We start from the raw sequence: 71,241 nt of genomic DNA, 5'->3' as shown, positions 1-71,241 counted from the left end.
TGAATTACATAAAGGGTTTCTCATATACTTTTTCACACTGGAATCAAAGCAAAAGCAGGACCACTGTATCCCTTTCATTTCTGCTAGAATTACAGCAAAATAATAAACCTTTTGTGTCTAAATTTTTTTAAAATGTAAATTAAGTTCGAAATTCTGCAAAATACCTCATTAATTAAAACCTTATAATTCTGTACCCCTCTTCTTGCAGGCGAGCTAAGAGAAAAATGAGTGTATTTTACATGCATTTGCTATCACTAACGGATGCTGCTCCTAACTGTGTAGATACTTAGATGTTATGATGGTGTAGAGATTGTGAGGAATTAGCATATGTTGGATTAAAATCCAATGACGAAGCAGTTGGAATATGGTGAAAAAGATAATTTTTATGTAAAACTCTGATGATACATACACATAAACAGAGTGCTATATATACTCCTTACCTGGTTGCATGTATTTCAAGGGGTTAATATTAAGTTTCGTTCTTTATATTATTTCTCAATGACTTGCATTAAGCAATTCTGACTTCTTTGTGTGGTTTTATCTATTTTGAAACCGCTATATTGTAGTTAGATAAAAAAAAATGAGAGTACTAAGCATTTTGTGGTTGAACCAATTGTAGGTAGTGCTGGTGACGTGTTAGAAGATGATCCAGTGGGAAGGTTGAAAGTTTTTGTTTATGAACTTCCAAGCAAATATAATAAGAAAATTCTACAAAAGGACCCTAGATGCCTCACTCATATGTTTGCTGCTGAGATCTTTATGCACCGGTTTCTATTATCTAGCCCTGTCCGAACCCTTAATCCGGAAGAAGCTGATTGGTTTTACACTCCTGTATACACCACTTGTGACTTGACACCAAATGGCCTCCCTTTACCTTTCAAGTCACCACGAATGATGCGAAGTGCCATACAGCTTATTTCTTCAAACTGGCCTTACTGGAACAGAACAGAAGGGGCAGATCATTTCTTTGTAACCCCTCATGACTTTGGGGCATGCTTCCATTATCAAGTAAGAAATTTAGTGTACCATTTCAATTTTGTTATTTACATAACTAATAGTTCAATTGAGCATTCAAAAAAATTATGCTATGTTTGGTGAGAAGCACCTTGAATTCCTCTATTAAAGCTGTACATGGATATTGTAACAAGCATTTTTACCTTGTTATTTTGTTCCAGGAGGAGAAAGCAATAGAAAGAGGAATTCTTCCATTGCTGCAGCGTGCTACCTTGGTTCAAACATTTGGACAGAGGAATCATGTTTGCCTGAAAGAGGGCTCAATCACCATTCCTCCATATGCCCCACCACAGAAAATGCACGCACACCTAATTCCTGAAAAGACTCCTAGGTCTGTTTTTGTTTACTTCCGAGGACTATTTTATGATGTTGGAAATGACCCTGAAGGTGGCTACTATGCAAGGTAGGTCCGATATTTTTTTACACCTCACAAACTTAAAGGAGTGGATTTGGAAATGTGACATGTGAAGCTTTTCAGTTTTCATTTACTTTGTATCATGTCTACATAAGACTGCTAACTGCATCCTTTGGCTTAACATTTATTTAGTATTCAGTTATTGAAACTAGTCAAGCATAATTAGATCAACTACATTCATGACCCAATTGGTTATTTCTAATATTCTGACTGAAAACCAAGTAATTTAAGCATGCATGAAGTTGGTTCCATGTCTTCATGCTTTCATACCAAAAGCAACAAAATGATGGTGAAGGCTCAAACTGACTTCATTTTGGAATGTTACAGAGGTGCAAGAGCAGCAGTGTGGGAGAATTTTAAGGACAATCCACTTTTTGACATTTCCACAGAGCATCCAACAACATACTACGAGGACATGCAGCGAGCCGTGTTCTGCTTGTGTCCGCTTGGGTGGGCCCCTTGGAGTCCAAGACTGGTTGAAGCTGTGATATTTGGCTGCATCCCAGTGATCATTGCAGATGATATTGTTCTTCCATTTGCTGATGCAATCCCATGGGAGGAGATAGGTGTATTTGTTGATGAAAAAGATGTACCTCAACTAGACTCTATACTCACATCTATTCCACCAGAAGTTATCTTAAGGAAACAGAGATTGCTTGCCAACCCTTCCATGAAGCAAGCTATGCTGTTCCCTCAACCGGTGCAACCCGGAGATGCTTTCCATCAAGTTTTGAATGGCCTTGCTCGGAAACTGCCGCACGACCGAAGTGTATTCTTGAAACCACGGGAGAAGGTCTTGAATTGGACTGCTGGCCCTGTGGGGGACCTTAAACCTTGGTAGCAGTTATAACAGCTATCTGGGGCAATCAGGATTCTTTACATATTTTGGTCTATACTTCCAAGTGTGCATAGGTGGGGTTGGAAATTGAGATGCTGGTTTTTGTTGCCCTTGTAAATCTTGATTGTTTTTCTCAGACCATTCATTAGATCATTTAATATCCATTTTTCAGCTTTTTGCTCAAATGGTATACATACAAAAACTATGGAAATCAGTGACCTAGCACACAGACAGACAATAGGAGTCGTTGGCTTGTTAACTGAATGCTATAGTGAGTAGTGACCTAGCACACAAACTATGGAAATCAAGATGACATCAATACATTATAGGTTTCTTGTTTTGGTATGCATGTTGTGATGATGGTAGTTAAACTTTAGAATACGGAATTATTCTTAGTGGATTAATAATTGATTATATCTATCATGTGTTTTGTATTTTGGAGAACTTCTTCGAATTGTTTTTGTTCTCCAAATCACTCTTTCATTTCTTTATAAAGATATTGATACTCTTGAAAGCAAAGTTACTGGTTTGATGATGATATTATTGTTGCTCATTTGGTGGTTAGCTAGGGTGGTCCCCTTGATATGGCTGGCAATGGAGTATCAACTTTCAACACGGTGGGTTGTTTTTGGCGTTTTGTGTTGCTTTTCTTTGATGTAATGTCTTTGAATTTTATATTTGCTTCATTTTAAATTTAATTTGTGGTATCTGATTTGACCCGTTTATGTCCTACCCTCTTCCCAATTTCATGTATGTAAGAAGAATGTTTACAAATATAAAATAAATTATTTTACTATTAACAATAAAACTAATTATCTGTTTAATTTTCATATACAACATTTTCAATTTTTTTGTTGAAAATAATTTCCCTGACTCTTTAAGGAGTGACATTGATTTGGTTCATAAGGCTAGATGCCTATTACATAGATTGTCGCAACATACTCGTAATTAAAGATGACAACGAGTTGGACCACTACTTACCCGTCTAAAACAATCTATTTCGCTAAAATATAAACTTAGATAAAAGAAGTTAATTTTAAAGTATAGTTTAAATAAAATTGCATAATAAAAAATTAGTGTAAATAAATTTGGTATTTCAAACAAAATAAACTTAAATAAGTTACACCTCAAAGTATAAATTAAGAAAATTAATCTTTTTAAAACAACTTCAATTTTGTAGGTTTAAATAAAAAAATATAATTTACAAAATCAAATTCTAAATATTTCTTTTTGTTAATATTTGTCTCATCAATAACTTTATTTTGATGTGTAGCAAGTTTCATACTCAATTTGCTATAAGTAGACTACACTTTACTTCAATAGCCTTCAACTCAGAAAGGTTACTTTGAATACTAGAAACTTTGACCATGAAGTAACATTGCATCATATGGTTACAACTCTCAATTTGGACGAGTTAAGAAGAGTTGTCAAGTTTATGTAATTGCAAGAGCTAAAAGATTTTTAAATAAGGTGAGAGATAACAATCCCAAAGAAAAACGGGTATGAGAATAGCTATAACAAAAAATCTCAAACATAAGATACCTCTCTAAATGAAAATTGAGCAAAAATATTCGAAAGGGGCCTTATATAGCAAACACATTTCCATGTTGAGAAAAGTGTCCATTCCACTAAATATTGTAGATATCATTGCAACTACATGCATCCTATCAAAAAATATATAGCCATGCATGACAAGATGGAAGGGTTACAAGTAGGAGAAGACAACTAAGGAATATTACACGACCACTTTGAAGATGATCCCCATGGTTGCAACCTCTAAGCACCAATAATTATGTATGTGTATCTACTCTAGTAGTTGAGCGTTGCAAGAATCTCAATATTGATGCCAAACATGGAAAATATGTCCTTAGTACTAATTATAATGTTAAGAAGGTTGTGAACTTAATTTCAAAGACATCACATTATTGTTCACACAAATTAACCCATCTCTAAGGTATTTAGAAAACTTGATCTCGTTGGTTGAATGATTGAATGGTCCATCAAATTTATAGACAGTAGTGTAAACATGTACTAATCAATTTTATACACCTAACACACATTTATGAATTATGAGTATAAATGTGTGTTAAATAAATTCTTTAAAAATTAATCATAGAAAAACTTTAAACAATTTCTTTTTTAGCCTATTAATGTTAGTATAAGTTTTTGAGTCAAGGATGGAAGGGACTTAATAACAAAGGTCCAAAAAGTAGAGGTTAAAATGTGGACTTAACATATGTGACAAATTTAGTCTAATCTTATGCGTTGAATCTCTTATTAGAATAGATGGAATAAATCATCTTAATCACCTTTCAATTATGTAAAAGAAAATAGTAGTAACATTTCAATTATCTTTATTTGAATGTATGTATACATGACCATGACAATTTAAAGGAACAACAAATGAAATTAATGAAAAATTGGAAATAAAACCAGTTCAGCCTTTAACTAAGTATATGGAGTAAATGATGATATTCTTTAAACCGTATACAAGTTTCTTGATCTATAATGATTTTTTTAAGAAGTAACCAGAATCTCTATTCTTCAAAAGCTATCAAAGAATATTGGGAACATTAACATAATTTAAAAAAATATTGATTTGATATATGTTAAGATCTTATAAAGAGTGAACATATGACTATATTAAAGTACATAAAAACAAGTAAAATTTATTTTATAAGACAATATGAAAATTTATCCTAATAAAAATAATAAAACACTCACTATATAAATATTTAATTTTTTATTCAAAGTTCCTAATTCTCAACTTAAAGACTGTGTTTGAGATTATTCATTTACGAGAAATACCATATTATAGACTTTCTAAATTTATCCTGTTTTATTCTAGGAGTGAAGCAAAACTAAAAATTACAACGTATTCTGAAGTTTGGGACCATAACATAGTTGCAGTAATACATGGTGGCAATTGCATGAGAGTGGGAAAGAGCTTGTGTGGGGATTATGAATGCCACGCTTTCCACGTAGGCTTCAGACACAAGCCGATTACACAACATTCACATTAGAATCACCCGTCGTTTCACAACCTTTTTCTTATCAACTTGTCTCTCTTTATAGTCTCTCTTCCTTGATTCACTCTCTGTCAACTCAGATACATCAGAACAGCAAAGGAAAATAAATGGCCATGCATCTGCAGCCATCCACAGTAACCCTTAACACTGCAAGGTCCCCTCCTTCATTAGCCCCAACTCCCAATGCTGGCTTGCGACAGCAGTTCAACCCTTTAGTTTTGAAGTCATCTTTCTTCTCTGGTCCCCTTAACCTATTACTTCATCCAAAACAACAGCCTCTTACTTCTGGAGCTCCCAGGATTTCCATGCGTGTGACTTCCAAGCAAGCTTATATCTGTCGTGATTGCGGGTTTCTTTTTTATCTTTTCCCTCACCCTTTATCCTTCTCAAAGCTTATATTCATGTATATATATATATATATAGCACAATTTTATGCCTCTGTTGATAATGATGCAGGTATATTTACAATGAGAGGACACCCTTTGAGAAATTGCCCGATAAATTCTTCTGTTCTGGTAGTTAATCACTTTTTACTTGACTTCCTACGTTGCTAAGCAAAGAAACTAAAGGAAAATCAATGCAAAACATAATTTGCTTTCCATGTGATACAAAAGAAACAAGAGGGCCACTGAACTAAGTAGGTATACTGTATTTTCATTGCCTCAAAATGGTCTTTTGCAGTTTGTGGTGCTCCAAAAAGAAGGTTTAGGCCCTACGCTCCAGCTGTTGCAAGAAACGCAAATGATACAGATGTAAGAAAGGCAAGGAAATCCGACATCCAGAAAGAAGACGCAGCTGGGTAAGACATTTCTGGTCTTTTGCATAGTGTAGTATCTTCACTCCCTCACATCATTTTTGTGTCCTGACATTATCTATGTAAATATATTTTAAACAGGAAGGTACTTCCAATTGTAGCTGCTGTGGGAATTGCAGTGCTTGCGGGATTATACTTCTATCTGAACAACAAATTTTAGGCTGGATGTTCCATTCCATTATCCTTTACTTCAAAATATATAGGCATCTAATTTATTCCTATTCGTTTGTTTATTTAGTTCAGTTTTGCAGGTTTCTATCTTATTCCTTCCGTTAAATTACCAATATATTTTACTTGCATCACCAACAGTTTGTTTTCAATGAATCAGATTATAATCTCTAAACAGAATCTGATCCAAACATGATCTTAACAAGCCAGCTCTTTATTTGACTATTGCTTTTAACACTGACAAAAATATGAGTGGAAATATTGACAAGATAGTGCATACTAACAAGAAAGGCATTATATTGACATACAGCTACAATAGCAGAATTACACAAATGTAGTATATGGAACCCTTTCATTCTTGCAAAACAAATGAACCCTCTATTCTTCTCTCCATGGACGGCGGAGGGGGGAAGTTCAAGGGAGAAAACATATCATTAAAACTGGAGGTTGGTGCAGGCTTAAACTCATAAGGGCCTTCTTTTTGTCCCCAGACCTGCAAACAAATAGGAAATAGTTAATGTTTCTGATTTTCTTTGTTGTTGTCATATACTATATATCTATATTTGCAACTATAAAGATAAAGCAATCCATCAAAGTAGATAACAAGATATGAAAAATACTAACTTGATTTCCATCGTCATCATAACCCCTATCCCAGGTGTGTATCTCATTGTTCTTCATAATTGCAAGTTCTGAAGTACAATAGCTTGCTCCATTCTGCTAAAAAGAACGCAGGTGTTTCAAACCCAACTTTTATATAGTAATGGTAAAAAAGGATGGAGATGGCGATATTAAGAATAGTGTGAACTGAAATTACCCATGAATTAGGAAATCCACCAGGTGGGGTTGAACCTTCATATAAGCAACGTTTTCCCCGTGGACAACGCTTAAGATGTACTGTTGTCAAATGTTCTGCAATATCCTGCAAGCCACAGTACAAGTAATACAATTGTTCAAGTAAAAAAGATATCAAGATATTCAAATACACAAACTTGTCATGAATCCCCATTTAGAACATGCTTAAGTAATTGCCTAAGAAATTGTCAATCAAATAGACTTTTTGCTCCAAATTTCAGAAAAGATAATTCATTATTGTAAAGTCTTTCAAAAATCTAAATGTCAACTGAAAAATCTAAGAAAATCCACAGCAACACACACAGAAAGAGCAAGAAAAGATGCAGAAGTCAAAATCAATCCATGGATATATACATCTGGTGATTTATCTACTAGCATTTCATGAAAGAAAAGTCCTTTATACCAGATTCTGTCCAGATAATATACTCAAAAAGCCAGCCAAACAAACTTCTACATCCTACTTTCCTAAGTCATAGAATTATCATCATCACCTTATAAACAAAATTTGGAGAAAATAAAAGCTGCATTTCCTCAAACAACTAGAACATTTATTCAATCATTTGGTCAATTGTCATTTAAGAATGGTAGCTGATACTGTGATGCATTTGACACGCCACACTGCCTTTATCAACCTCATGGTGACCAATCAGATTCTTGGCATCCATGACATTTCGTGAAATGGTCCTTTTACTAATGGCTCCTTAATTATTAATATATTATGTTTATGTGGTATTAATTTGGGATATTTTATACCCAACTCTTGATTTCAGCTGTGGTTTTCTAATTGTTTGCCAAATTACATGTCTAAGCAGTTTCAGGATATCCACTAATCTAACTACAATAATTATATTCTAAAAAATTCCATGGTTTTTTTAGCCTCCTCCTTTCCTTCTTTTCCATCCTGAATATATATCTTTAATTTTCACCTATCTCTTTCTTCCTTTTATTTACTTTACACTCTACCTACGCAGGATTTAATTTTAAATCCTAAGATCTTTCTCTTTTCATTTTCAAACCATTTTCTTCTCTGTTCCACTTCTCTCCCTCTCTAACAAAAAAGAAATCATAAATGTCTAGTGAAGAAGCTTCTAAGCTAAGAATTCTCTTCTCTGTTCCACTTCTCTCTCTCTCTCTAACAAAAAAGAAATCATAAATGTTTAGTGAAGAAGCTTCTAAGCTAAGAGTATGAACAATGAGGATGACTAAATGCTTACCCCAATAACTTCATCTGGCTGTGGACGCTGATCCCTTGGCCGATCACAGAAATTTTTGTACTCCTCCATGTCTCTAATGGCGTATGCACTTAACTGCCATTGAACAGAAATTAGTATGCATATTGTGATTAAACAAAACCAGGCAGCACTTTTTGTAAGTTGCAACAAGAAAAAGAGTATGCTATTCCTCTGAAAAGAAATAAGCTAAAATGAAATCATAATTCTACAAATCAGAGCAAAAGCACAAGAGCAAGTCTAAATAATAATCGAATATTGTCAATATTTGAATCAATCATCCACGATAGCCCAAATAGCAACCCAGCATTAATTATATGTCCTGCATTATTGTGCATATATAAAACCAGAAAAGCTTCGTAAGAAGTTTTATATAGTCCAGACCACATTACGTAAGGAAGGTTTAGTATAACATTTTATAATGTCATTCTGTATAAAGGTTATGATACATTTCCTTTAAAGAAGATCTCAATATTGTTTTACAAAGCTATAGATGTAAGAAAGACAAAACATCAATATATGGAAAACATGGTGCTTAAGGCAATTGTGGTATGGCTAACTAAGCTACTCTTCATTAAGAAAACTAATCACTACCACCAGCACATGCCTCATACAACAAAGTATTAGAAGAATAGAAAAGGCATCTGCATCATTGAAGTGAACAAATACATACCTCAACGTCACATTTCAACTCTTTCGGACAAGGTTTCACCATAAAAAACCTCTGCAAAAAAAATGAATGATAGAAACGAAGAATAATTTAAAAAGAGCAACAAGCTAAAGGGATTAACATGCAGACTTTTTCCATCAAAAACGTATCAAGCATCTTCCTCCCGCTAAATATCACAAGCACGAAGAAACAGAAACAGAAAACATAAATAGAATTTCTCACACACAGGATATGAAATTCTACCTGCCGAAAGGGTTTTTGTGGACTCCTCCAAAAAGCCTAGCAGCAGAAAAAAGAGCATCATTGAGCTCATAATATTTAATGCAAAGATAAAACGACTGAAAACAAAAACTCACAGAGAAGTAACTTGCAAACTCGCATAGCAATGCTCACTCACCTGTTCAAAATACAACACCTTAGAACCATCCACTAGCTCTGCGGCGGGGCATGTAAGCATTCTGCAAAAAACAAGTCTTAGCGTTGTCCCATTTCAAAAGCCTCTCTCGTCCAAAAAAAAGGATAAAAACGATGATAACAAAAAAATACCTAATATTGAAATAGTTATCAGGGTCTCTGGAAGCTTGGTCCTTTGAATACTACAGCAGCAACAATAACAATAATTGAGAAATGGAAGTGAAAAGAAACATTAGGGGGTGAGAATAGGGAAAAAAGGAGAACCTTTTGGCCGGTGAGGGCCTTGGAGACGAAATGGGTATGGTCCCAGCGCGTGGTGGACTTGCGAAGTCGCTTGACGAGAAGTGCGCCACCAATGAGTAACAGAGTCTTAACCGCCAACCCTCGGGCACGGTTCCATCCATTCGAATCCGACCCCGAACCCATCTATTCTTTTCTTTTATGCTAACAATAATGAATACTCAATGATGCAATCTAAAGGAATTGGTGTTAGTCGCGGCGCTTGAAATCTCAGTGGAAGCGCCACAACCATAACCAGAATCGTGAAAGCTTGAATCCAGAGAGAGAGAGAGAGAGAGAGAGTTAAATTACTTACCTCTGCCTGCGTTATTGGACTATACCCTGTGAATCGTTCATCATCCAGAGGTAGAAGCAGACACAGAGGAGGCAGCAGAGGTTCCAATTTCGCGTTCAGTTTCTTTATACCCAAAATCAAAATCCCAAATCACTAAAACTGCTTATGTTCTGCAATTCTTGTGTTGTGCTATGCTCTGCATTGTCACAATTATTAGTTAAAATACAATATAAAATCAATACTCCTATCTCTATAATAATAATAATAATATTATTATTATTATTACTATTTAAAAAAAAATATGTTCTTATATCATTTGTTCTCAAATTGAAAATTTATTTTCATTTTTCTAGTTTAAAAAAATGTGATTTTAATCCGATTTTAAAAAAGGTGATGAAAAAACTATAATGCAACACCAACATTATGTAGGAAAATAATGAGCGTACATTTCCGTGTGACATAGGCAACTTGATATCGTGATGAAAATGTACACAAATGGTGCAGTTTGGATTTCTTACTTCATTTTTTTAATGTTGTTCCTTTTTATTTCCTTACTATTGTCCTTGCTTTCTAGCTTCTTATATAGTGGTCGTTTATTTGTCTTTATGTCCCATAAATAGTTTTGGGTCGTTCTTTTTTGTGATGGTCTCCGTTGTTTCCCTGGTACGCATTCTCTTCGTTGAGCATTTTTTTTTATCAGTATAGCATTCTTCTTTTATTAGGGTTTTGAATCAATATGCGAATTGAGAAAAATTTGTCTTGAATTATTTTTTTTAACATAGTTTTGTCCACTATTCTGTACACAGTGTTGCGCAACACTTTGAATTGATAAGCAAAATAGAAATAAAGTTAAGTGTATATGTAAAATTAATGTCCATTAACAAAAGTGATTATAGTCAAGCATTCCAACAGCTATAAAAGTAAATGGCATTATTGAAGAGATAAGATTAAGAATCATTGTTTTTAATGAATAACAAGAAAGCAGAAACATAATAGAAAACTAACTTCTTGTCCAATGGGTTTGGTCTGAGGCCTCCAATTTACAACAGAGAGAACAAAAGCTACAATAACAACAAAGTAATCTAATCTATATCTTGTTAATACTTACGGAGGAATTTTTGTCAATAGGACAATCACTTTCCTCAAATATTTTCTATAAATGATTATCACCACATCCAATAGTCAATGCCAACAAACCTACAAAATAATCAAATTATATGTTTAATTATATTGTTATTCGGATGCAACATTAAACATTACCAATGGCATGTGATGTCAAAGTTATCTCCTTTGTAGATGCCTTTTTGAACACCTTTTTAGTTAAAGCAAGATCCAAATATGTTAGAGGAAATGACCTCAAGGTTAGAAACATCATATTTATAGAGATAAATAAACCAATGGACAAGATATAACATCTTTATACTTAACATAATTAACATAATTGATATTATCAAGTAGTAACCATCCTATTGAAATATATATATATGGGAAACATAAAACTATTTTTTCAGACTGATATAGTTTTGCACACAAATCATCCAGTTGACAAAGTATATTAGAAATAAATATAAGATTTAGGAACACAACATAAAACACAAAGGCATAACACTGAAATTAATTGGCAACTTGGTTGTGAATTTGATAAGACAAAAACATTGAAATTTCTTAGACATGTAAGTCTAAAGAAGGATATTTAGGCATTAAGGGATACTTCATGGCAGAGGCCTTAGCTCGGAACCAACTATTAGGACAATGACCAGAAGAATTCAAGAAGATTGAGACTCTGTTACAGATGGCAGAGACACTCTCTTATACATGTTTGAAGATGTCATAACCTAGTGTAATTTTTAGAGTAAGATTTATTTATTTTTCTTAAAAGTAGAATAGGATTTTTGACTTGTATTTTGGCCTTGAGTATGTTAGAGTTAGGGTTGGGTTTCTAAAACCTACATAGGGTATAATCAGGCTTAATTACAACCCACATTAAACCCTAGGTTGGTCGTTAAACCTAATTAGGCACACGAATGACACCTTGTCACACTTGTCATGTGACTTGCTCTAGGTGCCAACTTTGAAAGCTTTTTTGTTTGAATTTTCCCACCAATTTCTTGTGGCTCTTGGTCGACCCTCTCTCCTATATATTGAGGTGTTTGGCTCATGAAAAGGGAGATCAAATATATGAGTGTTATGCTGTCAAATTACAAGCATATAACTCTCTTTTGTCTAGCCTCTCTAGGATAGACACCTTTTAGTCTCTTCTCACTTTCTCCAAGTGATTTGGCCTCACCAATCACTCTCCCCACACCTCACGGCAGCTCCAAGGAAACCATGGCTCAAATGGAGATCTCTTTGATTCATCTCCTTCTTTTGCTTTCGGCAACTCCAACCTATGTTTAAGGAAATTCCAACTGGATGAAGAGGATGCTATCAATATTATTCTTCTTTTATTTTTTGGTCATCAAAACATAAAAAAGCTTTTGTTCAGTGTAAATGGAGGAATCTCAAACACCCAAGTACTTTGGCACTTTTTCAATCAATTTCATTTTTGGCAAGTAAACAAAGGTGGGAATATTGGAATTCCAACAAACTACTCATTCATACTTCACTAAATACTTTTAATAACAATTCTTTATATTCTATGAACTACATTAAAAACTATTAATGGAAAGTGAGTTGCGTGGGATATGAATAGCCAATTGAAAGTGACAATAGCCACACTTATTAACAATTATTAAAGTGACAATTGAAAGTGACAAATATTTAAGTTGTCTTCATCCTTTATATGTAATCTATGAGAAAGGAAACGTAAGTCTTACTCAACCTTATAAAATCAACTTGTAAGGTGATATTTGTAATTATTTATATAACATTTTTCTTATCAATTCAAAAGATTGGGGGCTTCAATTATGTACAAAATAGTGTCACATTTTTCATAACAAGTAAAACAAAACAAATATACAATTCACTCGTTGAAAATACCATCCCATAACATACATCTTCCAATAATTAATTAAGTACTTGGTATAGTCAAACACTTGAGTATTTTTGTTTTTCAAACAAATGTTTAAGATTAGGTTTCTTCATGACGCTACTATCAATTAATTGGAAAGTTGTGTTATGCATATGATAGAAATAACATTAAAGCAAACTTCTAAATTGTACCTTTATAGCAAGTTCCCCAAAGCACTGCTCCACATTTTGGGAGAAGTGTTAATAACGACTCATGTGTTATTGCTTCTCTTAAATTGTAGGTTTGCATTCTAGTAAATGTTTGTACAAATATTGTTAAGTAAAAATTTTAAAGTTATGTGATTTATATTTGGATACTTCTATTCAAAAACCTAGTTAATAGTAAATCATGGTATAAAAGTTTTGATTCAAAGAAACCAACTGTGAAAATATTTATTTAAAATTGAATTAACTGGTGTCTCAATATAATTGTATAGCAAAAAAACTACTTAAATGAATTATTTAAAACAAACTGTGAAAATATTTATCTAAATTTGTATTAACCGGTGTTTAAATATAATTCTATATCATATAATGTGAATCCCAACAATTTTGGTTTAGAAAAACCAATTTGTAGAATTTTGACTTCTCCTTTAGAAAAATGAGAAAAAAAGTGGAAATCAATTCATGTCCACCTAGGTTCATCCTATTTGAAAAAAAATTATAGGTAGTAAGAGAGAAATGTAACTCTCTTGACTCTTTCCTTAGTGGGTACAATCTTACTGAGAAATGGAATTGAAGTGTGGGACATTTATTAATGTTAGGATGAGAAAGTAAATAGTTAATAACGGATAGATGCAAAAACCAATTAAGATAAAAAAAAATGTTTAAACCGTGAACTACTTCAGGAAAATTGAATACTAGAGTTTTGTTATCCCAACTTTTTGTCTAAGCAGTTTTGGAACTAGTTTGTATATTGTGCATCACCTTCTTAAGGTTATAGCATACAAAAATTTGGTTGGAGATGTGTCTAAATATGCTTTAAACCTTATTGTCGAAGAGCTTGTTAGAGTTAAATTTGTGGGCTTTGATAAAAATAGTTGTGGTGGTTGTACTCTTACATTACTCGTGGTCTTCTCTGTGTGTGTGTCAATTGGCTTCATTTAGTGTGGGTAGCATACCACTTAAACTATTGCATGTAGATGGACTCAATTAAGCTTTGAAGATATTGCAACTAAACATTACTCATATGAGTTGTCAATTGAGAAAGAGTTTGAGGTCATCTCAAAGTGCTTTAAAGAGGTCGACGTTGTAGGTAAGGTTAACATCAAAACTAAATTGCAAGAGATTGCCTTTCCAGATAAGACATTTATCTACGCACCACATGATAAGGTCAAAACAAAAGGTGTTATAAAGGCTCATCCTACCAAATTCATGAGATCAACTAAATGAATCCTTTCTTATTTTGAACATGTGGATTTCATACACTCACAACATGATAGTTGTTCGAGTAAAAATTCTAGTGAAGGACACATACCACAAATTCTTCCAGCACAATCCATTCCTTTGCCTGATTAGTTCCCTGTAGGGTATCACCCATACATTCTTCATGTTGTCAATGTTGAGGCTGATGGCCATTGATGATACAATGTTGTTGCTATCGAATTGGGTATGGGAGAGGAGTCATGGGTTGTTGTTCGAATGAATTTGTTAAAAGAACTCAGTGAATGGAGGCAAGAATATGTTGAACTGTTTGGTGGTGATGAACGATATGAATCTTTGAAGAAGTCACTGCTTGTTGATCGCATGTTAATGGTACCAATCAATGACACCCTTTCATTTGCACTTTGTATTTGCTTTAGTGATTTAACTTCATTCGCACTTTGTACTTGCAGGCATGAACAAATAACTGGATGACAATTCGAGACATGTGATATATTATTGTTAATCGGTATAATGTGATTTTTGAGTCATTGTCTTTGATACAAACATCCACTATTTTTCTTTTGAGAACCCAAGCACCAAGTAATTTGACTCACCATCAAATAGTTTCAATTGGGCACGTGCATGGAAATCATTTTGTTCATGTATGTCATAACTCAAAACTTATACGAACTTATTTCAGTGACCAACTTAAATGTTATGTAACTTATATTGATAACTTTTATAGGAGAAGCCGAAAGATGGTTGTCCAATTCCACCGACAAATATATTGTGGGCAACACATTGTTATCCAACGGCCCAATTTGGTCATCATACTACACTAGTTGGATACAAGTTTTTACACAAATAATGTCCATTAGAAAATATCTGTAATGATACATGTTTGTAATTATAACATTTGTAATAGAGACTTCATTGTTGATGTTTAAGGATTTTTTTCGAATTAGAATAAGTATATGATAAATGAAGTTTAAAGGATCATTATAACTTTGTACTTGCATGGCATTTTAAAGCTTACGAATTAGATGATCTGGAAGCCATTTACATGGTTACGGATTCCATTATCCAAAGCACACATCAATGCCTACATATATCATTATCTGGAAGCCATAAGAATGCCTACAGATTTACATATCTAGAATGCATACATGTGCCTACGGATTTCCATATCCGGAAAGCATATTTGTGATTATGGATTTAATTGTTTGGATTTCACACCAATGCCTACATATTTCACATTGTGATGATTTGTGGTACTTTGAATGGACAAATTTAAATAACAAAACCAATTTAAAGAATATAAGCAAAATCACGCACCAAATATACTTAAGCATAAACCTATAGACATTAAAAAAATGAATTCATAGTTAAAGTTCAAACAAGAACGTTCATGGATGAAAATATTACAACTATTCCAATTGCCCTAATACATGCAAAATATATCATTCATTCCTACGCGAATGCCTCCTGACATACACAACTCTATCATTCGTTGCTCCTCGTGCTAACATCAAGGCTGCTTTTATTCCTTCCCACATAGGGTTGTCCTCCACCAAATCACCATCATTAAGTAATGGTTGTAATGTTTATGTAATTCTACGACAAATACCCTACAACACAAATCAACACAGATAAAAAAATTATCTACACAAATCAACACAAATAAAGAAATTATTAATGGTTCATACATACTAGAGCAGGATGTTCAGGATGTGTCTCCCAAGGATGCATTGCAATTGGTTTGTGGGCAGGTGCTTCTGAGGGTATGACTTCAACACGATCATCCTCAGCCATGTTAATGACATATGAATGTGATACCGATCGAAACCACTCCACATACTGTTCAAAGCAGGTGCCATGATAAGGTGCTAAGTACATATCCTGTATGACATAATCATTGAAATGTAACCATCGTCAGTCCACTTCATTTGTAGTGAGATCATCATCTTTAACTAAAGGCAAGGGATCCTCTACACATATCCATATTGACAAAGAACACACTCAGACAAGTGCCATAATTTCCAACTTTTAAGTTGAGAATAAGGATATCCACTCAAATGGACATTATTCCCTATGCATGTAGTATGGGGAAAACCGAATGCCAGGTAGTGTGATTGTATCTAGCTGCAACTGCACAACTGTAACTGAAGTAACTTTCCTTGGTTTATACATCTCGTGCCTATAGATGGAAAATGCTCATAAATCCAACATTGCAACAAAGTCGCATAACCAGCTAGTTGCCTAGTCTTTGCGTAGCTACAATCTAATATTTGCTCATACATATGGGTTAACGCAGTTCCCGCCCAAGCATATCCCCCAGTCAGCCTCAAATCAACCAAAAATCCCAGGTATATCACACTCACTAAAGTAGCACTCTTGTCAGCGAAGATGGTGCAACCAACAAGGTGAAACAAATATGCTCTGACAGCTATCCATTGCCCCTTTGAGCATGCTTCCTCGTACACATCTCTCAACTAACTGAGGCGCACATGAGCTCCCCTACAATGTCGTGTCTCTTCAGTTGCAACTCCACGGTCAACACGTAGGGATTCTACCAACAAGTCATTTGTCCCATCTGCAGTGCATATAAAATTTCCAAACAATGGGCAGATGCAAAAAATTTGACACATCATCAAGAGTGATGGTCATCTCTCCAATAGGTAAATGAAATGTGTTTGTCTCTGCATGCCACCTCTCTATGAAAGCACAAAGAAATCCTATGTCTAAATTCTTAACTTGCATGAATGAGACCACCTGAGCCAGACATATCTACTGCAACCTCTATGTGCTCATGTGATGCTCCTAACTTATTCACCTTTCTCCCATGAGAAATGACTTTAAGCTCACCACAATCCTATAATAATCTACAAATACATACATAAGACACTCAATTAACCAGTCATATAAAATGTTCATTACTTACCAAACCATTTTATAACTGTCTCGCCACATGATCTTCTTAATTAATCAGTAACGACTTATCCACTGACCCTCCTAGATAACCTTCATCATCAATTTCCACTTCTTTTTGTTCAATATTCTCTTTGAAATCCTCATTTGCAACTGAATTACTAGGATCACTACGCTCTCTTCTCATAGATGCAGTTGGTCGCACACGGTCCACACTAGAAGATCCTTCTCTAGCCCTCACCATGTTCCTAAGAATTTCATAAAATGGCCTTAAATGGAAAAAAAAAACACACACACACACACGCAGTGTAGAAATCACTTCCAAATTATGATATCTGAAACACACTTTTGGATTTATGTATTCAGAACACTCACTAAGCATTGGCTTCCCAATTATCATATCCGGGATATTTTCGGATATCCAAATCCACAAACCTGTCACACTTACTTTTTGCTTCCGGACCACAACATCTGGGAAACTTCTGGATTTCAACATCCAAATACAACTTACCCAAAAAAATCCACTTTCGGATATACATATTTGGGGTGCACCAGTTTCACGAAAAACTGACCTTCTTCTCCAATGAGCACACTGCCTTCTCCGATGAGCACAACCAACTAACACCACTGAAGCAGGACAATCACTACCACACACTTCTTCTTCGATGACACTTTCTTCTCTGAGATCGCCGCCCTGCACCAGTATCAATGGGGGTTCAAGTGGGGGATTTCAAGTGTGCCTTAATGAACCCTAAGAGGTCTTTTAAGTGAGTAAGGACAAAATAAATATGTTCTGTGTTGGGTGCAAATTTGAATTGATGTGGTGCAAGAAGAATTAGTCAAATCATAAAGTTGTAGTTAAACAACACAAATTAAAAAATATTAAAAAAATAAATTAACAAAGTCCTTAAAAAAGTTTTTAATATCAAATTTAAATATTTTATATAAACAAGAATTGACTCCAAATACAATATTTAGAAAAAAAAATTAAAAAGTAATTATTTACGAAAATAAAGAAAAATCCTATGAAAAGAAAATATATTAACATAAGTTATGAAATAAAAATTATATTTATATTTATAAATACAAAGTATTGTTAAATGTTTTGGAGATCCATATAAAGACTTTTTATAATATATAAGTGTGTACACGATTTTTTAAGATTGAGTTAGGCATAAATTCACTTTTTAATATGATATCAAAGTCATCTAAAGTTTATCCTAAAGAGAATTTGTTGAGTTTATAAGGTCACCCGCTGTCGGACAACTATCATACCAATCATAAATGTATAGTTATATATTCCAACGTACGAGTTGGAGGATTTTGACGTAAGATGAGTGTGATGGAGATCTCACATCGATCTCATAAGGTCGAGTTAAACTTAAAATTCACTTTTTAATAAAATTATGAATGCAAATATTTAATATTATTCAACATATAAATAATTTTATACAACAATAAAAAATTAAAAAAAAATTATGGCAGCAGGAAGATGTGCAAGCTATGTACGTAACATATCTCACGTTACCATCCCCAAATAATACAATAAACATGTCAACAATCTATTCAATGAAGCTTTTCTCAACTAACCTTCCAATTATGGTTTTCCTCCTCCATTCCTTCTTGCATCAATACTTCTTTTTGCTGAATTTAGTGGTGAAGTTTCATCCACAAACAGAACCAATTTGGCCTTACTTGCTCAATGGCCATTATTGTTTTAAAGTTACAAAATATTGGATAAAACCTTATTTTTCATTGAGAGAGATTTCATGACCTCATAGCTGTGTAACTGCATGAGTTTGGTTCATGCATGAATACTACAGTCGTCACTTTCTATCCTTGCATGTAAAAATTATGGTGTTTTCTTCATTTTGATTCTACACCTTCATCCATTGGTCATAACTTCTTCTTTTTCATTCAAGACAATTTCCTTACCCTTATTTTCTTCCCCTTTCACTTTATCTGATTTACTTACCTTTAAATTAGAGTTCAATAGAAATGGGGAAAGTTGTTTAACTTTTTCAATGATTTCTATTATTGTGCCTTTTTTTTCCTTTTCAATCCTTTTTAACATTTAATGATGGATCCACATTATTGTGGATGTTCATATGTTGAGCTATTGTTTTTTGTCCCTTGGATTGGAACGTCTGTTAGCAACTTGATCGGTTCTGTTTTTCGATGTGGTCTTTGGGTAGTTTGGAACATATGGGTATTGAAACGAATCAATAAAAAGAATATAAAATTGATTTTTTTAACAGAATTTTATAAGTTAATTTATATTTTAGATTGAATATAAAGAATCGAGATCTAAACGTTTATTATATTTAAATAAAAATTATATATTTAAAATCAAAGATTACTATCAAATATATTTATTGAAAAGGGTATTTTTAGTTTTGATTATATTTTCCTTACAATTATTAAAATAGGGTATTAAATTTATATTACAATCTTTAATTATGAAATTATGTAGTTTATTTATAAATGTATATGAGGAAAAAAAAAAGAGAAATGGTTAATAAATTCCAAGTGAAAGAAGTATGGAAGAGGTGGGAATTGAAGGGCAAAAGCCCAAGAGTGGGACCCAAAATTCTTATTAAAAACAATAATTTAATAATAATTAGCGAATAATATGATTTGAGGGTTTTGGCGGTTAGGGTTTAGCTTGGTAACTTAAGAGAGGGAGAGGGAGAGGGAGAGGGAGAGAGAGAGAAAGTAAAATAAAAAAAGTAAAAAGCAGAGAGTACAGAACAAAGAGTAAATAACGTTATTTGAAGCGGCAGGCACGGGTTTGGTTGTGTTTGGGTTTTCTTCGTTTCGTTTCGTTTGGTCGCACATTCTCTCTTTTTCGCGCTTTCAACCTTTCGTTTATGCACCCATTGGTACGCTTTCCTGCTTTCTTCTCTTCTTTCTTTCTTTCTTTCTTTTACCTTCTTTTTCTCAATTTGCGTTTCGCACCTCCGATTCTTAGGTTTTCCTCCTCTTTCTTCTCAATTGGGGGTTTCGCTTTTCCGTTGCCCTAATCTCATAGCATTCTTCCGGAATCGGACGGCTTTTTACCGATTTTCTTGAGGGTTTATGTGGGTTTTGCGTTCTCAGATTTGCTTCTGATGCCAATGTTTTTGGTGATATTAAACGTTTAGTTTTTAGTTTGGGTTTCAGTGACCCGTTTCGTTGCTAGGGTTACTGGGTGACGGCGATTAGAGCGAGGGATCTTGATTCTAGGGTTTGTTAACTGTGTTTTTTCTCGTGGTATGTAATGTAACAGTTGGAATGGCTTTTTTGGCTACTTGCGTGTGTCCAATGTTCTAAAGTGGGATTTTCTTTTAAATAGAACTTTTGGTGGTGTTCTTTAACGTTATGAACTATTCGGTATGTTTGAGTTTTCTACTTGCTTCGTCATAATGGACTTTGATTGTGAACCTTACCTGTATTGGTAGTTCAAGAATCACTGGGTAATATTCACATTGGGGGATTTAATGGTTCATTAGCAAGACAAATCTTGAGGTGAAATTGCTCCGATTTTTGTGGTCTGATTGAATATTTTTTGAAAAATAATTTATCCAAGTCATTTTTTTTAGATTGGATAATTTTGTAGTACAGTACGGTCCATATGAGCTCTTGGTCACGCCCACTAATGGCAAGCTAAGTTCATTTTCTTGTGCTCTGGGGCCCTGGATGAACGAAAGCCTTTCAGTGAATGAAGACTGGCTTTCGGTGAAACTAGCACCATGTCATGTAGAACTTGCTGTCTGTGGGTCTGTTGCTTCACCGCTCTTGGATATATATGAAACAGCGGGTTAATGCTGTACGAATTTTGTTTATAATCGTACTTTTTTGTACTTGTTAATCATGATGCCGTATAATGAGGAATTTAAGATTTTAAGATTAAATTACATGTCATCCAAAACCAAGCATTTGAGTTGTTTTCTTAAATTTGTTATGTGTATATATTGTGTTTGATTGCACTCAAGATCCATATGTGCTTCTTTTGGAGTGTACAGAATTTGTGAGGACAATTAGGACTCAGCTGAAGGAATGGAACCGTGGGGTGCTCATCATCGAGCCATGTTCATTAGTGGGCATGAGGAAGATGGAACTCCTTCTGATACTTCTAAGGGAGACGATTCAAACGATGAAGAAGAAAAAATCGTCAAAGCTGAACCTGCCTTTGTGCCAGAAATTAAGAAAAGGAAACGCCTTAGCCTTAGTCAGCTTAAAGAGGTGAAGGGAGAGTCATGTGGGAAGCAAAGCAGTAGTAAGATTAAAAAGAAGAAGAATGAAAGTAGGGATAGATGGTCAGCTGAGAGGTAAAGAAAATGTGATATTCTTTGTGTACTCTTCCTTTTTTCTGTCATATAAAAATGTAATATCATGTAATGTAGGTATCAGTTGGCTGAGCAAAACATGTGGGAGGTACTAAAGTCTGAAGGGGCGACATTTGATAACCCAATAACCCGACCTGCACTAAGATTGGCTGCTCGCAAACACATTGGTGATACTGGACTTTTAGACCACTTACTGAAGCACATTGATGGTAAAGTGGCACCTGGAGGTACTGAGCGATTCCGAAGATGGTTCAACACCAATGGAATCATGGAGTATTGGTTAGAGAGTGCTGACTTGGACAAGGTGCGCCAGGAGGCTGGTGTGCAGGACCCTTACTGGATACCACCATCTACATATAGGGCAGGCAGTGCACCCTCTCAGAATACTGATTCTTCTGGTGAATTGAAACAGCTTAAAATAGAATTGGCGCAAATGAAGAAGTATTGGACTTGGAAGCTGAATATCTAAATAATTTTGTATGGATGCTATTCTATTTTCTTTAATGATTTTATTTGTATTGCAGAGATATGCGTGAGCTCATTTCCATGAAGGAAGAAAAAAGTGATATTAATATGATGGAGGTGAATGTTAAATAATTTATTAATCCGATTGTTTGCTGTCTCTTAATGTACTGTGATTTTTAGTGTTGAGTTGCCATGGCAGGAGACCTACAAGGATTTTGTGAAGTGGAAAGCTATGACTGACCATCGCCTTACTGAAATCATTAATTCTTTGAAGGGTGTGCAGGTATCTAGGAAGTATATTACTATAACTTTTTCATCCTTGTAAGATTTAATAGGATTCATTTCTTATTGAATGTTTTCTTTAGTTGATTGATTTCTTCACTTAAGTGATCTCTAGCTCACGTAAGGGTTTTAGCCCTGTGAAAAGGGGTAGATAGAGCCTAAGAGGAAATTATGTAATGGGATCTCATGGTGAATAGTATTCATGATAATTTAGTTTTTTAACTAAGCCCAATGTTGTATAATAAATCATGTAGTCGAACTTGTCTATTTAGATAAGGCGGTTGCTGTTTATGATGATGCTGAAGATGTGACCGCTGGCTCACTGTAGTTCATATATTGACAGGGGAAGTATGGTGAATTGATGATTTGGAAAACTAAAGTTGAGCAACAACTTGGGGAAATTACTAATAAATTGAATGATCTTCAAGCATCTAGGGAGTGCACCACTTTTAGTCCTCCTTCAGAAAGGTGGAAAGATTGGATAGAAAGCACCAACCTAGACAATATTCAGGAAGATGCATTTGCAACTTGGATTGGGAATCCAGAACTACTTAATGTCCCACAAGAGGTTATACCTGAAGATCCCAACACAGCCATACCAACACAGCCACTCAATGAGGAACTGACTAAGAAGAGGTAAGTCAATCTTATTCTCTCTTTCTACTCTTTTGAAATGGAAGTCCCAGGAGGGGAAAATATTAGTACTTTTGTTCTAGTATTCCTCATTTTTCCCCTCAAAATAATAGCGATGTGCTGGAGCTGGAACCTGTTAAACTAGAAGATCAACCCAATGTGACCCCCGATTCTTCTACAACTGTTAATTCGAAGTCAGACCTTGACAACTCATTGATTATGTTTCAGGTGATGGTGACAGTGTGTACAAGCCACTTGTAATATTTTTAAAATTTGTATTTATTTGAGCACAATGTCTTAAATATGTATTTTTTTCTCACAGGAAATGTTTATGGATTTATACAAATGGAAAGAAAAAATGGAACAACAGCTGATGGAGGTGTCAAATACTGTATATGGTATGCTGGCAATGAAGTAGGCATCACTCCAAAGTATCAAGGCTAGGATAGGATTATAACCACCGTTTCGTTCATGTTTTTGTTACTCTTAAAACTGGTAGAGTTTAGATATTGTACAGCATTAACAATCTGATCCTGAAAATCTATGCCAACCACTAAGTTCACAGAAGAGGTTGAGTCTCGCCCTGCTGGCCGAGCTGCAAATTGTTGATATGTCTGACTGGCCTTTTACAGTATACTTGGTTATGACTTAAGGTAGGTCTTCAGTGGAATTGAAATTGGTTGTTCTCTGGACTTTGGGGGTAAGATTATGAGTTCCTTTAGTATATAGGTCTTTTAGGTAGGCTTTACCCGTATTTAACGTATTACCTGGAACTATCTTCTTAGAGAACCTGTACTTATTTGGGAACAAATTGCAATATTAATATATAAAATTTCTACCATATCCTTCTTAATTTCAAAACATTTTCTTTCTTTACCTTTCCTCTCTCGCTATAGTGGATATTAAATAATGATTTAATTATTTTATTTATCTCTACATTTAGGATCAATATTCAATTTAGTATAATGATTTTTTAAAAATTCAATTTGGTTCTATGTTTTTTAAAAAGTATCCTAATTGGCCAATTTTGTTAGCTTATGGTGTCAAGTATTGCTAATGTGGTGGAGAGATGTGAGTTTCTCTTTTTCTTTCAATGCTGCCTTCAAGTTTATGAAGGTTTAGGTTTTCCTTGGTAGAATTGAGGGTCTTAAATAAGAGGGACGTGAATTATTTTTAAACGTTTTTCGCAAATATTGAAGGTATGAAGAAAATTAAAGAAATGAAGGAACACAAGATAGAAAAAAAAATTAGTTGAATTCTAGAAATTTAACTGGTTGTTTTTGCGATTCAATCGGTTGTTTTTATGAGTATAAAAACAACTAAAAACAAATATGAAAAAGTTAAGGTAGAGAAAGAATCACACAAGTAATGTTATACTGGTTCACTCTCATCACCAAGAGTTACATCCAATTCTCAGAAATATCTGAATATTCACTAAGTAATCAAAAACCAGATTACAAACACACAACCATAAAAAAAGTGATCATAACACCTTCTGATTTTGTGGTACTTACAGAATTACAAATGAAAAAAGAAATATGATTGATCACATCTAATACAAATCAAATCAAAGTAGAGAGTAAGTCCTACTTCACTCTTAGAGAAATATTCAAAGCCTTCAGCAATCTTGGAGAAAACTTAATTTTATAAACTAATCTTGTAAAATTAATGCTAGGAGTGTAAAATAGAACATTTATACTACAATTAACCGTTGAAAATATTTATTATAAAAGTCAAATCATTTAAAGCATATGTTAAGATGATTAAAAGAATAGTCAGTTGTTTTATCGATAAAACAAGTTTCAAAAACCTTAAGTATGAAACAATCGATTAAAACGATAAAACAACTAACTCTTTTCAAAAAGATTTGAATTAAACCAGCTTTTGATTCAAACTAAGAATGAATTAACAAATTCAAACTACCCCAGAACACACACAACTAAGCTACATCAGCCTTCAAGCAATCCATGAAGATTTGGAGTCATTAAAGCTCTTCTTCAACACTAATTTACTTTTGAATAGTTAAATTTAGGTACTCCTTCCTCTCCACCTCCTAAACAAACCCCACCAACCACAGTACCTACTCGACTCGAAACTATCCCCAGTTATAACTGACTCCACTTTCGCCGTCGCCGCCATCGCCACTGTGTCCAAGCGTTGGAAAGACATTTTCAAGAAGAAAAACGCAGAAAGCAGCACCAACGCCAAGAAGAAAGAGAGAAAAAATGGCGTCGCACCCGACTCAAATTATTCGCTCCGGCGACCCGCAAAGTAAACAACGCGCCGTGCTCACGGAGGAATTTGACGGGAGAGTCCTAGTCAAGGAAGTGGTCCAGCAACCCAAGTCAAAAGTAAACCAGTACGTGCACGAGGATGGAGAAGTGGAATTGGCTGTTGGCGGTGGAGGGGTGCGGCTGAAGGCAAGGCAGGGAGTGAGGACGGTGGACATGACAGAGATTGACGGCGACAGCGAGAACCTGGACGTTCGTAAGCTTGAAGACAGGGTTAAAAGAGAAAGAGAAACCCACATCTCTCTGCCACATAAGCCCTCTCTCTGCCACATAAACTCTCTCTGTCACCTAAGCATTACTTGACGCTGTAAGTTGAGATTTAACGGAAATAACCAATTTGAATACATTCTAAAAAAACATAGGACCAAATTAATTTTTTTTAAAACCATTGTATTAAATTAAATATTGACCCTAAATGCATTAACGAATAAGATAATTAAATCTTAAATAATCTAATATTTACAAATATTTTTGAATACTTTTAAAAGATAAAAAATAATCAATTTATAAGAAATCGTTTTATTGATATCTTATATTTTCAGAAAGAAATTCGTTTAAATCATTCAAAAAATTATTCTCTAAATATAAATCGAATTTCCCATAAGGAAATTCTGAAATATAAATTTAATTAAAATTATATTTCTGAATACATTGTATGGATGTATGTGTGCCAAAGACATTTATTAACATTAGTATTAATCATACATTTAATCAAAATTATTTTTATTAAAAAATTCACTTTATATCTATATCCACTTTTCTTATGTCAATATTACTAATAATAAGGGTGGACAAAAAATTCAAATTACAAAATCCAATCCATAATTATCCAAATCCATATTAGTTTTAATTCATTTAAATGGATTTATCTCAAATCCAAATCCATATTTTTGGATTTTAAATCCAATCCATTTAATTGGATATATTTTTGGATTATCCAAATTGCATTTTGGGTTGGATTTTGACTTGGCCCGATCCAGGTTGAGCCAAGACAATTCAAACCCAGGTTTAGCAAAGTCAGCCTAAGTCCACATCGAGCTAAGTCATCCGGGCCCAAGTCGAATCGAGTCGGTATGGACCAAAGTCGAGCCAAGTCATTTCGGCCCAAAGTCGAGCAGAGCGTTCCAAGGTCGATATTAAGCTGAACGGGCCCCGACCAATGTCGAGCCGAGCAGGCCTGAGCCAATGTTGATTGGGCCTAGTTCGCACTCGAGTCGAGGTCGAGTCGTCCGGTCCCATGCCAATGTCGAGTCGTTCGGGCCTGGGCCGAGGTCGAACCAAGCGGGCCCGGGTGGATGTCGATTTGTTTGAGTCGTCCGACCCGGGCCAATGTCGATTCGTCTGGGTCTGAGCCGATTTCGAGTCGTTCGGGCCCAGGCCGATGTTGAGTCGTCTGAGCTCGGACCGATATCGAATCGCTGGGGCCTGGGCTGATGTCAAGTGGGCCTGGACCGAAGTTGAACCAAACGAACCCGAGCCGAAGTCTATTCGTTTGGGCCCGGACCGATATTGATTCGTCTAGGTCCGGGCCGATGTCAAGTCGTCTATGGCCGGGCCGAAGTTGAGTCGTCTAGGGCCGGACCGAAGTTGAGTCGTCCACGCCCCGACCAATGTCGAGTCGTCCGGGTCCCAACCGTTGTCGAGTTGTCCGAGCTTGGGCCGATGTCGAGGCGTCCGAGCCCGGGTCAATGTCAAATCGTTCTGGCCTGGGCCAATGTTGAGTCGTCCGGGCCTGGGCCAAGTTCGAGTCATTTGGACTCGGGCCGATGTCGAATCGTTCAAGCTCGGGCCGATGACGAATTGTTAGGACCTCGACCGATGTCTAGCGGGCTTGGGCCAATGTCGAGTCATTCGGGCCCGGGTCGGTGTAGAGTCGTCCAGGCCCGGGGCGATGTCGATTCGTCCGGGCCCGAGTCAACGTCGAGTCGTCCGAGCCCAGGCCGATGTCGAGACATCCAAGCCCGGGCCAATATTGAGTCGAGCTGGCCCATGCTGCTATCAAGTCGTCTAGGCCCGAGTCGATGTGGAGTTGTTCGGACCCGGGGCGATTGCGAGTCGTCTGGGCTTGGGCGAAGTTCGAGTCGTTCGGGCCCGGGTCGATTTCGAATCGTTCAGGCCCGGACCGATGTCAAATCCTTCGGGGTTGGGCCGATGTCGGGTCGAAGTCGAGTCTTCCAGGGTCGGGTCGAAGTCGAGTCGTCCAGGGCCGGGCTGATGTCGAGTCGTCCGGGCCTGGACCGATTTCGAGTCATCTATGCTCGGGCCGATGTCAAATCGTTTGAGCCTGGCCGATGTTGAGTCGAACAAGCCCGAGCTGATGTCGAGTCATCTGAGCCCTGGCTAATATCGAGTTGTCCATGCCCGAGCAAATGGCGAGTCGTCCGAACCCGGACGAATGTCGAGTCGAGCGGGCTCGGATCGATATTGAGCCGAGTTAACCCAGGCTGCTGTCGAGTCGTCTGGGTCTGAGCCGATGTCGATTCGTCCGGACCCAGACTGAAGTTGAGTCATCCAGACTTGGACTGATGTCTAGTCGTCTGGACCCAGACCAATGTCGAGTCGTCAGGGCCATTACTAGCATTTAAAAATTCTTAAATTTTAGAAAGATATTAAAAGTTAAATTTTTTTAGAATAACGTTTTTAATTTATTTGACATTTTACAGGAATAAAAACCATATTTTACTTATTAAATATTGTATAAGATTAAAAAATGTAAAGTTAATTAATATGGATTGTATGAGTTACAGAATGTTTCTAACACGCGTCCGTGAAGAGGGAGTGGGGAAAATCTAGCTATATACGTTAGGAAACCGACAGAAGTCCAAGATATCAATGGTTATCTTTTTTTTCCTTTCTCTTTTTATTTCTCTCTGCTTCCATGGCTGTCTTCTCTCCACACGTCAACCACCCAATCAAATAGATCTCTGGATTTTGAAGATAGGAGAGATGAGGAAGAGTGAGCCAACAAGCCAGAACGCACTGTCATTCTCATGACATCATACCCAAACACCTACTAAGAATAATATACTTTTTCATTCATTCTTATAACTAAACAAAACTTGAAAGATATAATGATGTTTAACTTTTTAAAAGAATAAGACAAATTTTCTTCAACCTACCATATTTTACCTTATATGGAATTGAATAAAAATAAATTAAATGAATAAAATATATATATCTTTATAAGTTAAAAGTTAATAATAGATAACAAAGTAAGTTATACTTTTGCAAGAATATTTAAATGTTTTGTCTTTATCTATTTAACATAAAAAATTGACAGTGCATAAACTCATTAAACAAGTGATAATTACATTATTATAAATAAAAATAATATTTCGTTTAGTTAATTAAGGAAATCTGTAACAAGGCAAAACATAAGTTTCTATACCTAATTTTGTTTATTTCCCATCTTGGATCGTGTTCCTTATTAATTTTCCACTAATACCGAGATATCTTGAGTTTTTGGATTTATTGACTTAGTCTTTTTCGAATTACTAAATCATTCACTCACCAGTCTGATTCTTAGTTAAATTAATAAAGCTAATCGCTCATAACAATGATAAACTACATCAACTTCAGCAAAAGAAAACACAGGAGCTTCCTTTTGTAATTACTACATTTGACATCTCGAAAATCCTTATTATACGATTTTATTTTACTTTAATCAATAAGTTACATTATTTTTTAAGATCCTCCAAGAATCTTATAAAAATGTAAAGTAAACTTTTACTTTTTTACATTCTATGAAATTAAAAAGTACTTTTAATCCAGTGTAATAAGAAATCCAAGAAGAGTAGTTGATGGTTATGTATGAAATTCTATCATGCAAAAAAGAGTTTAATTGACATAGAATGTAAATTTAAATATTTATTATTATCTCTTCTGGTTTAAAGTTATTTTAAGTTAGAGAGTTCAAGTCTCATTTTCAAAGCTAGACAAGGGTCAAGTCCCAGGCTACTTGATAGTCGTAAGTACTGAAAATAGATTAAAAAACAATAAATTTGAAGTAACAGAAAAATAGAGTTCTGGAATTCAAATATTTAGCTATTTCAATAACATGTTAACGAGACTGTCCCTTAAATGACATATTCAGTACATGATTAGTTTATAATACTTTGTACTGAAGAATACATGTATTTTGAACTTAAGTATCTAATAGTAGCTTGATAGTGTTTCTTTTAATTTGACTTAGGCTTATTTTATAGTTTTGTTCATGTTCAGTCTTCTGATGATTCTAACAAAGATTCCATATAATTGAATAACCATTTTATATTATGCTTTACACCAATTTCGTTATTTGGTTTACAATTAATAACTAAGTGACAAACGTTGTGATCGCCCTTTGCCTACATGTTATTATTTAAAACTTTTGACGCCTAAATTTGGAAACGTCCTAACATTAAAACAAAACCCTTTTTGGCACTTGATGAAATGACTTTATAATTTAAAGTTACCTTTATCGTGATTGTAAATTGGCCACATGATGTTCAAGGTTGTTTGAGAGTAAATATTAATCATTTGGTAATCATCTTATGTTCGATTGATTAACAATAATTTAGAAAGGATCATCTTATTACTTGATAATATTATTTGTTTGATAATCATCCAACATCCGATTGATTAATAATAATCTAGAAAGGATCATCCAATTATTTGATAGTATTATTTGTTTAATAATATTGATCACTTAACAATCACCCAGATTTTGGTTATCTAGATTTAGCATTTATAATAATCTTACCCTTCGTTCAATTTCATTGTTTAGACACGTTTAGTCAAACCTTTGATCTATAATCGTCCAGTCAACAAGCTTAGTGTCAAACTGGGTCAATGTTGATCATTGCCAGCCTACAGTCGAGTTGGGTCAATGCTACCTCATTAGCATTGTACTTTTATACATTGTTCCTGATAAGAAATTAGTAAACAAAATCGAACATTATTGTAGCAAACGAAAATCATTAAGAAAAAAATGTTTTTGAAAAAACTCAAGCAAAATGAGTGTAACGCTTTTGTTTACGTAACTTCAACTTAAATAAAAATGTGAATTTGTTGTGTTTCGTGTCTGAGGGATTAAACCCCTATCCAACTTTTCTAGCTTATATGCTCCCATGCCTACGACTTCTCATACTTTATATGGATCAACCCATTTTTGGGAAAAGCTTATTCTCCATCTAGTTGGGTTGTGTTCTTCGTAGTACAAGGTCTAATACCTTGAAGTGTCTTGGCATAACTTTGTTTTTATGTTTTAACTCCACAAAGTTTCTCCTCTTATTTTGGCACACTCCCTGGCTTCATCAATCATATAGAAGTTTGTTTGGATATCCTCCTCTGATTGAGGGAGAAAGTTAGTCACTCAAAAAAGAAGACTAGAATATCTCAATCAATATCAAAGCATCAATATCGTATACTTGTATGAATGGTGTTTTTCAGGTTGTTGATTTAAAAGTTATGTGGTAAGACTACAACACCTTCAGGACTTCGTCTGACCATCTACCATTAGATGCCAGTAACCTTGTTTTCAAACCTCATAATATTTACTCATTAAAAGTTTTACCTTGTTCGTTTGTATGAGGATGTTCGACAAACGTGAAAGTTTGTTTTATGTCGAGGTTGTGGCATACTTGCTTGACTTGGTCACCCTTCCTCATGTAGGCCATACAGTTTTCTTTCAAGGTCCGCCAATAGTAACCTACATAGTGTTCGTCCCCCAATGTGGCTTCCACATATTCCCATATAGAGTTCTATCAATACCTCCATTTGCTTGAGGAGGAGTCAAACATTTAAGCAGGGGTCGGGAATAGTCGTGTTTGAAAATATATTCATCCACCACGGTGAAATAACAAGCGTTCTCCCATAACTTAAGCTTTCTTGGAATAATTTAGTACTACCATATTCATTAAGTACCATACATAAGGTGTCATCCTCGTTTCTTCTCCAGTTAATTGGAGCACCAATACCTGTTCACCATCGAGTTCATTGATTGCCACGGTAGGAACTTTTAGTGTTTCTTGAATTACCAATTAATAATTTTATGGCTTAAAAAAGCTAGTGAGCTTTGATAATAGATGGACTCAAGAATTTTGATCCATAGTTACATGCAAAAGTTCAAAAGAGTAAGATACTTCTAATAAGGATCAAACATATCTCAGATACCGAACCAAGTGAGGATCCTTGGCTTGAAATTCACTAGAGACTTGTCCTATGACCATCCTTGGCTTGAAATTCACTAGAGACTTGTCCTATGACCAAATATGAGTCGTTTTTTGCTATAAGACTTTGGACACTCATCTCCATAGCTAAAAGCATTCCTCCAACTATTAATGTGTCATACTCGACATGATTATTGCTCACCTTGAAAGAAGGAAGGAGATTCGAAGTAATTAAACGATAATGACCCATTAAGTCCTTTTAGAGTTATACCTACAACCCTACCTTTGAGATTAGTAGCACCACCCACTAATAAGACCCATTTCAAGCCTTCCTGCTCGATCACGTTAGAGGGCGAGGTGTCTTATGCTATAAAGCCTGTCAATACCTGACTCTTGATAAGACTTCAAAGTTCATATTGTAAGTCGAATTCTAACAACTAAAGAACTATTTTATCATTCAACCTTAACTAATCAATCACAATAAACTTGATCGAATTTTGCAATTTTTTCTTCAAGAGTATCTTATCGTGACATGACTTTCATCAAATACGACTTTCCACATAATTCTATGTGTATGAAATTTTGTTTACTCACTTGAAATTAAGCATTCATTTTCACTTTTCCTATTAGGATTGGAAATCTTGTATTACACATCCATACTTATTTAATAACTCCTAATAATTTCTGAATACTTATTTAATTGGGAGATCAGTTATAATCATAACCGTATAACTCTGAAAATAGTGTCATAGTTGCCTAACTTTTATAACTAATGTTAGTGTTGCTTCTTCTATCTTTTCCTATCGAGTTTCAGCGCCTTGTAACACCTTGCTAATAAAAAAAAATGGCCTTTGTTTCCCTTCAACGAAGAATTGGAGAAGTATTCTTTTAATTTTAAAAAAGGTCTCTTCACATTCTTCTCACCACATAATACGCTCAATTTTTCGAAGATACTAACACTAAAAGTGAAAAAAACCCTTGTCTTCACCCTTAAAAAGGAAACGAGATAGAGCAATCACTCATCCTGTCAGTCATTTACCTCTTTCATATGTGTACGACTCCTCATATTGATAATAGTTGAACATGCGTCTGAGCACTCTATTGGATAATAATTCGAGAGGCAAAGGGTATTTCCTGATATTTTGTTAACCATGTTAAACATGTTAACGAGACCGCTCCCTGACCAACAAATTCATAGCCTAAAGGGCGTTTTAGCCTTAGTTAACAGTTAGACTTCTCTCGCTTAACTTATATACTACAGTGGAGTATCACTTGATCAGTCTGATACCGATCTCTAAGTCCGGGACGATACACAAATTTAGTGTATCGTTGATCATTGATAATATTTTTAATTATAAAAATAAACAAATTTAGTGTGCATACTCTGTAGTTATATAGTAATATAAAAAAACCTTTCACGTTATTAGTATTTATTCTAAGAATTAATATTCAAGAATTAAGACTACTAAGCTTTAGTTTTTTGTCCCAAATATTGATGTTATATTTGGTTTAGATACCTTTAGTTAAAATTAAATTGTAGCCGTTGGACCATACGAGCTAATGCATATGAACAAAAGATAAATCATTTACGCTATCATACTTTATCTTTATCATAATTCTAAATGAGTTCATTAAACCAAACCAAATTAAATCAAATAATTGAAATATAGCAATTCCACGTTAATTATGTAATTTGGCCCTGCGGTAAGGGGATGAAAAAAAAAAATTGCGCTATCATTAAAGGATTAATATGCAGTACATACTCTAATCGGTGATGTATGCCACATCCATGATTCTGACAGCAACCTCTCGACGTCTCCTGTGGATGAAAATTAATAACCTATCAGCTCCAATAAAGATGACATCAGGTCAAACCTTTGGGTTAGAACTTGCATGATAAATCAAATGAAACCTTCAACGAGATTTTAGCCACGCATTGAGTTCGATTGGATTTTAATTTTCACTTCATCGTAGCAAGCCTGAAGATCCCTGAACTCGTCGGTATCGGAAAAGCTCTCAGCCTGAACATACAAGTAACAAATTATAAAAACTTTCACGGGATGGGCAAGACAAGCAAAGAAGATAGATTTATATACAAGTAGACTTTTTTCAACCCTCTCACCTGTCTGATGACATTCTTCAGGTGCATCTCAGCCGTAGACAATTGTTTAATACTACCAGTAGATGAAAAAATTTCCACGTACACCTGGCAAAGCTCCAAAGATGCTTTTGCAAACTTTTTGAAGCGGTCTCGGTCCTTCCATGTATCAGATCCCTGAAAGAATACAATCAATCATAGTCGTGAATAGGATATTAAAATTGTCGCTACAGATGTATAAGGGATTTCAGCGATTGCTCTTAATAATTAATAAATAATAACATTGCTTGGTCCCCAATTTGGTTAAAACTGCAGAAAACAACACATCAACGAACAAGAACACTTCATCTGATGTTTATTTGTATATCTATATCGTTGTTGCTATGTAACTGCAGAGATCTTCGATGTGAAACATTGGTTTACAAATCTTATTCTTCTTGTGTACATACACATAATCCAAATTAACACTACTCTTTCTTAGGGTTATAATTCTAAAATAAAAATGTCAATAAATGTCGAAGGAAACATTGTATGATATAAATAAATGTATGTTAAGTGCTTTCTCTATTTCTTTTTATTATCTTTTAAGGTTTTGTTACGTAGAAATTAAGAAATGCAATATTTTTTTTATCCTAATAAATATTTTCCCTTTTTTTTACTCTTACATTATAATGAACGTGTGTGTGTATTAATTGATTAAAGACTAGGTAGAGAATAAGAATATAATTAATAAAAAAAAGTCATTAACGTTATCTTGAACTTTGAAAGAGAAAGATAAATGGAAACCAAAATCTTCCAAAAATCCAACAATTAAAAACGAATTGAGGAGTATTTTATGATATGAAAATCGACTTACCTGGAGTGACCTAACTTGCTTTAATAGGGCTTCAGAACACATAGTGAGATCTCCATTAATTCTGTGCCATTTGGCATATAAGCCCCAGATATCAGGTCCACATCCACTCCCACTTTTAACTATCTGCACCAGAGTATTAAATATTAATCTTTATTTTACTTGCAGAACAGACAACACTCAATTGCACTCTCATTCTGTCACTGGCAGTCTAACAGTTTGATGCCATCACCTGTGGATGGTGAATGTTCATCAATCACTTGACTAAGTAGAATGGATATAGGAAAACAGGTTCTTAATAGAATTGAGTACCTGTTGTAAAACTTTTCCAAGAAATAATAATAATTGTTCAGTTTCACGTGATCTTCCTGCAATAGATACTGATCCGGAATCGACAACGCAGAATTGATCTGCTTTAGGCTCATTTTCAGTTATCAAAGGAGGCACATTGCTTGTTGAAACCCGCTTTTCCAGCTCCGTTGTGATTCTTTCCAATAATTCAGAATCTACTACCTTATTATTGGTCATGTCCAAAATCATCTGGACAGCTTCCAGTGCCTAACAGAATTTTATCAAACTAATCAATGAACGACCAAAAGAAGTTATGCCTCTAGGGCTATTTCTTGGTACAACGCACTTGAATTTTAAGTCATGTTAAAAATTTAAAATTAATTGCTAAACTATAAGGGCCTTCAAAATCATTGTTTTCCACTATATATACCAGCTTCAGCTTTCGACACTATGGGGACAATTGGAAGAGTTTCCACAGCTTATTTGAGCTTATCATACATGCACCAACTCTGAAAACTAAAGGTGTTTGGCTCAAGCTTGTGAAAGAGCCATATGAAAGCAAAACTTACTTTTAGGAAGCTAAAGAAATTTATAGATGGGTCATAAACCATTGTCATAAGCTAAGCCTATCAACATAAATTCATTGAACTAACGACCTTTATGAATCCCCCTTGTATGTTTGTATGACCCATATGAACGAAGTCAATATCGTTGAGCATGAAATTACACAGGAATTTAGAAAAGCTAAAGTTTATAGAAGGCTCATAAGCTCAGCCTGTCAACATATATTCATTGAATTTATGAGCTTTATCAAGCACCTTGTATGTTTGCAAGACCCATATGAATGAAGTCAGTAACGTTGAACATGAAATTAGATAAAAATGTAGAACTGAAACTATATATTTGTAATATTTAAATAAAATCATTTTAAATGCTGAGTTTTAAAGGAAACGCCTTTATTATCTTAAATGTGCTTATTTAAATTTAATATGTTGAGGAAATTGAGTTCCTATAAATTCAGCTATTGCTGCTACATGCTCAATGTTTTCATCAATTATATTCATTTTGCTAGGTATTAAGAAAACAACAATACATCGTTTCACTGATGGAACTTATTATCGGCAATAATATGAAATTTCAAACAAGACTAGGTCTTTAAGACTTCTTTTGAGAAACTGGTAGTATTTCATAAAACATCCAAAACAAAATTTCTACACAATCTTGAAATCACTTTTTTAATGCTTAAATAAGTAACCATCTAGGATATCTATGATGAGTGAATGGAATAAAATTTGAACAAAAGTTAGCTCAATCACATACCCCCAAACAAGGGCTGGTGATTGGATGGAATAGACCATTTCACTAGGTAACTACTTCATGCATTTTCATAAAATCCAGACAAGGCAATTAATGCATTCATTCTTTCATTCAATCTAAACATAGCCCAAGGAAGATGGCAACAAGACATATAGCATGCAGGATAGAGAATAAAACTCCAAAAGAAAAAACATTTGTCATCATTCTATTACTTCAAGCAATATAAGACCATATGTATCGCACTTATTTTGACCAACAAAGGAAGAGAAACCAAAAATGGCAGATACCTGACTGATATTGCCAATGTCAACAGCAACAAGGCCATAGGTCTCCCACATTCTCCAGCTGTTTCGTCTGTGTTACCAAATATCATTGTGATAGAGAATAAATTTGCAATCATTATGAGCCAATACATATATTGCATCCATGTATGCATGATGAAAACAGGGACAAAGGGAGTGTATAAAAAGTAAAGCTTAAACCCTCATAAATTTGAATATTTTCAATTGAGTCCCTGTTAAATGTTTTTTTAATAGAGTACTCAAAAAAATTTATATTTTTCAATTGAGTTCCTGTCATTTAATTTTGTCCATTAACTAGGTGACGTAATTGTTATCTTGCCACATCATCTTGCTTACTTGTCTCCATGTGTTACAAACTATGAAGTTTTGTGATTAATATAAAACGATATTATGGTTAATGTAAAACGACAAGTGACTTTTATTGTTTTCATTTAACGTGTTGGATAATAAGGGATTGTCATTGTTGTCACCTACATCAATGGTAGTGACAGCGAAAGTCCCTTAATCATTGTCACTTACATCAATGGAAGACATCAGGGAGCATGATGACTTCGTTATTCAACATTTTTCAATGAAAACAATAAAGTCACTTTTCGTTTTACATTAATGGTAATATCATTTTATATTAACCACAAAATCTCACATTTCTCAACACGGGAAGAAAGTAAGCAAGATGATGGCGGGACAAGATAACGATCACATCACCCAGATAATGGAAATATTAAGTGACAAGAACTCAATTGGAAAATATAAAATTTTGTAGTACTCAATAGAAAAAAAAATAATAGAACTCGATTGAAAATACTCAAGTTTATGAGGGACAGCCTAAAAATAATGTGGATACATCTTATTGGCACTTAAAAGATAAGTGGCTTATTGGTGGCAGTCTGTTTTACTGGTTTCATCTCTTTTTTGAAGATAAGGGATGCTACTCTTGTTAATTGTTGCTATTATTTGTGTTTTCTTCTATTTTTTTTGTCATTTGCCATTGGTTATTGCACTTGTGTACTACTCAAACTTGTTAGTTAGTATCTCATATACTTAATGTAATTATATTTTTCTTGTGTGTATTGGAAGATATATTAAATTTCTTACATATTATAACCAATATCAAAATTTATTTTCTTATGATATTTTAAGTTGCTCATCATAAAAATAACTTTTGGCTCCGCCCTGGATGCAAAGGAAGTTATAATTATATATGAACCAATACATTGTTGTATGTGTGTGAACATATACATGTATGATTATGATGCAAAATAAGTTTAATGGAAGGGATAAATACGGAACTTGAATTTCAAGGCTTCTTTAAATGCAATGAAGGCCTCCTTGCTCTTTTTCTTGATCATATGCCTGCATATTAAGTAAAACATAAGAAAAAAAGTGACTGGTTTACTAATTTTCCTTACAACAGTGAAACCAATGTAAACAAAAAAGTGAAAGCTTGAAAATCAATCATTAGAATGTCAAACTCTGAGGTGAAAGCAATTTTGATCCAGTTTATACAAAGGTATGAAGATACTACTAGCTAGAGATCTCAAATTTAAACCTAACAAGGAATGGACAGGTTGAAATTTAAGCAAAGGGGATGACTTCCCTTAGTATGTAGCCAGAATACAGATGGAACCAAAACAGAAAGGATACTTTTACATAATTAAATGTTAGGGTTTGTAACAAAAATTGGTTTATACACTTAAACAAAATAAGGTATTTCTATATTTTTAATACAAGAAAGAACTGCTTACAAGCATGCAATGTTATTCCAAGCCTCCCCATTTTCAGGATCAAGTTGAACAGCGCGAGTAAATGCATCCAGGGCCTTTTCTTTATCCCGAGCCTGTAAAACTTTCCCCGTTAGCTTGACATACAAGAGAAAGCAAAAATGAGAAAACAAAACAGAGAGGGACTAATATTCTTTTACTTCCGCATTTGTCAAAGCTTCACCTCTTGACCTAAATATTATCGTAGTATTATTATAGCTAGTTATTTATAAAATATATGCAATCAACCTATGTTTTCACATCACTTCATCTTGAAAGATATATCTATAGCGATAATCATTAATTCCTTGTGGGTACGATAACCCTCAACTGTACTACAGTGACTCGGTTTGCTTGCTGAGAAAAAGGATTTTAAATCCATAACCAAGTCAGTGGACCGTGTCATCTCCGATATGTCCAAAAATAGGGTCGTGTTCTGCTCAAATGTATCCAACACCGTGTTGTTCGTGTGTCCGTGTCGGTGATGTGTCCGAAGCACAGAAACAGAGCCTTCACGCCGAGTCAAAACTTCATAGCTTGTTGCCACATCAACAATAGCAATAGTCACTTTCGTTATGGGAATTCAAACTTTCCCTACAAGGAGAATTTGTCCCTTTTTCTACGTGAAATAGTTATGCATATAAACATTTTATTGCAAATCTAATAGTGCAAAAGCAAATAAATAATAATGAAGTATAGTGGACCTCACACAATTACCTTCAACGCAGCAGCCCCAAATGAAAACCAACCATTAGGATACATAGAGTTCATTGACATTGCAGACTCCCTGAATTTGATGAACAAAAAGATATAATATTTAGTAGACCATTCAAAATAAAAACATTATAGTGGAAACAACAAATGTTTTATATGCATTAATAGCAAAGACAACGATAATAAAAGTGTAATGCTTCAAGAATCAAGACGCATCACACACCACAAAGTTGTAGATGTAACATAGTCTCCTCGGTGGTACGCACTGCGAGCTAGAGAACACTGCCAATCCGAGAAAAATAGATCAATTAAGAAAGAAAAATGTAAACATTTTTTTTTAACTATGGTACAAGAAAATAAGTAGAAGACAAACATGCATGTATACAAACATGAAAACACACAGCCACACCTTCGCTCTAGCAGACCTATTGTTTGAAACTTCCAGAGCTTTTTCATAGTATGCATCATTAGCAGTAGTGTCACCCAGGGAGCACCTAGAAAATTTTATCATGAATGAAAAGGATTATGCAAAGCAATCTTCTGTAATCTTACTACTTTTTTACATTGGATAGCAAGTCATTCATCCATCGTTGCTGATTTTATATCAACTAAGTAAAGGGAAAAAATAAAATAATAATATAACTAGAATTGGCATCACCAAAATTTGCCTGACTTAACTAAAAGGACAAGGCGTAAGATAAGATTCTGGCACAAATAAATGTGTACAAAATTGTAGTGTATAATCCAAAGGCAGTCGCATATTCTTAGCCACACTTTCATTGATATTCAAAATCAATTGTATATGTAGCCCATCAGTAACTAATAGCACACACAAACTAAAATATAAATCAATTTTCTTATATCTAAACACATTCTTAAATCAATTAGCATCAATATTGTATGGGAAAAGAAGTTATAACATGCAATGGTATTTATGTCATGATTTTCTTCTTGAAAAACACAATCAGCGTTTTATAGCTCTTGGTAGGCCTTTAGTTATTTCAACTTCATTCAAAATGTTAGTTTTTTATTTTTTAAAAGGTTGATGATTGATGTGAAGAGTCAAAGTTAGTGGGAACCATGTTTTACTTAACATCAATGTTTATATTCATATCAGCTATGATTATGGCAGTTATTTCAATCCTCAAGAATATTTGGCTGGATCAGAATACCAGTACTCCGAAGTTTGTTCCTCTGCCCCACATAGAATATGATGGGATTAGCTTCTCTTGGATGCTCTTATCACAATTTTATTATATTATGATAATTGTAAATTCTGAAAGGACAGGCAAAGACTGGGAGTCTAACTACAGCTTTTTCTCTTATCTAACGTTTTATTTTGTTTTATCCTGGAGTAATTCAAGGTTTCCTCTCATTTTTACTTTGCTACCTTGTGGTTTAACAATGACACTTCACTTCATCCTTTTGTGCTTTAATTAGTTGACAAAATAACTCACTTGCGAGTTGTGTCAATATGACTATCATAAATTCAACTGTATTTTCGTATACACTATATATATGCAATACTGAATATAAAACATATCTCCTATATGGCAACTCCTTTACACGAATATTCAAATATGGGCAGAAGTTCACACTGAAATATGGACAACTAGCAAGCAAGCATAGTTGCAACATTGAACTTAAGGCCTGATATCTGCCTCATTATTTGTCTGTTTTACACATACTATACATGACTATAAACCTTATCTCATGGGCAAAAAATAAAGAGATCATAGCATTTAGAACTTCAAGTTGGCTTCAGGATCCTTCTTGAAACCTAGAACTGATGGACCTGAAGATTTAGCTTCGAATTTCAACTTCTATTTTCTGTCTTTATCCACATAAATTAGAACTAATATGAAGTTTATCAATGTAGAAAATAGACAAGATAGATCAATCGTCAAAGTCACCTATGTGATCATAGTTTTCTGCTTAAGAGATGGTTTGATTCAGCTTTTCCATGGGGGAAAAAGCTTTTATTTTTTTAGTGTGGCATCACTTTTTTAGTGTTTGTTTATGCTTTTGAAAAAAAAATCAAAAACCTAAAAATAACACTTAGATTTCTGATTAGTTTTAGAAGCAACTTTAGCTTTTGGAAACAAAAAGGACAAAAATTATAGCTAAATTTTAAAATTAAAAATGTTTCCTGTAGTTGTAATTAAACAAAAAAAAAGGTTTCTGCTTTATATAAAAAATTATAGAATACATCACTTCATTATACAATCTTAAAACCATATTTATTCCAAACATCTTAGGGGACCCTAAATATGTTTATGGTAAGTAACATGAGGTTTCCATTCCTATACAGCCTGTTTGAAATTAAAAACTAACAAGAGAAACCATATAATATGGCGAAGCTGTCTTCTTGATCAACCCCTAATATTAATATAAAAGAAATTAGGTATGTACTAACTTGACAGGGTTATGGGCTGCTGGAAAATTTCTAAATTTAAGGAATGCATAGGAATGTGTTAAGTAGATTAAATCCTCTTATAACTAGAGTTGTCTTTCCTTTATCTCTTTACTGAAATTCTCATGTTTAATATATTTCGTTTTCTGCTCCTGATATGAATCCTGAGTCCTCCCTGACTGACCTTGAGCTATTTAAATAATGGTCATATGGCTGAAAGACTTCTTTTCCAGACCTCTGTTTTAAAAAGTAAACAGATTTTTTTAATCAACAAGGTGACACTGAAATTAGGCAAAACCAAAGGAGAGCAGTCCAAATTTTTTACCTTACCCTCCTATCATTGCAAAGTACCAACTTTCTTCTATAATAAAATCTTGTAATAATAATCAACAATTCTAATAAAGCGCTTTTGGAGCATACATCAATTGTAACATGATAAATTTTAATTGACTCTGTAAAAATATGCTGCACTATTTGTTGGAGAAATGTCAGAGTAGATGTTGTTCAAAAGTAATCACAATCCCATTATAAGAAAACAAAATAAGCAAGTCAAAGTAACACACCATAACCTAGGATCATTTGGTCTTTCGGAGAGACATTTCCTGATAAGTTCAACAGCACTTGCTTTCTTCTCCAACAGACTGTTTTGCAAATCAAATATCAAATGAACATCACTGCTAATGAAAGGTGAATAATGAGAGGAGAGAAAATCACTGCTTTATTCATTTTACTTTTATTATACCTGTAGCAGTATATAAGATTATCCCATAATTCTAAATCTTCAAACTCCTTCATTGCCTCCCCTATCAAACCGCATCGCACCAAAAGCAACCCATATTCCCTGAAATTGGAATAAAAACAAAGAAACAAGAAAGTTGAAGAGCCATCTGATTTTATTAAAGCTAAAATACAAAAACAATTACAGAGCAGGAGTTTTTACTTCCGTAATGCAGGAATACTAGGCATATAAACAGCATAACTGAAAGCAATTCTTTCTGCTATTGATGGTGAAGATTCATATATACGTTTAACCTGCAAAAATGAAGTATATTTTTATCAGGTACAATAACCAAATCAAAACAAACAACTCACTCACTGTAACGTGTAGAAGGATATAAAAAAACTGTGATCAATTACATTTAATAGACAATATTAGACGTAATTAACCTTCCCGAATCTTCAGGCAGTGGAAGATGCCTGTTATGTGTAAATATTATACAAGTTATGCATTAGTCTCTCAAATTCAAAGCGTCCACTCAGAAAAGGATTGACATATTTGGAAGAGCTTATGTGGAACTTATTTGGGTTTATGAAAATCACCAAATTCATATCATAAACTCATTTGAAGAATTTATGTGGTAAGAGTTTATTGAATAAGTGCTTAATAAAGTTATTTATCCAAACACACCCCAAACGAAATGGAATATGTAGTAAGATGTTGTATAAATATATATATAGCTAAATGATTTCAGTTAGTCAATCAGCTACTGTCAGTATTATTTTATAGTTGCTGGGTAGCTGCCTGTAAAGCATGGTTGTTGCATATTTTAGACTGAGACTGGAATAATAATAGAAGTGCAGTGTGTAGTTCTCTCATCTCTCTACTCTCCATATTCTGTTATTCCTCTCTTTCTTCCTGTCACGGTTTCTTTTTCTTTACCACTTAAATCCTATATCATAGAACAAACAAAAAACACCAATAGTAGTTGTAGCTTTAAGAAGAAAAATAGAATCTACAGAGGGTTTCAGGTAAATCTCGGATTTTACAGACGGAATAACAGTGGTGAATACCAGACGGGTCTGTTTGAGTTTGTGACATTTTCATCCAAAGCAATCAATTTTATTTGGTTTGTTTGTTTTGGGTCAGGTTTTTCGTATTTTGGGTCTTCAAACCAATCTAACTATAATAAGATTTGATCAAGCCACACATTTATTATTAAAAACATAATTAAAAAAAAAACAAATTAACAATTTATTGTGAAATGTGAACAAAAAGTGAGATTATGATGAATGCCATCTAATAAATTGACTGGGCTATAAAAAGATTGAAACTCTAAAAGAAATTTTGCACGACTGGGAATCATGATTCCAAGGAATGACTAGAATCTGTTTAGTTAGTCATAAATATTCTTAAATTTCTACCACAAAATTCATATTTTTACCAGAAACTTAAATGGTTTCCACATTATATGATCTAATAAAAGTAATGTAAAGAAAATTTAACTCAAAACTTTTTTTTTCTTGTATCAAACATCCCCTAAAGGTTAATAAAATAAAATAAAAAATAAAAGATATTATGTATTTGAGTTTATTAGATTGATCTGGGTCCTCAAAATCAAGATCCGAATTGATCAAACTTACATTTTTTTCAATTTGATCCGGACCAATCTGAATTTCCTGGTTTGAATTGGTTTGGATTGAAGTTATCAGATTTCCCATATTCCCTATCTGGTGATGTTTTCTTGCCATTTAATATTTTGTAAATATCAAATTGTAATCAATTATATATATATATATATGTATATATTTGTGTGTGTATGTGTATTCCTAAGCATCTGTAAAGTGCAATTTACTCCACATTCACAAATCCACCAAGTCTCTTAAGCTTTTCAACATTATCGACGCATGTTCCCACCTTCTTCGTGATCTAGGACTAGGACCTCCATTCCTGTGCCCTATCTTACTGCAGTTGTTGACACAATTAGCCAATGCTAATTCTTGGATACCATCATTGCTGATTCCACCGGAACAGAAGTTCATGACCCTATCATTGATTGTTTGCTACGAGTCCCTCGTGAAGGGGCCCATATAGATTGGTTCTCAGTTGGGTTCAAAATCCTCAACTCAAGTAAGGTCACTTGTCAGTTAGAATTCTCTTTGAAATAGTTAATTGAAATATTTGGGTCCAAGTAATCAATTATTCAGTTATAAATATTTGCAACTTTATTTTATGCTTTATCATAATGTTTAATGTTATTTTCAAAGAAGATTATTCTGAACTGTTAGGTATTGTTACGCTCTCTTTTAAGTAACCAAGTCTCCCATTCCCTCTTGTATCTAAGTAATGTCTATAAGATTCTTGTGTCTTTGGTTCCAATCGTTTTGTGTATGACCAATCTTTCGCCAAGTAAAGATAAATTAACTGCTCATACAGTCAAAACTATATTTCTTGTGTATTCTTTGGCACATCACTCTTATATTTTTATTGAAGCTACCTTCTTGAGGATATGTCACACTTTAACATGCAGGTTGAACCTGACACCATGATTGTAATTTCATTTAAGTTCACATACCCCAAAGTCCTTCAACTATTCAAGGTATCTAGAACACACTAATTGTAACCCAAATTCCAATTTAGGTCACACAAACCATAAAGTACAGAAAATAATTACATGAATTTGGTAGTTTAATCTCTCTCTCTCTTTTGTGTGTGTGTGTGTGTGTGGAAAGCTTAATGACCATTTCTTGTCACAAAAATAAGACAACCTTTCGTTGCAATAGACATATAAGAAAATAAAGTGTCAAAACAATATACTTTTATAATTCCCAAGTTAACATGCTAACCAAATATGGCACATACCAAGTTATCCATCATCAGTAAGGCACGCTCCTTAGTTCGGCTACGAGATGACTCCCACCGAATACGTAAATTATCACATAAACACCGTATCTAAACCAGGAAAGAGAAAAACATCAAATGCATGACATGGTTTACAAACTTTACAGTATATTAAATTTGCATTTATCTCGTTTCAAATTGTTTCATTTCCAAAATGTTTTGTTCAGATAAGGCAATTCAAATTTATTGAATTTTAATTTTCTTGTTTGAATAAAGTATTTCAAGTATCACCAAATGCAAAAAAAAAATATATATATATATCAAACAATTGTCAATAATCCAAAAATATCAATATTGATTATCTTTTTTAGTTGATCTTTGTTGATCTTATTTTTCGGGCAAGGTTCGTCAAAAAAAAAATCAACTAACATTGAAAAAACCTATTTTCGGTTGACGCCGGTTAAGATTGTTTTCATTTGATGTCAACCAAAAGTATTTAGGATGACATTATTCGAGGTTGTTTTACATCATTGTTGATTGAAGTTTTTTTTCACCAACTTTTCATTGATATCAACTGAAAAAATCTCCAAGCTGATGACATTGACCAAAAACAATCCTATTTAGAACAACTTCTGGCCAACATTAACTAGGATTGTTTTTTGTCAAAAGTTTTCTCAATCGACATTAGGAAAAAAAAATTCTAACAACTATTGCCAAAGAACAACATTGGTGTCGATGATAAAAAAAATAATTACCTCAGAGATCAACAAAAAAATAGTCACAACACACATCAATCAGAAAATTCTAGTTCACATATAAAGAAAAATAGTCTACCCAACATTGGTTGAGAAAACCCTAACTAGTATCAAGTAAGATATAATAGTGGTTGACAACAACAACAACAACAAAATAATCCTAACAATGCAAAGAAAAAAAAAACTCTTATTAACAACAACAACAAAAAAAACCCTAATATAATCAACTGAAAAGTAATCCTCCCAACATTGGCCAGAAAAATAACATCAGTTGACATGAATTGGAAAAAAAATGTTTAATGTCAATCAAGAAACATAGTTAAAAATTGACCGAGAAAACTTTAACTAATGTTGGTTGGAAAATAACTTTGGCTTAATATCAGCAGTAAAATAACCCTGATAATGTCGCCAAAAATAAACACAATCATCTTTAGTCTAAAAGAAATCATCCCGAACATTTATCAAAATACAATGTTGAGATTATGATACTCAAACCTTGACAAAGCCAACAATGTCTCGGTTTTAATCAAGTTGATGACGTCCCGACCAAAATCAAGCTTACGAAAGAATATAAAAAGAATAGAAGAAACATGAAATTGAGAATATGAAGAATTTCAAATTCTATAAAATTCTAGATCTTCAATTTCTTTGAAATTTCAAACCCAAACAACATATTTTGTAATAAAGCATTTTAAATTCTTTATAAAAATGAATTACTCTCTTTTAAAAATACCTATCCAAACACACTATAAGGAAAATAAACACTTTATGCATTAAAAAAATTGTTTGTGTTGTACAGAAAAGCCTAATTTTTAAACAAATATAAGTTGTAGATTTTTGTCTACTTACAGTGAAGTAAAAAGAATGTTGGGAATCAATTGCCTCAATGTAAGGTGCCATATCCCATCCTGAAATCAAGTGAAGGGCCAATAATTGAATGAACTATTAGCTAGATTGTAAACATTTTGTATTTTCCTCTTTTCAGGAAAATAAGTGGACTTTAGAATACAATACCAAATGAATTCAGCTTCGCTCTAAGTAAAAGACGAGGGGAAAGGGAAACAGACTACTAAGTGGTTCAGCTCTTAAATTAAAGGAGCGTTGTTTCAACTCATCTTTTTTCACATCCAATAACATGAAGATGGGAATAAATATTCCTATGTTTGTTTGATTATGAAAATATAACCCTAACATTGTTATTCCAAGGAAAATGGCCTCTTCACATTTTAAATTGTTTCCATTCTAATGAGAAGGGAATAGATATCTGATATTCCATGTCAATGGATGTTATTGTTCACAATAACTACCTTTTTCCACTAAATTCTTTTTTTCTTTTTTTCAATTTCAAAATTAAATAAATTTAATCCATTTAAAATTATTAAATACCGACCAAATATGATTCCTAGAAATGAAAAATGATATCATAGAACAAGCGCCCCTAAGTATGTATGAATGAATTAGAAACATAAATTGAAATACAATTGCACGGTTACATCAGTAATCTAGAAGAAAAGTAGTTAAAACAAGGTAAACCAAAATTTATATTGAATTGATCCAGTTTCCACACTTTTTTCACTTCTTTGAGCTTAGCAGAATGACATGATAGGCTACAAGACCACGTAATCCCATAGCAGAAGTAGTTTTAAAATTGGAAGATTAAAGAGGGGATTCATGTATCCAAGTATGCAAAAGCTAGACATAATATCATGTATGAATGTATAAAATTTAAAATTTAGGTAACCTACTTTGCAATTCGTCTTGTCGGGAGCTCTTCTCTATTAGAAGACAATGTGCCAGAATTACAGCTTGTTGTGTTGCTGACAAACTTGGAGTAACATGGGCACCACTTTCCATGCCTTGTGACTTAGTTTTAGAGTCATCCTTTTCTAACAACTTCGGTATTCTAAGTATGTCAGATGCCTCAGAGGTTTCAAACTGATGCAAATTCCAGTTATCTTCACCATTGTTGGAATCACATGTTTGGATATGAGTACCCATTACATTATCCACATTTGATGTACTTGTGTTCGTAACAAGTACCATCTGCGCCTTAGGCTCTGCCTATGTTCAAAAGTTACATATTAAAAGATAAGTATCATGACAAATGATATATATCATGCATTTACTATGCTTACCTGATGTACAGAACGGAAACCTAGTACCCCAGTAACTGAAAGCTGAAGCCCAGCTGCCATCTCAGCTAACTCAAAATGCATCCTGAGAGGACAATGTACTTCATAATAGAAAGATACCACAGGAGAATCAAAAGTAATATTTCAGCATATAGATAGCACTCCAGAAATACCTTAGAACATACTTGGAGGTGTTTGACTTCAGAAAGTGTTTCTACTTTCATTTATTACCAATGCTGACTTTAATTACAAAAGGATCACCTTGTTTTGTTTATTTTCCTGTGTTTAAATATATTGTGTAGGAAATTATGAAAACAACTTCTCATTGTTTCCTATAAAAACTATCGAAAAAAATAAAATAAAGTAAAAACAAGATGGAATTTTGGTAAATCAAGCTCGTCTCATCAAGTCCCTCACCCCAACTTTATATATCAATAGATTTCTTTTTATTGAAGATAAATAAATGTAAGAATACAAAGATGAACCACTTTATGCAATGCAAGCACACCGAAAACATGAAAAGGTAAATACAATACAACTTCTGTCCAAACCAACTCTCCCTTTCCCCGTGAAAAAGTTTCAGTTAGTTTCAATTCCACTTTCTAAATTACGTAACACATTGATAAACCGGAAAAGTAAAGGAACCACCAAAATTAATATCACAGAGTAATGAAAATATTGTTATTGGGATATTGCTATTTAGCCAGCAAGAAGAACATAGTCCTTCCAATTGCACATTAAACATTACACAATCATCATTGACATTTTTCATAAATGCTAAGAACCCACATATCACCTTTTGATAGGAAACATTTTGAAGCACACCATCACATAATTCACGGTTCACTGTTCATAACAACTAACCTGCAAGAGTCAACTCGTCCATATCTATATTCCATAATGCCAGACTCTAAATGAAGCATGGAGACAATATCCAAGCTCTCGCCATTGCGTAAACCATCCTCCCAGTAACTCCGAACTACTTCCGAAGTGCCGAATTGCTGCAAAGCTTCACCCATGTAGACATGCAAGAGATCAGACAAGGACGAAGACCGCTCATCCAAAACTCTCTGTTGAAGAAGCAAAACCCTCGCAAGCCACCACGACAGGCTTCCAATCTCAACGCGTAAATCCTTCATCCGCATAAGCAACATCTTGGCAAAAACTATATACTAAAAAAAAGAAAAGCAACAACACGTTACGAATTATCAACTTGAGCTGAGTCATGTTCGGCGTGAAATACATGACACGAGTACCTGAAGATTCGAGAACTTCCCAAGCAAGTCGGAACCAGCAGACATAAGCTGATTCCGCGCCCAATTTTCCCATTCATCACTACCATCCAAACACAGAGGACATTTCGGTAGCTCTGTTCCTTTCAAAGGCCTAGAGTTGAAACGGTTTCATTTCCAAATTCAAAAAAAAAGTACAGATAAAGTGGCGATTGAAATTTTACCCGGTGAAGTTTGCTTGAGTGAACCCTAGAAATGCGGCAACCGCGAGGCACATGACAATTACCGCCCTGCGACGCTGTTCGGCGGCGTTAGTGGCGGCGTCTGTGATGAAGGATTCAGCGCGGTGGACCAACTCGGAGTAGAGTCGGTCAGGGGCGTCGAGTGGAAGCGAGTAATGACCGCCTAGTTGGAATACGGTGGATGAGGGTTCGGAGGTGAGTGCTTCGACGTAGCTGCCACACTCGATGGAATTCAAGAGGTCGTTGATGAGGACATCCAAGGATTCTTGGTCGTGGCGGATATCCGACGGCTGCGAAGGACCGAGGGTGCAGCGAATGAGGCGTAGCTCGTAGCCGCGGACGGCAACGACGTCGGGTTCGAGGGTACACATGCCTTTCGCTCTTCAGCGGTTCCAAACTATGCTTTCTTGTTCAGTTTCAGGGTTTATGGTTTTGGAATCCCCTCGGTTTAACTGAGTAAATATTACAAATTAATTCTAAACATATGTATTATGTACCAAACTCTTGGAGGTGCATTTAATTAAACAACTATAAGTTAGCATCGAAAATAATATACTTCAGACTAAAATGATTAAAAATAATATACTATATTTTAAGAAATAATATGATTAGAATGTATACATATTTGATTTTATTTTGTGTGTGATGAAATACTTTTCTATGAAGTTTTAATCCTTGTGTAAAATTACAAATCAATTAAAAGAGTAACTTAGGAATTGAAAAATGGAAATCTAAATAAGAAAATGTATCACAAATAAGATTTGATAAGTTTAAGATGATTATTACAAGAATTGGCAAATTCTTGATAAGAAGATACAAGAAATGAGATACAAGAAAGAATCATAACAAAGATATTTTTATTCTTAATTTCGCAAAGTAATTATCTTCATTTTAAATTTCAAAAAGGTTTAAAGATAAATGTAGTGTTTTGCCTCACTTACAAAGTAAATAAAAGAAAAATATAATCATCATATTCTAAGAAAAAATAATTTGTCTTAGTGGTTTAGTTGCCACATTCTGAAGGGTTTTAGTTTTGAATCCTAACTACAAGCAAAATGAGGATAATTTAATTTTATTAATCCAAGAGGCAAAGGAGTGTACAAACAAACCATGTGATTTCATTTTTTGATTTGACCTTTTTATAAGAAATGTAGTTTTCACAAGATTTTTGCACATCATGTTTAATGTGAAGCTAATAAAAATGTTCATGCAAAGTGTTGAAGGCCTTCTGAACCCAAAGTATCTCATTAGTCCTCCCTCATGTGTTTCTCTTACTAAAATTGCAAGCAACAAAAATTTCAACAACTTCATAATCATGTGGATAAGTTTCTTTCAAAAATTTAAGACCAAACAATTTTGTTTCGAGAAAAAAATCAACACATGTTTTATGGACAAAACATCAACCACAATATTTTTCCTTTTCCTTTTTTATGTTTTATGACATATGAAAATAGTTCTAAAAATTTAACTCATATGGCATGTCTTTTATTTAATTTTCATTGGCCTTTTAAGTACTTTAAAGACTCATGATCCATATGAATCACAAATTATTTAGATAAAAGGTAGTGTTATCAAGTTTGTAATGCTCTCACTAAGGCATAAAGTTTCTTATTATAAGTGGAATAGTATAAGACGTATGTGCTCACATTAAATGCATTACATTCAATTTCAAAATATTGCAAAGTTTGATAATGAAAAAAATGGAGTTATTAGTCAACTCATGATTAAAGACAATAAAGGTTTTTTCTTGTTTTTCTTATCATTTAAACCTAACATACTTTTAACAATATCATTTCAAGGTGTTGTCAAAGTGATAAAATACTTACAAAACTCTTGTAAAAAACTAGCTAAGCCATGAAAGCTCCTAACCTCACTCAAATTTGTGGGGGTAGGCCACTCTTGGATGGCCTTCACTTTTTCATAATATACTTAAACCGTTTTAGGACTTACCATAAAACCTAAGAATGTTATTTGTTTAGTACAAAATGTACATTTCACAAGATTATCATACAACTTTTTCTTTCTAAACACATTCAAAACAACACACAAATGTTCCACATGCAATTCTAGACTATTTCTATAGATTAAGATGTCATCATAATACACCACACCAAATTTTCCTAAAAAATCACTAAAACACATGGTTCATTAATCTCATAAAAGTGCTTAGGGCATTAGTTAGCCCAAATGGCATCCCACATCACTCATACAATTCATATTTTGTTTTAAATTAAGTTTTTCATTCATCCCCTCCCTAGTCCTAATTTGATTGTAATCACTTCTTAAGTCCATTTTTGAAAAAATGCAAGCTCATCCAATAAATAATTTAACATGGGAATATAATGTCTATACTCGATAGTGATGTTATTTAATGTTCTACAATTTATGTACATCCTCCTAAAATCATTCTTTTTAGACACCAAAATAACTATAACTCAAAATGTGCAAACTTAAGAAGCAAAAATTTATCTAAAACTATCTTACAAAGTAACTATGACACTGAGAAAAAACTAACAAAAAAAAGATATGACTTAAAAATAACAAAAGGTAAAGAAACTCAAAATGGCATTCAATTTTTGAAAGAAAGTGAATATTGAAACTTGTTTTAGGTAAGTTTTCAAAGATACAAAAAGTACACTTTCTTTATATAACTAAATCCAAAAGAATACAAAACTTTGTCAAGTAGATGTTGTAGACAAATGAGTAAACTAAGATCACTTCTTTTCAGTTTTTTTTCATAAAATTTTCAAATTACATGAACATAAATCACAACTAGCAAGAACAACTAGATAATAAGGGGAAATTTGGCGACTAGCCTTTTAGAGACCAACTTTGCAACAAAAAATGGGTTGTTGAACACCTTGTCAAAAACTTGCAATTCTTAAACTCTTTTAGAGTTTGATGCTTTAAAGGAAGTTTGGAATGGATCAAACTCTGATTACCATATAATGGAAACCCAGTTGAAGGTTTCTTAAAAAGGGAAGACCTCGCATTTAAGCTTTAAGATGCAACAAAGATTACAACAAGTCAAGCTTCCAAGAAAAAGGTTACTTTGGATGGTTTATTGGTTCCCTTGAATTTGGTTAGGTATTGGCTAACTCGAGGATGGATGGGGAAGGAACCTACGTTGGATTTGGAGGGTTCTTGGAAGGGTTAAGAGAGTTTTATAGTGAATATTTGAAGGATCCTTAAGAGGGTTGGTGGTGTTTTGCAAAAGCTAAAGCTTAGGTAGATGGTGGTTCTTGGTTATTATCTTTTGAGATATTGTAGGCTAAATCTTGATGGAGTTGTGTTGTGAATATCTAGAAGGATATATTGACCTAGGTTTGGTGAATTATGAATTAGATTTTGGTGGCCTAAGGTGATTTGGTCAAAGTTATAATTAGGAGAAACAAAATATGGTTTCTTGGTGTTTTCTTGGAGAAAGACTAGGTGGGTTTTGGTGTGTGGTGTGTATGACCATGAGCTTATTTATAGTTTTGTAGGTTCTTGAATTTCTTGTGGTGATGGAAAGGTAAGAATTGAAGCTTAAAAATGTAAGAAGATGGAATGGAAATAAGGTAAAAGAAGGTGCAAGAAATATGAATGGAAAGGATAATAACTACCTTATCAAATGTACATAACCATGGAAGTTGGCTAGGATCTTTGGGGTCTTTTGACATACTTCTTGGTGGATCTAAGAAGATAAGAAAAACTTCTTGGTGGATCTAAGAAGATAAGAAAAATAAGAGACCATTTAGGACAAGTCAAGTAAGCAAATAGTAGTCTCACTAAGAGAACTAAAAGGCTTTCAAAAGTTCAAATGAAATATATTATTAAAGGTGTATTTTTAAAAGGTATATGTGATTTTCTTTTATATAATAAGGAGTCAAATCTTATTTATTCCAGTTTACAAATAAACACCTAAGGTTAAGTAGTTTTAATTGAGACTAGCCTTATTTTAATATCCAAACAAACTAGTATCACATATGAATCTTTTCAAGATAATTTTTTTATATTGAAAACTTTCTTCTATATTTTTTTACGTTTTTGCATTTTGTCTCGTGTTCTCAAGAAACATTTTTCAAACCTTGTTTAGAGTAAAAGATTTAACTCTTAAGTTACTAGAAACAAAATATAACCTCAAATTTGAAGAATTTTAGTTTTGGTAAGTTCTCTTTCTCCATGTAGTGGCATCCAAAAATTATGAAACAAATAAGATTTAAGTTAAAATTTAATTTTGTTTCTTTAAGTTGTTATGATTAGAGTTTTATCCTTAAAGACTTTTTAGTGTGTTGATTTCCATCTTAATCAAGGATAAGATTTGTAAACGGATGAGTGTAAATTTAATAATTATTGTTCTTAATCACCACACTATTATAATTTTGTAACATTTTTTAATTTATTAGTTTAATTTTGACGAAAGTGGGGTCACGACAAGATGATTAACATCTTTGAAAAAAAAATAGAGTGATCACTACCATAAATTATTAAAAATTACGAAAAAATCTTTTAAAAATCAACGATTTTCGAAACTAAATTTAGATTCGAGAATCAATTACATGTAAGAAAAATATTATCACCTTCATTGTGATACTATTACCTTTAACTAAATATATATTTTTTTAAATATTTATTTTCCCCTTAAATCAAATAAAAATATATGTAAAAACTATTTTATGTTACTTATTGTTTAGAAGTAAGGAAATATTTATAAAATTATTTATTTTGACCAAATAAGTATTGACCTTACTACTATTCATTTATGATAGGATTACCTAATTAATTCTTTTTGTAATATATATTTTTTTTAATATCTTTCTAGTGTTTTTTAAGCTTGAATTATTTTATTAAAAAATTTAATTATTAAGTAAATCTGAGACTTAGCATGATAAATCAATTATTTTAAAAATTATTATAAAAAATTTAATTGTCAAGTTCGAGGCTTAACATGATAATTAATAATTTCTAAAATTATTATAATTATCAAGTAAGTCCAAGACGTAACATGATAATTAATTATTTTTAAAATTTTACATGGATGGAAATTTTAAGTGAGTTCGAAACTCAATATGAGAGTTAACAATTTCAAAGATTATTGTGTGAATGAACCAAATATAATTATCAACTGAGTTTGATACTCAACCTGATAATTAATAATTTTTAAAATTGTTATATGGAAAAAAAATTAATTATCAAGCAAGTCTAAGACTCAATATGATAATTAATAATTTTAATATTATTATGTGAATAAAAATTTTAATTATCAAGCAAGTCACAATATTTTTTTAAAATTATTATGTGGATGAAAATTCTAATTATTAAGTGAGTTTAAGACTTAAGATAATAATCAATAATTTTTAAAATTGGTATTAAATATTTGTTTAAAAAAGAGAAAAATAATCTAATTAAATTTATTAAACTTACTTCAATATATGACGATATTCATAATCTACACATACTTTCTATTATGCTACATCTTCCTAAAATGTTAAATTTATTCTAATCCAAATAATTTTGTTTGCTTTCTTATTTTCTTATACATTTTTGGACAATTAATGAATTGAAAACCTATCATGTACAATTTTTTTTAATATCAGAATCGAAATAGTGCTCAAACATAAAATCTTTAAGTATCATACTATATTATAATATTTAAACTCATTACCCCTTTTACCTCAAATCATATTCATGAATATTCAACAAAATTATTATTACTCAACATGTAATTCTTCAAGATGCAATTCTTCTAGAAAAACTACAAATATTCTCATGCAAACTTTGTAGCAAAATATTGTAAGTCCTTTTTCATGAACACAACTAAGTACACGAGTTCCCCGTATACCAAAACTCAAATAAATTCTTCACTTTTATAGTAGATTCCTACTTTTTCCTTTTTTATATTACTCAACATGGAACTTTGATGAATACTTGAGAACCAACATATCCTCTCTTCACCAAAATTATCACATATAAAGAGAGTAACTCCACAATGAAGTTCCAACATCATCCATCCATTTTTCTTCATGCTCTCAAAAACAAATATATCTGACATACTGCCAACATATATGTTAAATCACTCTTGTGATACACACAGACTCATTGACAATAATAATCATTTTTTATAGTTGGTCCTCGTCGTCTTACACCTTAGATTTATTGTCGACAACTTCCACATCATATCACCAACATCACCATGACCAAGTCAAACCCCACACACATGAATCAACAAAGTTATTACACAAATAAAAAAAATCATCAACATTAACCTCTCTCCAAAGTGACAACATGCAACCATGACTCGGTTCATGACAAATTGCTTATCTTCCTTCTTTGATTAGAGCCTTAACTTTGATATCATTGTTGAGAATCATACCATTGGAAAAATAACCTCTTTTATCCACACATAAATAAGAACATAAACCCAACAAATTATTATTACTTAATATTCAATTTTTATGGAAAAAATTGCAAACCTTCTCATACAAATTTTCTAGCAAAAATTTTACTCGTGAAAATTACAAACCCTTTCTCGTAACACACAACTATGTAAGTCTCCTGTATACTCAAAAGAGTTATTGAATTGTGGTTACAACACTCAAATGAACTCTTCACTTTTACACTAACTTCCTATTTTTCCCTTATTTATATTAATCAATGTGAGATTTTGGTGCATATTCAATTTGAGAGCCAACACTGTGGCCCAAAGTGCTTGACCCATACCTCTCATGGTTATGCGTCTTGTATTGTACATGTGTATCACAACAACCTTATTTTCTTCATAGGTTTCTCAACATTAATAAAAGGACCATCAATCCCTTAACATTTGAAGCAACAACAGATGATAATCCATTTTTTCGGTTCTTCCTGAATTCACAGAATCACTCCTTCCAACATTGGGTTGCTACCATGAAGAGTCCTGGGAATGTCGACCATTGGACTAAAAAACATTGGCAGGAAAAATATTTTATATGACCAAAATGCATTGCAATTGGGAAGTATAAAATTGAGTGTTGACAAATTTATGTATTTTTTTAATTTATTTGTGTATTTATTTTTTTAAAGTATAATTACATTACAAATAAATTTGTATCTTATTAAGTTAAAAAAATGTTAAAGAAAAAAAATAAAAGAAACCTACTTTAAAAAATGTTGTATTGGAATAATTTGAAGTAATAATGATTTAAATCTACGTGATAATAGAGTTCACAAAAGATATGGCATTTTGAAAATTATTAGGATCCTATATGAAGATCTTCAATTGGCTAAACATGCTACTTTACACCCTGAAAATGACATGGGAGTTTGATACATTGAATATGCCAAATTCCCATCTCAAAAGCCATTAAATGAAAACCACCTGTGCCAAAATGTACCCCAAACCCTGGACCTCAACTTGGGCCAATTTCATGCATGGTATACAAATTATTTATACTTATACAAATTTTAAAAAATAGAATTTATCTTCTTCCATATAAACTGGGTATAATATAATATTGGTGAATAGATTTATCAATTTTTTACTACAACAGAGTTATGCCTGGGTTCTTCATTTTTTCTCATAATATTTAGAAAAGAAAATGTCTGGTTTTCTAGAGGTCATAAATGAAAAGGAAAATAGATGATTGCTCCATTTGATGTCATGAATTAATGTATCACCCATATATCCATGCTACGCACATGCACATAAAAATGCTGAAATTTCATTCCTTATAAAAAGGTAGGTTGTCTTTTCAGCCTTGAATCATGTTCCTTAACTAACCATACACACCTACCTTATTTTTCTCTATGACTCTTAGTTGAAAATAAACTCGAAAAGACTGAAGGTTATAAAATTAATATAACTAAAAATTTCAACTCCAATATTAAAAATTTATATGAAATAATTTATATCTTACCTTAATCCGTGTCTATAATACTTTAAACTAAGTTTCTAATTTTAAAAAAAAAAATAGTTATTCTCTTAAAGTGCATTTGCTTCCATCTAACTATTGTGCTTGAAGACATAAAAATGGAAATGATTTCAATTTGGTTCAAGGGATGTGTGTGGAAAAGAAGGCGAGAAAAGACGTAGGTATACTGATTTCATTCTCCCTCACATGCAGAGAAAATAGACGAAAGCCACTTAGGCAGTTGTGCATTTCTGTTTTTGCCCCAACATTCATCTGTGCATGGCAACATGGTGTTGATGTTTTTGTCTAATTCTTGAACATGCACAGTGGAGTGATTTTTTGCTTGATCGAGTGGAGTGCTTCATTGACCATGGTAAATACAGTAGATGGATTCGTAGATGGTTTTTGAAAACAGAAACAAATAGGGTGCAATGTTTCTTCCTAATCTTCTATGTTGTGTGAGCTTCCAATCTTCTTTTCTGTGTGAGCTTGTGAGTGAGTAGCTGGTGGTGCAATGGTGGTGTGATCCAATGTTCTTTGTTTTTTTTGTTGTGTACAAGAGATAAGAACATGTTTACAGTGTTCATAACTTACCTCATATACGTTTATATATTGTTTCCAGAGTTATTTGTATGCATCCATGAGTTCACAAAATGGACTGTGGACATGATTTTTTTGACTACTTAGTGCCATGTTCGATGAGGCACAATTGGGTAACTCGATTGATGGCAGTTGGTGTTCAGGGTTACAATAACATCGTTGAATCCCTATGTTAGACTGGACTGCTTGAGGTTACAAAGAACAATGTAAAGAACTTACATAAAAGTATAAATAACTGTTGGTGTGAGGTCCACGATCTATTTAGTGGACTTAGTGGTTTCGCATGGAACGAAACCTCAAAACATTTCAAGACTGAGAGTGAAGTGTGGAATGTCTTGATACATGTAACGAATTCAACCATAGTTCACCCTACATACATTAACCAATATATATAATGAAATATTTCATGAAAACACACTCGCACACTCCGTCGTACTACCACTTTTTAATACTCTGAATCTAATATCTGGGAAATGTTAGTGTAAATGAACATACATGATGAAGATGTCTTGGACTTCCTATGTTCTCACCCTAATATGGTAAAGTAACTCTTGGGCATACCCCTCAAGCAACGAATGAGAAATGTTGTCAAGATAATGATTAGGACTCCCTAATGTTATTTTCTTAGTTATGCAGAGTTGTTTTTGTCATTGGATTGTAATTTTATTTATGAAACGAATTGAAAATTCATTTTAGTTTAAATATAGTATATTCTTACCAATACGAGGCATCAAACTATTTAATGTTATATCTTTTTTTTGTTACTATAGTCAAATTGTATGCAATTGTTCACTGATTGTATCTAAAAAATGTGCTAAGTTTTGTAGGAACGACTTCTTCATCAACTAAGGAAAAACCCCTACATATGATGCAGTTCCTGCTCCACGACCCCCCAGGATTGAGGATGTGCTAAATCAGGCACAATATGTTGGTCAGCGTGAACATAGGGTATAATATGGGCAAGGGTTTTATGGGGGATCAATCCTCCCACCTAAAGTAATGAACTTCCCCTTCTTTGCTTCATCGGGATTTAACTTTCAACATCATTTGCAACATCCAGGTTTGAAACAATTTCTTACGCTGAAATATCCATATTTTGAAGATCTCATCAGGGTGTTTTATTCAAATATGAGGGTCACTGATGATAGTAACCTCTGGACTAAGGTTAACCAGAAGAGGATTATTATTATTCCTTTAGATTGGATGACTTTGGCTCACTTAAAGTACTAAGGTCACAAATTGAGTTCTTCAAACATCCCTAACCAAAAGAACAATGACCGTGATATGACATTGACATGATGAGACTAGACCTACACAGTTGTAATATGAGGTATGTGCATGGTTTGTTGCTGAATGACAAACTACTTCATTACACCTTTGTCCACATGTTGTGTCCTCGGGGAAATATTTTGTTCTCAAGTGTTGCATGAATATATTTTGATGATATGGACCACAAAAAATAATGTAATGATTAATTGACCCCATTATATCATGCATCACATGATGAAATTTTGGGACAACATGTTTTTATCCTATGTCACTCTGGTGACACGAATCCTAACTGCGTTTGAAGTGGAATTATCCATCGATTCAACTATTGAGCTAGAAAAGTCCCATTATTTTGGGAAAAATAATAATTAAGAAGTTAAATATTCATCATGTTCATGGTGTGTGGCAATATGGGATAGATCAATACGACAATGATGAAGATGACGCCGACTCAACGATTCCGGAGGACAATGTTCATGGCAATGCACCCCAAGTTCTAGTGCAAGATCACTTTGCAATGTCACCACAAATTAAGTGGACTTCAAGCGTTGCAGAAATCCATTTGGACTACGAACCTAAACATCAACACACGTTTGAACAACATGAACACACATTTTGATAGGGTTCATGACCGGATTGACGACATACAACAACTTCGTGACTTTCGAGAGTCTTTTGATTGATACATATTTCACTATATCATTTTTGTCATTTTCCAAAACATTAATTATTCTTTATTTCATGTTATATATATATGTAATGTACACTCTTTAATATTTTTTTATGCACTAACTTTATTCATGGATTACGCATCCACATATTATAATTTATTGCATTTCCAAATTTTCACCCACATTTTTTCCTTTACACAATTATAGTTCAAACACAGTACTAAAAATAATATTTTAATTGCAAGCAACTATAATTTAAATAAATAATTTATAATTATAATTATTTTTTTAATTGAATCAAATAAATTTTCTAACAATCATAAACATCTTTCGAATATTTTACATAATCTGTATTTTTTTAAGTTAGCTTTGACACAATACCGAAAATAATATTTTGATGAAAACAACTATAATCTACAAATAAATAAATCAATTCATTTTTCAACAATTTTTAAATATAAGGACAAATTTGTAATTTTATTCTTTTTTTATTTAAAAATAGTTATAATTTCAATACCACTTATCATATTAGTTACAAATTTTCCCTACACTTTTCACTATTTACCTTAATCCAAACAATCTCACTTTCTTTACTCTTTTTTTTTTAAATCATTTCAAATTCATCTTCAAATTCAAACAAAAATTAATTAAGGTAAGTTGTTTTATTATATGAGAAAAAAAATAGAACTAAATATGTTAAAATTGATAGATCTTTTGAGTTGGTTTAGTTTTAAAATCAACGACAAATCTTTCGAAGAAAAAGGTTCATTATTGAGGTTTAACAAAATAAGATTTGAGTAAAGTAATTAATACGATTTTCAACTTAAAACTTTAAAACAATAAGTTTTTTTCGCTTTTACTTACTACGAGACTTAAATAACTTATAGGTATATTCCCAAACATAAATAAATAGTTATATATCTATACTCACTCGAAAATAAAACAAATCTAATGTAATTATATTTGAAAATAGACTTAATATCATAGCGTCTTTGTATGGCAACTGATAAACAATTATTAACAAGATAGATTTATGGCATTTTTTCAAGATGGAACAAAAAATTGAGTCAAATATATAATCATAGAGACTAATTAAAAAGTTAAGTAGTAATCACATTGCTATATAAAAAAGAAGTATATACTTTTTCTTTTAATCTTAACCATATAAATGTAAATATATTTCCATTATTACAGATTTAAGTTTAGATTTTTTATGAACACAAGTGGATATATGAGGCCTGTCTTATCAACTTCTTTCAATAAAATATCTACGATAGGTATATATATATATATAAAATTGAATATATTATTTTGCATGTATCAAATAATTAAGTAGCTAATTTCCTCAAATATTTTTAATTTAATTATTTGACTTTTATAAGTTAATTTTACAAAAAAAATCAACATATAACGAGTTTATTAATCTTGTTAAATATTGCTTATTTTTAATTTACTCTCCAATTTAGTGTAAATTGAATAAATCTGAATACTATAAAGCAAGAGATCCACTGTGTTTAATAGGAGAAACTACAAGTAAAAAACTAAAAGATTAACAAAAAAAGTATTAGATAACATTACTTTTATGAGAGGCATAAAAAGTTATAACTTTATGAGGGACAAAAATTTTAATAAGTAATTTTTTTTTTTAAATGGAAAATAAATAATTTAAAATACACCGACTTGTGAGTCAGAGTTTTGTCTTCTTTCAGGCACCATGTGACCACTGCATGTAATTTCACATTTCTCACCTTCTTTCTGTGTGATATGTATGGCAAATAAATCACATAACACATCACCAAACATATATAATCACCTTGTTATATACATTTGGATTGTTCTTTTTTTCAGAACTTTCTGAATTCTATTATCTTTTATATATATATATATATATATTTTAAATTTTTTCACATGAACCCCTTTTCATATTTATAGATGTCAAACATGTTTATTTTCAGATATATTCATTACCAGAAAAAATACATTGATGTAGGAGAGAGTTTCTTATATTTCAAGAACATAATTTTTTGTCCATGATAATAACTTATTTTCATTGTTTTCACTTTTAATTAGTTAGATTTTATGTAGTTAAAAAATATCAAACACGTGAAAATATTATTTCTAAATATAATATTGAGAATGCAAAACTATATCTAAATTTTATTAATTAAATATAATATTAAATTTGTTTTTTTTAATCTAAACTTTAGATTAATAAAAATGATTAAAATGAATTATTCTATTTCATCCGCTAGAATTTTGATTATAAATTTTGAACAAAACTAACCATCTTTGAAAAATAGTTAATAATAATTTTAGATACAAATTTATTTTAATCATTTTTATACTGGATGATTTAAAATTTAAATTAATAACGAAAACTAGTGTTTTATTATAAAAATATATTTAATCTAATTTTATTTTACATGAAATCTAACTCTCGTTAATAGTTTAAATCAACCACGAAAATTAATATTTTATTATAAAAAAAATATTTAATCTAATTTTATTTTACTTTGAAATTAACTCTCGTTAATTGTTGTGTGCCTAACTCTGAGGTAATTTCTTCACTATACAAGCTGATAATTACTTAGAGTTAACATGCTATTATTTGTCAATATTCTGAGGCACTTTTTAGTATGTATTAAAATCAACACTAAATAAATAGAATATAGTTCTTCTTTAGGAGAATAGTTAACAATTCATAAAAGTATAAATAAAAACTTCAAATCCACCTTTGGTGTAATAAGATAAACTATTTATTTCTTTGGGTGAGATAATTTTTAATATATTAGTATTATTTAAAATATGTATCTTTATGAACTTTATTAATTACTTAAAAAATTTAAATTGGATTTTCTTTTCAAAACTCATTTGTTTGTGTTCTCAAAATAATCATTTTTGAATTATTTTGAAAACACAATCAAGTTTATTCTACTATTAAATTTCATGAACTTGTTTTTAAATAGCAGTTTAAACTATAATTTAGTCAGAAAACAACTAGAGTTTAAATCATAATTTCATTTTGTAAATAACCCAACACTTTAATATAGTTTTCTTTAAGGAATTAATTATTTAAAGAGCAACCGTTATGAATCGGATAAAAAATATATATATTGCCAGAAACACATACCAGTTTAACTCTAAGCCTGTCTCTGTACATGGTGTGCTCTAACATTAACTATTTTTTTAAATGTTTAAACGTATTAAAAAAATAAAAAATATGACGAAATTATCGTAATGTTTTTTTTTTTTTCATGGAACGTGCTTATCACTCACATTTACTGGGTCTGAAAAAAAATTCCAATTTTTAGTGATTTTTACAAAAATCAACAATTAGGTTTCTCACATAAACAAAAGCATATAAAGAACCACTTAACTATTCAAAAGAGAAAGTTACCATGAAATTCACAGGGAAAATCATAATAAAAATTCATTAATAACACTTTTACTTTTGAACGAAAACTCCTAATCCACCAATACCATTAATACAAAACTTCCATTCATTGATTTCGAAACATTCCATTAATAATTAATAATAAAGTAAGAAGAGAAAAAAACAATACTTTTTCTCTGTAAATTATCTGGAGTTTGAATTTTTTTTAAACATAGATTAATAATGATAATAATAATAATAAATATACGTTTTTATATAATTTGACGAAAACAGTTTTTCTTACAATTATCTGTAATTTGAATTTATATATTTTTTTTGGTGAGAGGTTAAAGTTGGTGAGTTCTGACATAGAAAAAAAAGAGGAGCATTGAGTATCTTAAGTGGTAAGAGTTGAAGTGAGGGTCAGCAGAAAAACGCAGAAATTGTTTTTATTTATTTTCAATTTTTACCGGGTCTTCTTTTCTTCGTTGGTTTCTCTTTTGCTGACTCTGAGTCGGAGAGAGAGAGAGAGAGAGTGTTGGCAATGTCGAAGTCTCAACCGGGCAGTGGCGGAGGCGCACCGAAGGCTGCGTGGGTGCTGCCGTACCGCACGGAGAACGTGAGGGAGGTGTACACGCTGGGGCGGAAGCTGGGTCAGGGGCAATTTGGCACGACCTTCCTCTGCACGCACAACGCCACGGCTCGCACCTTTGCCTGCAAGTCAATCCCCAAGCGGAAGCTTCTCTGCAAGGAGGACTACGATGACGTTTGGAGGGAGATTCAGATAATGCACCACCTCTCCGAACACCCCAACGTCGTCAGGATCCACGGCACCTACGAGGACACCTCCTCCGTCCACCTCGTCATGGAGCTCTGCGAGGGCGGCGAGCTCTTCGACAGGATCGTTCAGAAGGGCCACTACAGTGAGCGTCAGGCCGCCAAGCTCATCAAGACCATTGTTGAGGTTGTCGAGGCTTGTCACTCGCTTGGAGTCATGCACAGGGACCTCAAGCCCGAGAACTTTCTCTTTGACACTGTTGAGGAAGATGCCAAGCTCAAAACCACCGATTTTGGCTTGTCTGTCTTTTATAAGCCAGGTTAGGTTCCGATCTATTTCTTTCATGATTCTACTTTGGTGCTTATTGCGATCTGGGTAAACGTTAGAATCGGAGTTGCTTCTTCTGTTTGCTTCTGAATGCGATCAATTCAAGGTTAGTTATTGTCATTGGGGTCCTATTTAAGGATGAATGTGAATGCGTTCAATTTTGATCAGGAAGTGAAATCATTGTGTGCGTTAACCGAGCTCTGGTTTTAACCTCAATGAGCACTCTGACAAAATTTGTTGCATCTCGTTTGAGTTTTTATCTTTCCCTTGATTGATGCCTAGTCATTGTTTTAATTTGGATCGATCTGTTTCCGGCGGCTTGTTGCTGGTTTGAAGGAGAAATACATAATTCATATTTTAGAATGCTTCACAGTAGCTAATTCTTGCCTGGTGTTTTCTAGGTTCTTTTATGAAAAATATGCTATGAAGTCAAGCCTCTTGGCCTAGTGGTTCTTGAGATTTTCATTAAATGATAAGATAAGCCTATTTATTACGCTTTCTGCAAAAGCAGCAATTGTTGGTTTGAATAGTAGTGCATGCTGTTAATGAAGTTTCACTGATTTTATAATCTGATTCCTAGTGGATGACTTGAAAAATCCATGTCCACTTAGATACAGATATAGTTTAATACCAAAATACAAAATGTGATAAATTCTGTTTTTGTCTCGCAGATTGAAATGAAATCACGATCTTTATGTTTTGAGAGATATATAAAAATGGATTTCATTTTTATTGTTTTTATTGGGTTCAATGGAGATAAAGCCAGAAAGGCAATATGCTGAATCTCACGAACCAGCAATCCATAAATGCTTAAGTTATTAGTTGACACATATGAATAATGTATGATTTAATATTATAGGTCTAACACAATCCCTCATGCAAGAGCCCTTTACTCCTTTGGGCTTGAGATGCGGATAATGTAGAGATCCACCTACCTTGTGCTAAAATTCAATTTTTCATTAGAAGTATGTGGATGGCAGGGATTGAACTCTAGACTACTCGGGATATAAAGGCTCTTTGTTACTGTTTAAAAAATCAACCTTCCCAAAAGCTTAAACTATTAGGTGAAGACGGTTGAGTGGTTTTATATTACAAAAAATAACATACTCCCTCACACAAGAACTCTTTGGTGTTGAAGCATGGTTATTGCACAGGCCCACCTACCTCCCTTGTGCTAAAATTCATGTGTTCGAAGTATGGGGTCGGTAAGCATCAAACTCTTGATACCATATTAGAAATTGGTCTGGATCTAACTTGATAAAAAATGAAGGGGGTGCTAAACTGAAACAAGAGTAGTGAATGACCTACTTCTGTCCTCTGTAAGTTGTCTAAAGACATGAACTTTTTGCATTCTAACTTCTGGAAGTTTAAAGTTTTGAAAAAGGCCATATATGTGCCTTTGGGTTTCATGTACAACCCTTATCTCTCCATCTCTCGGTCTCTCTTTCTATATATATATTTTTTCTTTTTCTTGGGGCCATATTTTATTGAAATCTTTTTTAAAGCAAACCTTTCTTTGTCTTGGTGACTGTTAATTACGAATGTTCAAAATTAAATCTGAAGTTTTGCGGTCTAGTCTTGTAGTTACAGTTTGAATTTTCCACCGTCCTTCATTTCATTTATTACCAGATCATCTGGAAACCCTTCCAAATTATGCATGCTTAACACAGTGATGTACTTTTCAGGTGAGACCTTCTGTGACGTTGTTGGAAGCCCATACTATGTTGCCCCAGAGGTCTTGCGTAAGCATTATGGACCTGAATCAGATGTTTGGAGTGCTGGTGTTATTTTGTACATCTTATTAAGTGGGGTGCCACCATTTTGGGCTGGTAGTTACATGTCACCTGCAATTTAAATTATCAATTGTAGATGTACGCATGTTATTCGTTTTCTTCTTGTGTATCCTTCATCATTACTGATACTTCTCTGCCAATTTTGTGACCTCCAGAAACTGAGCAGGGGATTTTCCGACAGATTTTGCTAGGAAGACTTGATTTCCAGTCCGAGCCATGGCCCAGCATTTCAGACAGTGCCAAGGATCTAATTCGAAAAATGCTTGATCGGAATCCAAAAACAAGGCTTACAGCTCACAAAGTACTCTGTGAGTCTATTAAACTTTTATATTGAGCAAGCAACTAACATGATTTGTATAATACTTTCACAATTATTGGAAAGGGGTTCAAACTTGTGGCACTTGTGTGGTTTCTGTTTCAGGTCACCCATGGATTATTGATGACAACCTTGCACCAGATAAGCCTCTTGATTCTGCTGTTTTGTCGCGCCTGAAGCAGTTCTCTGCAATGAATAAACTTAAAAAGATGGCTTTGCGTGTAAGACTGTAAACCTTTTCAGTGGGGCGTAATTATTCTGTGTGCTGAGTGCTGACCATTTAAAAACCATCTAATCTCTTACGAATACCCTGTTTTTGTCTTCTTTTAGAATGGAGTGGTAATTATATGCATTTTTGGTAGAAATTAGGCTAAACACGGGCGGATCTTCTTGAGGGCGGGGTGAGCCATGTCCCCCAAACTTTTTTTGAAAATTATGAAAAGGAGTTACTATGCATGAGAATAATGCAGGGGGGGATGAATGAATGCAACCACTTCCTAGAAGTTTTCTATCTCCATTGTCATTTTTTTTTTTAAATTTTATAAATAATTTCTCTAAAATTTTAATTTAGAAAAACACTTCATTACTCCTTCATCGCGGGCATGGATATTTTCATTTGCATGTGAAGTATAGTGAGATCTTGGCAATGGATCATTTTAGCATGGTTATGATTGAAGATGAATTTTGCTATTGTAAATTACTAAATTGATTATACGAATACTATTTATTAGATTATAATAAAATGAAGGGTTAAAGATGTTGTAATACTTTTGAAGTTACCACACTGTAATTTGATCATTTTCTACCTGTGTAGATATGTTTAGGAAGCGTGGTATTTTAATAGGAGTGAAAGAAATTAGTAAAGAGAAACATACAATTTAATCTTATTTGATCACTTAAAAAAATGTTGTAATTATTTTTATAAAAAAATAATACTCATGTAACAAGTGTCTTTTAATCTTGATAGTTTACAATATAACAATCAGTAGTTATTTTTCCTAGTGTTATTTGAACTTTATTTTTTCTCTTTTTGGTTCCCGGCTTTTGGTATAATATGAGGTATCTTATGCAGAGTAATGTGGTGCAGCTAGTGTCATAACAAGAACTTACATTTGTATATATATATATATATATATATATATATGATTTATCTTCAATTTTTTTTTTTGCATTTGATGTTGTATGAGTTGTCATTATTTTATATTTTGGTACAGCATTAGTATAAATCTCTTTAATTTTTTTATTTATTTAGTTTTGGTCTAATAGAAAGAAGAATTTGATAGAAAAACATTTTACAATAAATTCTATTAAGAATCATTGTTCTTTTTATTATTCTGGACTCCCTCAATTTTTTTTATAAAAGTTCCGCCACTGGCGAAACTGATGGCAAACTGTTGCTACCTGATCATCAGGAAATCCTTTGTGAATTTCATGTACATTCATTGAAAGGTTTCTTGATTCTAGAGGTTAATAAAATGCATGACCTCATTCAACAATAACGATGCCAGAGCTTCTTAATTTTCTCTGAAGTTTTATGAGCGAGAAGCCTAAGTTGTCTTACATGGCCGTAGGGATACCATGTTTGGTATATGAGCGTGCTTTTGCCTGCAGGAATGCAACTTGTTTCGATAGGCATTAGATTCTCACAAAGGATCACTGGACATCTGTTTGGACAGAGAGTTTTTGAATCTTTATCACTATGGGAACATTTCAAAGTTTGAATTTGAAGAAGCTTTTTACGGTGAATATGATTAATGGCTTTTTGTATGTACACGTTGTACTGTTGTTAGAAACACAAAATAATCTTGCTCAGGGTCTTAACCACCCTTATCACCAAAGCAAGACCAAGGGGCATAGTATGCATACATTAGAACCAGGATCCGATATATGAATGAAGTGGAGCAGCCACATTGTGTTGTAATGTCTTTTATCAGCAGCTGTCATCAATTAGATGAATTTCATTGATATACTTTTGATTTCTTTTAGTTTTGGTTCTCTGTTATGAACTCCATCATATACGAGTTTTCGATATGGATCAAAGGCATCCAACCTGATACACTTGTATTATTTTCATGCATTAACCTTAATATTGGAAGATGTGGATTGCAGGGTTTCAATTCTGAAGGAACTTGACCTTGTTTTAGAATTGGCATGATTATTATCTAAAACTGTTTCTTTATGTCAGTTTTTTTTCTGATATATTTTTATCAATGACAATTTTCTATGTTGTGCTTCAATTGAATTGTCATAAATCAACAAACATGAATTGCGGTCACTTTCTTCCCAGCCTTGGGCCATAATTGTGTTTCTTAGGTTGAGTATTTATTTTTTTCAAGTTTTTAAGCTTTTCCTTAATGACTTGATTTTCGAACTCTATCAGGAACTCGTCTTGAATGGGAAGTTAAAATCCATTCCTAGTTTTCCATGCCAAAGCCTAATACTGTGACATTTACAATTTTGTATGCTTCACTTCTAGGTTATTGCGGAGAGGCTCTCTGAGGAAGAAATTGGTGGTCTAAAGGAGTTATTCAAGATGATTGATGCAGATAACAGTGGAACTATAACATTTGATGAGCTAAAAGAAGGCTTAAAGCGGGTAGGATCTGATCTAATGGAGTCTGAAATCAAGGATCTCATGGATGCAGTAAGACCATTTGCTTTTGTCCATGGATTAATCCACTTTTAGTATTTGTGCTGTTTTTTTGGGCTTCAATATTTAACTGTTGAACGATATCTATGATCTTGCGTGTTACAGGCAGATATTGATAATAGTGGGACACTTGACTATGGTGAATTCATTGCTGCTACTGTCCACTTAAATAAGTTGGAGAGAGAGGAAAATCTGGTGTCAGCTTTCTCCTATTTTGACAAAGATGCAAGTGGTTACATAACCATTGATGAGATACAACAGGCTTGTAAGGATTTCGGTTTGGAGGATGTCCATATTGATGAAATTGTCAAGGAAATTGATCAAGACAACGTAAGTATTCGTTTTTGTCCTGCTATCTAGAGGTTGTCTGTTGTTGCAGTGTTCGTTGGGTTAATGGAAGATTTGTTCTGCAGGACGGACAGATAGATTATGGGGAATTTGCTGCCATGATGAGAAAGGGAAACGGAGGAATCGGCAGGCGAACCATGAGGAGCACGCTCAACTTCAGAGATGCTCTGGGAATTATAGGACATGGGTCTGATTAAATAATTGTACCTTAAATAACTATTTGGTGATGAAATTTTGAACAAGAAAAGCTTTGGTAACTATGAACAACTTGAGTAGCCTGACCAAAACTTCTATTTATGAATAGACCCATGCTTAAAAAATGACCTTCAGTACCTGTATGGTGATCCATTTCATGATACAATACATGTATAGTTTTAGAAAAGAAAAGAATTGGACGGCTTTATATGTTCACTTTACCATTTACACACGCAGAATGATGACAATCAATTAAGAATTTATGCTTTAGAACCTTAAAACAAGAGTGAGAACAATGACAAGGAAATGTCTGTTTAACTGGTTTGTTTTTCCACTGAAAAGTGAATCTCGCAAGAGTTACTCGATCAATAGAAACAATTGTTGCAAATGGACCAGGAGTACAAGCTAATTTGTATAAAATAAAACGAGAGAAGTAAATTATAATATGGCTATAATGAAGTGCAAACAACAAGTGTTACGTTCGATAATCTTCTAGTCATTTCAAAAGGAATAGAATTGGAATAGAACAGCCGAGAAGGCCAATAAAAAGCGAGCCTTGTCCCACTAGATAGACAAGATAGGCCAACGTTTATGAATCCATCACTAAAGGAAGATTGAAGTAGAAATTATTTTCTAGAGGTCAAATATATGCATAAACTATAAGATTCAAAATCAAAAGCTGGATAACAACTTCGAGCATATATAACAACCAGAACTGGTACAGAAAATTCAAGGTAGTGAAGTAACTGCATGACATGGTGGAGGAAACATAATCAGAAGTTACACTTTGATATATTGGCTATAGAAGGGCGAGACAACATTGAACTTGAACCGTTTGTTTTGGGTGCATATTCCTTCACATTTTACTGGAAAGAGGAAGAAATTTGGTATGACGCCCCTGGGCAAAAATTTTGCCTGTTTTTTTCTTCTTGAACTCTACGCTTATAACAGCAACAGCCTTCCCTACACGCAGTGCCCTGGCCTCGATCTCAATCTCCTCCTAACATAACAATTCAATAGTATTATTATTATTAGTGAAGTAATATTTTTGCGCTACATCCATTATCAGAAACCACTAAAACAACTCCTTAAATTCCACTCCTCCAAATGCATGTTTGATACAATCAGATTGGTATTGCAATAGTTCAAAGAATAACCAACATACCTCACCCACACTTACTCTAACATAGAAAAGACAGAAATACTCATTTGCAAAACAATTCCCAAATCATAAGAGAAGTTAAGTTAAGGTGGCCAAGTCCAGAACTTGAGCAACATGTTTGGTCAAAACAACGCATTTCAGCAACTAAATCTCGGAAATTCAAAACCCACATCCCTTCCACTCTCTTTACCCCGAATACATACTAAACTAATGTTCTTCTCACAGCACTCTCAAGATACTCAATTCAATGCAACGTGACAGACATCCAAAGAGGAAAGACCAAAGATGATTCATTCATACACGAGAACTTGCATTTCACAAACCAAACCTGACCCCATAACGATGATTCAATTAGCAAATAAATGGATCAAAAGAGATAGATAGTTGGTGAGATACATCGACATAGGCAGCATCCAAATAGGAAACATTAATCTCGACGGAAACCCCCGTAGTGGAACCTGAGTATCCAACGGTGGGAATCACGGCGGACCCCACCACATCCACCAGCGCAGCGGTGGCACCACCGTGCAACGAATTGCCAGCGTTCTACGGAAACAAAAAGCAAGAAAAGAATTAGAAAGAGAAGATAAAAAACCGAAAAAAGACAAAGGCGTGAGCGAGTGGACGGACGAGTAAACGTTGAGGTATCTTCATGGAACAGACAATGCGACCAGGTTGGATGAGATCAACTTTAAGGGAATTCATTACTAAGGGTTCGAGAAACCTTGGTGGTAACCCATCAACCTCCGA

General features: G+C 33.4%; 7 protein-coding genes across 14 annotated transcripts in view; 4 read left to right on the top strand and 3 right to left on the bottom strand.

The window, feature by feature from the left end:
* LOC137820604 (probable beta-1,4-xylosyltransferase IRX10L) overlaps positions 1-2,612 on the top strand; it is a 4,540-nt gene extending 1,928 nt beyond the window's left edge. Inside the window, exons 2-4 of the mRNA XM_068624766.1 lie at positions 620-1,008; positions 1,176-1,417; positions 1,757-2,612. Coding sequence (XP_068480867.1) covers positions 620-1,008; positions 1,176-1,417; positions 1,757-2,270 — 1,145 coding nt within the window. The 3' untranslated portion in view covers positions 2,271-2,612. The remainder of the gene's footprint in view (positions 1-619; positions 1,009-1,175; positions 1,418-1,756) is intronic.
* A 2,650-nt stretch (positions 2,613-5,262) lies between these two features.
* LOC137820943 (uncharacterized) lies at positions 5,263-6,416 on the top strand. Its single transcript, XM_068625292.1, has 4 exons — positions 5,263-5,645; positions 5,753-5,811; positions 5,978-6,095; positions 6,192-6,416. Exons 1-4 carry the CDS (start codon positions 5,404-5,406, stop codon positions 6,268-6,270), a joined length of 498 nt encoding a protein of 165 aa, XP_068481393.1. The 5' UTR covers positions 5,263-5,403; the 3' UTR covers positions 6,271-6,416.
* Positions 6,417-6,471: 55 nt separating this feature from the next.
* On the bottom strand, positions 6,472-10,249 carry LOC137820942 (chromophore lyase CRL, chloroplastic). Of its 2 annotated transcripts, none has more exons than XM_068625290.1 (10): positions 10,042-10,249; positions 9,711-9,890; positions 9,579-9,628; positions 9,430-9,490; positions 9,276-9,311; positions 9,036-9,086; positions 8,348-8,440; positions 7,096-7,200; positions 6,903-6,995; positions 6,472-6,771 (listed from the first exon to the last, which is right to left on the bottom strand). In XM_068625290.1, exons 2-10 carry the CDS (start codon positions 9,870-9,872, stop codon positions 6,631-6,633), a joined length of 792 nt encoding a protein of 263 aa, XP_068481391.1. In that variant the 5' UTR covers positions 9,873-9,890; positions 10,042-10,249; the 3' UTR covers positions 6,472-6,630. The 2 variants fall into 2 exon arrangements, with proteins under 2 accessions (XP_068481391.1, XP_068481392.1); XM_068625291.1 differs by having other exon boundaries at positions 9,711-9,882; positions 10,042-10,226.
* A 9,735-nt stretch (positions 10,250-19,984) lies between these two features.
* LOC137820803 (protein DYAD) lies at positions 19,985-23,871 on the top strand. Of its 4 annotated transcripts, none has more exons than XM_068625057.1 (8): positions 19,985-20,204; positions 21,327-21,632; positions 21,708-22,091; positions 22,175-22,232; positions 22,318-22,398; positions 22,741-23,033; positions 23,144-23,258; positions 23,353-23,871. In XM_068625057.1, exons 2-8 carry the CDS (start codon positions 21,361-21,363, stop codon positions 23,446-23,448), a joined length of 1,299 nt encoding a protein of 432 aa, XP_068481158.1. In that variant the 5' UTR covers positions 19,985-20,204; positions 21,327-21,360; the 3' UTR covers positions 23,449-23,871. The 4 variants fall into 4 exon arrangements, with proteins under 4 accessions (XP_068481158.1, XP_068481156.1, XP_068481157.1 ...); XM_068625055.1 differs by having other exon boundaries at positions 22,315-22,398; XM_068625056.1 differs by having other exon boundaries at positions 20,108-21,130; positions 22,315-22,398.
* Positions 23,872-29,937: 6,066 nt separating this feature from the next.
* LOC137820605 (uncharacterized) lies at positions 29,938-49,640 on the bottom strand. Of its 4 annotated transcripts, none has more exons than XR_011082655.1 (22): positions 49,121-49,603; positions 48,921-49,050; positions 48,529-48,836; positions 47,668-47,749; positions 47,278-47,593; positions 46,382-46,440; positions 44,799-44,888; positions 42,159-42,250; positions 41,961-42,059; positions 41,782-41,859; positions 39,215-39,299; positions 39,029-39,087; positions 38,809-38,878; positions 38,077-38,168; positions 37,622-37,684; positions 36,317-36,383; positions 34,734-34,979; positions 34,425-34,653; positions 33,593-33,745; positions 33,383-33,491; positions 33,234-33,289; positions 29,938-30,226 (listed from the first exon to the last, which is right to left on the bottom strand). XR_011082655.1 is itself a non-coding variant. In XM_068624767.1 (21 exons), exons 1-20 carry the CDS (start codon positions 49,507-49,509, stop codon positions 33,396-33,398), a joined length of 2,697 nt encoding a protein of 898 aa, XP_068480868.1. In that variant the 5' UTR covers positions 49,510-49,640; the 3' UTR covers positions 33,038-33,289; positions 33,383-33,395. The 4 variants fall into 4 exon arrangements, 1 of the variants encoding a protein (XP_068480868.1); XR_011082653.1 differs by having other exon boundaries at positions 34,425-34,547; positions 49,121-49,601; XR_011082654.1 differs by lacking the exon at positions 29,938-30,226 and having other exon boundaries at positions 33,038-33,289.
* A 13,631-nt stretch (positions 49,641-63,271) lies between these two features.
* On the top strand, positions 63,272-69,604 carry LOC137820232 (calcium-dependent protein kinase SK5-like). Its single transcript, XM_068624193.1, has 7 exons — positions 63,272-64,019; positions 65,713-65,856; positions 65,976-66,128; positions 66,242-66,357; positions 68,613-68,780; positions 68,892-69,116; positions 69,200-69,604. The coding sequence occupies exons 1-7, from the start codon at positions 63,467-63,469 to the stop codon at positions 69,329-69,331; spliced, it is 1,491 nt and encodes a 496-aa protein (XP_068480294.1). The 5' UTR covers positions 63,272-63,466; the 3' UTR covers positions 69,332-69,604.
* Positions 69,605-70,009: 405 nt separating this feature from the next.
* Positions 70,010-71,241, bottom strand: part of LOC137820233 (uncharacterized) — a 1,554-nt gene continuing 322 nt past the window's right edge. Inside the window, exons 1-3 of the mRNA XM_068624194.1 lie at positions 71,122-71,241; positions 70,888-71,037; positions 70,010-70,329 (exon numbers count right to left, since the gene is read on the bottom strand). The exon at positions 71,122-71,241 is cut by the window's right edge and continues 322 nt beyond it. Coding sequence (XP_068480295.1) covers positions 70,186-70,329; positions 70,888-71,037; positions 71,122-71,241 — 414 coding nt within the window. The 3' untranslated portion in view covers positions 70,010-70,185. The remainder of the gene's footprint in view (positions 70,330-70,887; positions 71,038-71,121) is intronic.

This window comes from Phaseolus vulgaris, chromosome 9 (genome assembly GCF_000499845.2).
Source record: "Phaseolus vulgaris cultivar G19833 chromosome 9, P. vulgaris v2.0, whole genome shotgun sequence".
In the NCBI taxonomy this organism is placed as follows: domain Eukaryota; kingdom Viridiplantae; phylum Streptophyta; class Magnoliopsida; order Fabales; family Fabaceae; genus Phaseolus; species Phaseolus vulgaris.
This window is presented reverse-complemented; position numbering and strand designations above follow the sequence as displayed.

What these genes read in the sequence shown, in the direction of transcription:
- LOC137820232 (XM_068624193.1), top strand. Translation starts at nt 63,467, where the DNA reads ATGTCGAAGTCTCAACCGGGCAGTGGCGGAGGCGCACCGAAGGCTGCG. An exon ending in GGTGCCACCATTTTGGGCTG is followed by an intron (nt 65,857 to 65,975) that starts GTAGTTACATGT and finishes TGTGACCTCCAG; the next exon opens with AAACTGAGCAGGGGATTTTC. An exon ending in TCAAGGATCTCATGGATGCA is followed by an intron (nt 68,781 to 68,891) that starts GTAAGACCATTT and finishes TGCGTGTTACAG; the next exon opens with GCAGATATTGATAATAGTGG.
- LOC137820803 (XM_068625055.1), top strand. Translation starts at nt 21,361, where the DNA reads ATGGAACCGTGGGGTGCTCATCATCGAGCCATGTTCATTAGTGGGCAT. An exon ending in GATAGATGGTCAGCTGAGAG is followed by an intron (nt 21,633 to 21,707) that starts GTAAAGAAAATG and finishes CATGTAATGTAG; the next exon opens with GTATCAGTTGGCTGAGCAAA. An exon ending in GTGATATTAATATGATGGAG is followed by an intron (nt 22,233 to 22,314) that starts GTGAATGTTAAA and finishes TTGCCATGGCAG; the next exon opens with GAGACCTACAAGGATTTTGT.
- LOC137820943 (XM_068625292.1), top strand. Translation starts at nt 5,404, where the DNA reads ATGGCCATGCATCTGCAGCCATCCACAGTAACCCTTAACACTGCAAGG. An exon ending in TATATCTGTCGTGATTGCGG is followed by an intron (nt 5,646 to 5,752) that starts GTTTCTTTTTTA and finishes ATAATGATGCAG; the next exon opens with GTATATTTACAATGAGAGGA. An exon ending in CAGAAAGAAGACGCAGCTGG is followed by an intron (nt 6,096 to 6,191) that starts GTAAGACATTTC and finishes TATTTTAAACAG; the next exon opens with GAAGGTACTTCCAATTGTAG.
- LOC137820605 (XM_068624767.1), bottom strand. Translation starts at nt 49,509, where the DNA reads ATGTGTACCCTCGAACCCGACGTCGTTGCCGTCCGCGGCTACGAGCTA. An exon ending in GGAAGTTCTCGAATCTTCAG is followed by an intron (nt 48,837 to 48,920) that starts GTACTCGTGTCA and finishes TCTTTTTTTTAG; the next exon opens with TATATAGTTTTTGCCAAGAT. An exon ending in AACATTCTTTTTACTTCACT is followed by an intron (nt 44,889 to 46,381) that starts GTAAGTAGACAA and finishes TTCCTGGTTTAG; the next exon opens with ATACGGTGTTTATGTGATAA.
- LOC137820942 (XM_068625290.1), bottom strand. Translation starts at nt 9,872, where the DNA reads ATGGGTTCGGGGTCGGATTCGAATGGATGGAACCGTGCCCGAGGGTTG. An exon ending in GTGGATTTCCTAATTCATGG is followed by an intron (nt 6,996 to 7,095) that starts GTAATTTCAGTT and finishes TCTTTTTAGCAG; the next exon opens with AATGGAGCAAGCTATTGTAC. An exon ending in ATGATGACGATGGAAATCAA is followed by an intron (nt 6,772 to 6,902) that starts GTTAGTATTTTT and finishes ATTTGTTTGCAG; the next exon opens with GTCTGGGGACAAAAAGAAGG.